Source organism: Babylonia areolata, chromosome 22 (genome assembly GCF_041734735.1).
Source record: "Babylonia areolata isolate BAREFJ2019XMU chromosome 22, ASM4173473v1, whole genome shotgun sequence".
Classification (NCBI taxonomy): domain Eukaryota; kingdom Metazoa; phylum Mollusca; class Gastropoda; order Neogastropoda; family Buccinidae; genus Babylonia; species Babylonia areolata.
Genome location: NC_134897.1, coordinates 31,216,456 through 31,287,946, shown reverse-complemented (window position 1 = coordinate 31,287,946; position 71,491 = coordinate 31,216,456). Strand labels below are relative to the sequence as shown.

The 71,491-nt window shown below is 44.3% G+C and overlaps 3 protein-coding genes across 3 annotated transcripts; 2 read left to right on the top strand and 1 right to left on the bottom strand.

The window, feature by feature from the left end:
* The first annotated feature begins 16,626 nt into the window (after window positions 1–16,626).
* On the top strand, window positions 16,627–32,762 carry LOC143297099 (IQ domain-containing protein H-like). The gene is made up of 15 exons (XM_076609272.1): window positions 16,627–16,749; window positions 17,239–17,399; window positions 18,091–18,168; window positions 18,810–19,023; window positions 21,419–21,569; window positions 22,123–22,298; window positions 22,643–22,915; window positions 24,162–24,350; window positions 24,996–25,110; window positions 25,583–25,860; window positions 26,968–27,132; window positions 30,536–30,661; window positions 31,343–31,404; window positions 31,973–32,081; window positions 32,664–32,762. Exons 1-15 carry the CDS (start codon window positions 16,654–16,656, stop codon window positions 32,760–32,762), a joined length of 2,292 nt encoding a protein of 763 aa, XP_076465387.1. The 5' UTR covers window positions 16,627–16,653.
* Window positions 32,763–39,161: 6,399 nt separating this feature from the next.
* LOC143297309 (aquaporin-9-like) lies at window positions 39,162–51,504 on the top strand. Its single transcript, XM_076609587.1, has 8 exons — window positions 39,162–39,396; window positions 41,265–41,318; window positions 42,544–42,670; window positions 43,906–44,043; window positions 45,442–45,560; window positions 46,203–46,420; window positions 47,784–48,037; window positions 51,055–51,504. Exons 1-8 carry the CDS (start codon window positions 39,394–39,396, stop codon window positions 51,063–51,065), a joined length of 924 nt encoding a protein of 307 aa, XP_076465702.1. The 5' UTR covers window positions 39,162–39,393; the 3' UTR covers window positions 51,066–51,504.
* A 7,953-nt stretch (window positions 51,505–59,457) lies between these two features.
* LOC143297098 (uncharacterized) lies at window positions 59,458–60,545 on the bottom strand. The gene is made up of 3 exons (XM_076609271.1): window positions 60,308–60,545; window positions 59,649–59,825; window positions 59,458–59,573 (listed from the first exon to the last, which is right to left on the bottom strand). The coding sequence occupies exons 1-3, from the start codon at window positions 60,543–60,545 to the stop codon at window positions 59,458–59,460; spliced, it is 531 nt and encodes a 176-aa protein (XP_076465386.1).
* Between the last annotated feature and the right edge of the window lie 10,946 nt (window positions 60,546–71,491).

The following is a 71,491-nucleotide window of genomic DNA, read 5'->3' as shown; positions in this document are numbered from 1 at the left end:
CACACACACACACACACACACACACACACAGAAGAAGACACAGTCATATAGACCTACAAAAACAGACACACACGGACACATGCACAGACAGACAGACAGACAGACAGACTAGTAAGACAAAGTTAAGAAAGGAGGAGATGACAGAAAAAAAGGCAGAAACCAAGAAAGCGAAAGAAAACCCCACATCTGACACTGATTTTTCAGACGGCGTGAATAGTTGGCTATTTATGACTGAAAAGCCCTGTGCATCTTAACATGGAAGGGGAGAAATAATTGAGTCGAGTAATTTTAGTAATAGACCAATGCATGTATGTTTCATCGTAGCAGTCTATCCACTGGAAACAAACAAACAAACAAACCCTTTATCTGATGACGTGAAGTCTTTGCCCAGTTCAGATATTTAGAACACACTAAAGTTGGTGTCACTCTCATATTGTCTTGAACTTTTTACACATTTCTTAAGAGAGGAAGAGACGGAGTGTGGGTGAAGAGGGTCTGGTGTGTGTGTGTGTGTGTGTGTGTGTGAGGGAGGTGGGGATTAAAGCTAATGAAGAAAGTACTGGGCGGAGGTAGGTAGGTAGGTATAAATGATAATGCAGACGTGGACCCGACTTCGCGTGCCAACGAAGGCAGTAAGCTGTTCTGAACATGACAGGAGATGACGTCAGAGCACGGTGACGCAATTTCAACGTCAGTCGACACGTCTGCTAATGGCCGCTCGCTCGTTCTTTGGAATGCCCGAAACGGAGTTTCAGGAAATTTCAGTCCTTTCGATTTGCTCATCGGACGTACCGTCACAGAGATTATCCCATATACATTAACGTGAATCCCAGGCATGGCGGAGATTGAAGTTTCTCTTCAAGACCTGGACCAACTTCTTCAGAATGTAAGCAACTACCTAAGTCTGATGACTACAACAGTACAACAAGCTGGGTGGAATGGGATGTGGGTGGGAATCCTGATTTGCTTGAGGAACGGTTTTATGATGCACGTAGTCTTCTCAATTAGCTTTTGACAGACATTTAGAATTTTGAAGAGATGGTTGATAACACTAACAGCCTAGCGGAAGCAGGAAGCAACGGCAGATTTAACTGTTTTGGAACGTTAGGTTCAGGTTCAGGTTCAGGTTAGGGGCTGATGTTGATCATCGTAGCCTCACGGCTTTTTACGCCCCGTCTCATTTATGATTAGCACAAGGCCTCACGGCCTTCTTTGTGCTATGTCGTTATCTGTCTTGTCTCAGTCTAAGTAGACCCAGTTACAATTATCTTGGACCATCAAAGTCAAACCAGATGTCTTTTAAAATTTTGTGATTATCGATAAGGTTCTTGAAGTTGTTGGTATTGGAAGCATACTTGATGTTAGTGGTTAGATAGCCTTAACCTTTAATGCGAAAATTAACCTTATGGAGGAAGCGTTGAACTATTTCCGTCCCACCCCCACCTGTTACCTACATTCTTTCTACTTAACAAACCAGGCTTGCTCTAGTATAAACAAAGCGAACAGAATGATTGGAGTAATAAAAAGAGCATTTACGTTTATAGATAAGTTACTTTCTTACGGTTATATAAAACATTAGTTAGATCTAACCCAGAATATGGAAACACTAATGGTACCCAATGCAAATAAAGCAGTCACAAGCCATAGAACGGGTTCAAAGAAGAGCAACAAAGCTGACCTATAGCATAAAAGATTATTCATATCAAGAAAGATTAAAGTACTTTCAACTACCATCACTTGAAGCAAGAAGAGTAAGAGGGGACTTGATACAGACGTACTAAATATTTAATGGGTTTTACGATGTAAACAAAGCTTGCGTTTTTGTACTCCAAAGGTAGACACTACAAGAAACGGTACAGACAAAATATTTAAACAATATTCTAGAACAAATTTCAGAAAGTTTACATTTAGTAACAGAGTAACAAATTATTGGAACAAATTTACAAACAATATTAAACGTGCATCTTGTATAAATACTTTTAAGAACCTCATAGATAAACATGAGTTATTGACAAAAACGAAATACGACTTTGATGGATAAATTGACTGAGCTAGTCAACGACCTGACCAACAATAAAAAGGAGGAAAATCTGAAGGGGTATAAAAAGCCAAAAATGGCTAAGTTGTATATAATAACGCCCCAAATCCTGATCCTGATCCCGAAGAAAACGCCATGGAGTCAGCCCATGTTGTATTCTGTGCGAAACCCCACTTCGACGGATGTTCAGAAAAAGAAAATGTCTCTGATTTAATCTGTGTCTTGTTCCCTCTTTGTATCTGTCTGTCTTTTTCTGTGTTTCTCATACTCATGGGGTATCTGTCTCTTTGTCTGTGTCTCTGTCTTCCCATATCTCGCTATCTCATTTTTATGTGTCTCCCCCTTATCTCACTCTCTGTGTGTTTCTCTTTGTCTCTCTGTCTCTGTCTGTTTGTCTGTCTGCCTGTGTCTCTCTCTGTCTCTCTCCCTTTCTCGGATCCCTGTTTGTTTCTCCCGCTCTCTCAGATCACTGCCGCCGTCTTTGTATATCTAGAACTTTTCTAGAAATACCATTCCATACCCCTTCATGCCTCCCCGCCTCTATCTCTCTCGCAAGCGCAAACAGAAAACAACAACAACAAGTATGTGCTGTTCATAAACATGACATGACTGTCAAGATTCGAGGAGAGCACATACTGAGTTTCGAGAAATAATCATGACAAACAAATGCGGAAAACAGTTTGAGGGAAGGACAAACGAAATCTTGAAAACAACAAACCCCCCTCCCCTCCCTAAACAAATCAACCATTCAACCAAACTGATATATGATATGATTTAGGTAAAAGACAAAGATAGAGAGAAATGATAATCATAAAAAAAAGAAAAATGATATTGATAATAATAATAATACGTTTGAACCAGGTGCGGGAAAACCGAAGGCAGACGAAATTCGAGGCGAAAGTGGCAGGGGAGATCAATCTCAGGGACTACAGGAATGCTCTTGTTACTTCTGGCAATGACCAACAGGTAAAAAACAACAAAACCAATAAATTGAATACCAGGAGAAAGACTGAAGAAGTTGCTACTGTCAAAAACAACAACAACAACAAAAAACACACAAACAAAACAAACAACAACCCAGTATTGTTTATGGAGACACAAGCCACCACCATCACGACTATCAGCACACTATCTTGCACTGCACCTCTTCGCTGTCATCGTTGTCATTGACAAGTGTATCAGTTTGAATAGGTGAGTTTGCTCGCTCGCGCACGTGTACAATGTATGTGTGTACCTGCGTGCGCGTGTTTGTGTGTAATTCACATATCTTACAGACTCTTTAAAAAAAACCCAAACCAACTTCAGTTTTATGCATGAAAGCTTTCCCTTCAAATCTGCATTTTCCTTAGCTCTCTAAATTTGAATAACCGGGTCTACTTGCATCATATTGTATATAATTATGTACATTAATTAAGTCCCGCAGGAATATGCTTGGAAAATAATGGCGTTTAAAAAAAAAAAAATTGAGAACTGGGATTATAAAACTTTTCCACTCGAACAAGTATATCTAATCGTGCCCCGTAATTTCATAAACTTAATTATCCACTGGATCAATTATGTATAACACATATAAGTTATAAGTATTTGCATGTTTTTTTGGGGGTTGCTTTAACTTATTCCTTTAAAAAAAATCTATCCCTTCCCCCCTCCCCCACACTCCCACCACGACCATACCGCCTCCTTCCTGCACCCCACAGAAAGAAACGGAAGAAGTGGCACGCAGATTGGATGAAACTGCACAGACGGTACCTTTGACCAATCAAAACGCGTGTCTCATGCCAGTTCTTGTCACCAGTACCGCCATTGGCAGCTGTAAAATGAAAGATTACAGCAGCCTGCTGTCCTTCATGTTAAGGTGAGGTGGAAAAAGCTCATGCTGTCTTTAAAAAAAATGGATATACTTCATCTATTTCAATTTAATGTCTATCTCTCTCTCACACACACACGCGCGCACACACGTGGTTTCAGATGTAGCTCATAACATTAAACAATCTTGGTTATATACCTTTAAAGGGTTATTACTCGAACAAGGGATATCGTTCGCGCCTTTGAAACTGACGTGATCCACTTGGTAGGACTTACTTTAATCATGAATATGCATTATGATTGTTCGCCAATTATTGGCCCTTCCTTTTTCTTTAACCACAGAAAGGTTATCTTACCTCAACTTCTGCTCACGACCCCATTTACTCTGCACAACCACCAGTACTTTGTCGCCAGCAACACAATTGATTCGAATTTCAGATTTTGCTGATTTGATGGAGGGAGATAACTACCCCTAGATTCTTCGAAAATCCGAGTCGGTGTCTATCAAGAGTTATGATTCTTTATTTCATTCAGTTGTTTTTTGTTGTTTGTTTGCTGTTTTTTGTGTGGGTTTTTTTGACACCTCGTTCCCTAATATCCTTTCATCCTCATACGTTCATATCAATATTCGTGGAAAAGAAAATTTCAGTGTAAGAAAATAGTAATGAGCACCAGAACAATACATGACTCAGGAGAGTTCTGTTATGCCTACCCTTGCTAATGGGTACTTGTTCACATCTGTGTGTGGGGGTGGGTGGGTTGGGGTGTGGGGGGTGGGGGTGGGGCGTGGGGTGGAGGGTGGGCACGCGTGTGTATCTGGTACCAATAGCAAAAGTAGAAATAACAATAATGAGAATACAAATAATATACATCAACATTATCAATATAAACACGACTAACATCCAACAAACATGTTCAGCAACAACAACAACATCAATATCAACAACAGCATCAATATCAACAACAACAATAAGAAGAGTACCGACAAACACACAACAGCAGATCAGATATCGCCAACACTCAAAACAGCTTTGGCCAACGTTTCGGTATGAATATCAAGATTGAAATGTTAACGACACTGATGAATCATTTGAAACCACGCCCATTTTCATCAGTGAGACAGAATAATATACATTAATTTTGTTTATATTAGTTTCTTCGTGATATTTTTGGTATCAATTTTTCCCCACCGCATCATATTATTCTGAGACACCGTGTTTAATCGAGGCAACTCTTCCGATACATCCAGGGAGAAAGTTGCGGCGGTTTTTCCCCTTTAATTGTGACTTTTCTTCTCGTTCGTGAATTACGACTAAAATAAACTAGAATTACGTGAGCATACGAATATTGTGAGCTTAACTAACTAAATCTACAAGTCTGCATGGTCTTCAGTATCCACTTTAGTATCACTGGTGTTAGTATTCCATCTCTCATTACACATACTTTAACAAAACTACTATCCTTTATTTGTTACATATATTTGGATTATTTCATCAACAGGCAACCTCTGCACCCAAACTGGAGGTCACGTGCGGGTGGAAAGTTAGATGAAGCACCAGGGCAGCAGGTATTGAGAGAAAAAAAAATTGCAAGTGTTTGGTGTGAGAGTTAGGAAGCGCCGTAGCTGAACTGCATAGTAGATAAACTTCTGATCCAGTGTTCATCAGTGAACATGATGGTTCGAGGGTCCGTTTCGGCATGGTTTTGTGACCTTTGGAAAATCACTTCACTCTGATTTTCTTCACTCCACTCGGGTATAAATGGGTACCTGACTTCGGTTGGGGAAAGTTAAAATGGTGAAAGGAGAGAATGGAGCCCCACCCCCCTGCCCCCGCCTTCTTATGCTGAGCCGTAGACACAGCAGATTTCAGTTCACTGTTCCGATGGCCGTAAAAGGCTAGATAGGGACCTTAATGTTCTAACTTTTTCTTTCTTGCGAGTTGCACTTTTTTCCGAGTCGGTCTTTATCTCAGTGTGTGTGTGTGTGTGTGTGTGTGTGTGTGTGTGTGTGTGTGTTGGGAGGCGCAACACACAACAAAGCAAAAATTCCAAATCAGTTGATACACACTTCGACATAACGAAAGACGACATTTCACAACAACGCACCAGACCAGACCAGACCAAGACAAGAAAAGGTGGTGGTCAACTCCATTCTTTTGCTCCCGCTTCCTTCTAACTTTTCGTTTCTCTTCTTCTCCTTCCGTGCTTCCTTCCAGCTGTGTGAGGAGAGACGGATGAGAATCGCTCTCAACCCAGACAGTCCGCTGAACAGGGATCTTCTGCTGAACAAGTACGGCATTCGGCGTCCTCTGGCACTAAGCCGACAGTCTGGCGTTGTGAGTACCGCCTGATATTCTGATAATAATAATAATAATAATAATGGTATTTATATAGCGCTGAATTTTGTGCAGAGACAAATCAAAGCGCTTTCGCACCAGTCATTCACACGCATGCATAACTCTAAAACTGGAGAAATTAAAGACAATGAAGAGGCAGGGAAGGGAGGCTATTTTGGGAAGAGGTGGGTTTTATGGCCAGATTTGAAAGAGCTGAGTGTGGAGACTTGACGAAGCGAAAGAGGAAGTTCATTCCAATTGCAAGGTCCAGAGACAGAGAAAGAACGGCGGCTAACAGTCGAGTGTTTGAAACTGGGTATGCGTAAACAGAGTGGATCCGAAGCCGATCGTAGTGAGCGAGATGGAGTGTAGAGGTGAAGGCAGCCGCAGAGATAGGAAGGATAGTGATCGTGAAGAATCAGTATTCAAACAACAGCGTACGATCGTCCTGCTTGTCTTGCAGAACAGGTTTTTAAATGAAAGCATGCAGATGTCCTGCATTGTCTTGCAGAATCTGTTGTAAAATACTGTCATGAAGATATGTCCGAATGTCTTGACAAATCAGTGTGTAATTATTTCGTGCTTGCTGGATTAAAAAAACACCAAACAACCCCCCCAAAAACAAACAAACAAACAAAAAACAACAACAAAAAACAACAACAACAACAACATTTAGCTCTAATAAGGAACTGGATACAAGGACCTATTATGGAACACGTTCAGGTGCCGAACACTAATATGAAAATCTTCGGTCACCGATCATTTAGTTTCTAAGCCTAAACTGTCTGGAACTCACTGCCTGCTGACCTATGAAAGACCCCTTCCCTGGACTCTTTCAAATCCCAGCTGAAAACTTTTTTTTTTGGTCTTGCATTTGAGTAACAGTTTAGTCTAAATTTGGCCTAATTTGTTGTTATATGAGGGATGTACTACTTTTTCCAGTGCTGTGTGTAGGGATTGGGGGTGTATGTGGACTGTGTGTGTGTGTGTGTTTGTGTGTGTGTGTGTGTGCATGCTGTCTTTTATGTGTGTGGATGTGTGGGTGGAGGTGGTCTGTGTGTGTGTGTGTGTGTGTGTGTGTGTGCTTGCGTGTGTGTGTGTGTGCATGCATGCTGTCTTTTATGTGTGTGGATGTGTGGGTGGAGGTGGTCTGTGTGTGTGTGTGTGTGTGTGTGTGTGTGTGTGTGTGTGTGTGTGTGCTGTCTTTTAGATATTTGCCCTCGAATTCGGTTCAAGGACAGAAGGTAAAGAACATGGTTTCAACGTTTCTGCTTAGACAATTAAACTCATTGACCGACTTGGCTGTAGTGTATAGCAATAAGTCTTTCTCTAGCATCTGCGAAAATTAGTCTGACATCGTGGGCAGCTACTATTTACACTTTCTTTATTTTTTGTTTTCATTTAATTATTCACTGATTCATTCATTTAGCAAGTTTGTTTGTTATGCAATAAAAAAAACAACAACACACACACACACACACACAAAACTTAGAGTGCATTTTACTGTTTTTCCATTATTTACTTGCATGTAGTTATTCCTGCAGTTGGGATGTATTTGAACCTTTTTCTTTCATTTCTCTTCCCTGTGTCTGCCTCAGAAAAAAAATGTACGTGCATGCCAAACGAGCCACACACTTTTTTTATTTCACTGTTTGAACCCTTTTTTTGCGGACAAATAAGACCAGTGCACCAATAATGATAACAATGGACATTTGTTGAGCGCTTTCCTTCCTTAAAGAGAGCTCAAAGCACTTTACAATAAACATCAAACACACACACACACACAAACGCGCGCAATAACTCACAAGAGAAAGAAGAAGAAAAATAATGATTTAGCGCACAATAATATAAAACAGATTCAGAGACTACGCGTATTACATAATTACACACACACACACACACGCACGCACACACACACACACACACACACACACACACACACACACACACACACACACACACACACAGACAACGAAAGAGAGAGAGAGAGTTTGCATGGCTTATAACTGAAAAGGTATGGAAGGTCAGTGGATAGGCGTTTTCAAAAAGATGTGTTTTCAGACCAGTTTTGAAAGATTGAAATGAAGGAGACTTGAGAAGATCGTGAGTTAAACTGTTCCAGACATATGGAGCTGAATAAGAAAAGGAAGAATCACCGAAGGATCGGGTTTTAACACGGGGAGCAAGTAGCCGCCATGAATCGGAAGATGATCTGAGTTGTCGACGGGGTGTGTTGGTGTGAATCAATTCTCTCAGTGTCACATCTCATGACAAATCGGATATGAGTGCTTAACCCCCTCCTTCTTTACCCACCCCATCTAGCTAGAGAACAGTGTGGGTTGCGCTGATTGCACGAGATTCTCAGTCTGTCTCAGTCTCAGTTCAGGCTGTCACTGAACTGAGATCAGCCTCTTCCTTGTTAGCAAGTGACAAGATTCTGGGCTTTTCGCCCGCGACTGTCAGAAGAGGCAGCCGTGCCAGTCTTTGGGTGCGTCAGGGCTGTTTGCCCGTCTTGACGCTCGTCAGTGGGGATCAGTTTCCTCCGAGTGGTCGTGTGCTCTTCGTCTCTGTGTTCTGTGTGTACTTCCAGCCTTGGGGTAGTGGTACCTCTTCTGGAAGGTAAGAGGAGACAGTTCTAACCGTGTGTTTTGTCTGTTCGTCTTGTGTTCATGTCAGAGAGAGAGAGAGAGAGAGAGAGAGAGAGAGAGAGAGAGGTGGGGGTGGGGGAGGGGTGGGGGATGGGGGTGGGGGGAGGGGGTGGGGGTGGGGGGGAGAGGAGTGAATATTTAAGTAATTACAATATTTTGCTGTTTTATGTGCATTTGTAGGATGCGTATGCATTTTAGACATAAATTTTATAAGAATGTGATAAAATAATTGCGTGTATTGAAAGGGTTCAACCATAAAATCTGGATGTGTTCAATTTTCCTTATGAACCCCCTCAGCGATTAGTGAGCATTATATATATCTTCGTGTGTGTGCTTAAGTCGCATTGTATGTGATGCCTTAGCTAGAATATTCCAAACTACCCCCTTATCCTTTTCCGTTGTCCTTGCTCTTGGGTGTGGTCGTTGTCAGCCTTTTAAACTTCCGAAATAGCGCAGCTGAGTAAAATTGAACTATTCTATAGCCCATGTGTTGATCAGGGAGGGGTTAAACTGAAATTTTGTAAGATTTGTTTTTCTTTATGAATTCTGGGCTAGGTACATTTAGGTTGTTTAATTGGGTTTGTTCAAAAGTGAATCCTACCAGTGGATAATAGGCTATATACAGTGTTTTCAGCGTTCCCACTTTCCGTGTTCATCCACCGACTTCCCTACCCTTCCACTGACCCTCCACTGTCTCCCCGGGAACCCCTCTGCCTGCCTTTGACTTCCTTAGTCCAGGCCTCCGTTGGCTGTTGCCGCCTGCCGCTGCCTTCCGTCGCCAGCGTTCTCTGGCCTGGTCATTTGCCTGAGAGCCAATGTGGATTCCGGAAAGAGCGCGGAACCACCGACATGGTGTTTGCTGCAAGGCAGCTGCAAGAGAAATGTCAGGAGCAAAATGCTGATCTGTTCTCCACCTATGTCGACCTCACTAAGGCCTTCGACACCGTGAGTAGAGAGGGACTGTGGAAGATCATGGCCAAGTACGGATGCCCTCGGAAATTTATTTCCTTGGTCAGCCAGTTCCATGAAGGCATGCAGGCTCGAGTCCAGGACAATGGCGAAACATCTGCTCCTTTTGCTGTCACAAATGGTGTCAAGCAAGGCTGCGTCCTGGCTCCAACGCTGTTCAGCCTCATGTTCTCTGCAATGCTTACTGATGCCTTCAGAGATGGCGATGTTGGAATCGGCCTAAAGTACCGAACAGATGGCAAGTTGTTTAACCTCAGAAGGCTTCAAGCAAAAACGAAGGTCATGACAGACATCATCAGAGACTTTGTTTGCTGATGATTGTGCCCTCAACGCTGGATCTGAAGCTGACATGCAACTCAGCGTCAAGTTTGCCACTGCCAGCAGGAACTTCGGCCTTATCATCAGCACGAGGAAAACTGAAGTTCTCCATCAGCCAGCCCCAGGGAAACCCTACGTTGAGCCCAACATCACAGTCAACGGTCAGAGACTCAGTGCGGTGGAGCGGTTCACATACCTTGGCAGCACACTGTCACGAAATGCGACCATCGACGATGAAGTGAACGTCAGGATTGCAAGAGCAAGCGCAACTTTTGGTAGACTCAATGCAAATGTCTGGAACAGAAAAGGCATTAGTCGTGAGACCAAGCTAAAGGTCTACAGAGCAGTAGTTCTCCCCACACTACTGTACGCCTGCGAAACTTGGACAGTGTACCAACGACATGCCAAGAAGCTGAACCACTTCCACACAACATGCCTCAGGAAGCTACTGAACATCAAGTGGCAAGACAGGACCCCAGACACAGAGGTGCTCGCAAAAGCCACCCTTCCCAGCATCTTCACCATCCTGATGCAGTCCCAGCTTCGCTGGGCTGGACACGTGGCGCGCATGCCAGACCATCGGCTGCCCAAAAGGCTCTTCTATGGCGAGCTGCAACAAGGGAAGAGATCACACGGAGGTCAGAAGAAGCGCTTCAGAGATACTCTGAAAGTCTCTCTGAAAGCGTTTGATATCAACCCTGACTCCTGGGAGGAATCTGCAGTGGACCGTGACAAATGGCGCTCTGCTGTGCACAAAGGCGCCAAGTTGTGCGAGGCCAGCAGGACTGCTGCAGCTGTTCAGAAGAGGCAGGCCAGAAAGTCACGGGCAAACAAGCTCCCTGACAATGGTATGCCTGTCTTTGTCTGCCCCAACTGTCAGCGAACATTTCGTGCGCAGATTGGACTATTCAGCCATCTGCGCATTCACAGATAGATTCATGAGCATCCTCCCCCTCCACCCCACCACCACCCTCCCCCCATCCCCCAGCTGGATGACAACGATGGTCATCATCGATCTCGATGGACACACCAAAAAAAAAAAAAAAAAAAAAAAAAAAATTGCTCGGCTGTCTGGGTATTCGTCTCTTCGTCTTCGTCGTCACTGCTCTTCGTCTTCGTCGTCACTGTTCTTCGTGTTCGTCGTCGCTGTTCTTCGTCGTCGTCACAAACTGTTCGTCTTCGTCGTCACTGTTCTTCGTCGTCGTCACTTACTGTTCGTCGTCGTCGTCACTACTTCATCGTCACTACGGTCAACGTTGTGCTTGTTTCCATGTCTTAAAGCTCTGGTTTTTTGTGGGTTTTTTTTGTGTGAGTGTGTTATTATTTATGCAGTCTGTTATTTAACTGTTGTTGCAGCCGGGGTTGTGGTTATTTGTTGGCAAGCTCTGTGTGTGATTAAATAAATGTATGTGAACCCTGAATTGTAGTCTGTGTTTGTGTTGTCTGGGTGTTAGTGCTGGGTTGGGTGGGGGTTTCTAGTCTGCTCTCTTATTGAGCGTGACACTCAGATACTGACATACATTACATTTCGTTTCAGCTTCCGGGTAAACCAGTTACAGGGCCAACAGTGGATCACCTGACTATGCCTCCCAGAGCTAATCGTTTGAATCCTAAGGTAAGGAACATCATTCAATTGGCTGGCACCGCAGATCATTTTCTATGCCTTTCTTTCTTCTATTTGTTAACCATGTAATTTCGTATCATTTCTTTCTTTCTAATTTCATATCATTTCTTTCTTTCTTTGTCTTCCTGTATTAGTGCCTTTCTTTAATTTTCTCTTTCTTTGTTGTATTCCTCCTCATTTTTCCTTGGTCTTTCTTCTTTCCTTTCTTTGTCTTCTCTCCTTCCTTTCACTTTATATTCACTTGTCTTTTTTTTTTAATGAAAAATACATTACGTTTTTTCCCAACCACCCCTCTCTTGCTTTTCACTTCTTTCTTCGTGTCTGTCTTTCTGTCTTACCTTTTTTTTCTGTAGCATTTCTGGCTTGCTGTCTGCCCTGTTGCTTCGCGTTCTTTGGTTTCGTTTTTCTATCGATCTTCATGCTTTCGGTAATGAGCCGTATTCTACTGTGGATGCTGTATGAAAAAAAAGATTATTTCGAATACAACGTACATGGAGAGAGAGGCGGGAAGAGAGAAAGGCAGAGGGGGGAGAGGGGGAATGCATGCGAGTGTGTGTGTGTGTGTGTGTGTGTGTGTGTGTATTTATTTCATGGGTGTGTGCGTGTGTGTGTGTGTGTGTGTGTGTGTGTGTGTGTGCGCGCGAAAGAGAGCGTGCGTGTCTAAATGTGTACGCGCGCTTGCACTGTTCCAGTATAAAATGTTCATCGTCAGGTAGCCCTCCCGCCCATACCGGAGGAGGACGCCCGCAAGGGCATCTACAGTCTGATGGAGCGCTGCTGGATTCCCCCGGCTACTAACGTCACTCTCAACCCCTCGCCAGTGGTCAAAAGCAGAATGAAACTGCACCGTTTCGATGACAAGTTCTCCGCGCATGTCGTGGGTAGGGAAATTTCTGAATCATCGCAGTGCGTTGTATTTTAGTTGTGTGGTCACATCAGATGCCTCTGTGAAAACTCGCTCTGCAGCAACCCCGGTGAGAGCACGTTCCCATGTTGTAGAGCGCCAACAATTTTGTTCTGATCTGAAGTAAGTACTGTGAAGGACTCATCATGGATTACAAAAGAATAAAAAATGTATTGTTTAATATTAGAAAGGGCATTTTCAATGTTAGAGAAGTCAGAAAACTGGAGTATAAAGAGAAAATGTTGTATCGTTGAGTAATGTTGCTGGGAAAATATGGCAGGTCTGAATGTAAAGGTAGCCAGAAAACGACACACACAAGAATCAAGAATATTTAATCCTTTCACCCCTTTTGGGGCATGGAGGATATTATATAACAGCAATAGTATTTTGCACCAAAATGAAACATAAACAATTAACATAACTATCAGAAACAGAATACAAGCTATGTGAAACACAACATAAATGAAAGTATTTTGTTTTTGCTTTTAAACCTCAGGATAGATCAGACTACGTTGCTCATCTTTGCAACATTACTTAAGGTTAACCAAATTGTCTTGGCTGCATGAAATAAGTTACACGGAAAGCCTCTTCCAACAAGAAAAATTAAACAATCGTTGGACTTTTTTTTTCGTTGACTGTATTGCAGCGATCTCTTCCGAATCTTTTTTAAGCAGGATAAGTCTTAAGGTTTTTTTTAATCGTCTTTTTAAAACTTTTAATTGCAAGTCCTACGTCATAACCATGTAATACGTCATTTACTTAAATGAGGTCAAATGAGTCATCATGTAAACATTTGTTGTCCTTTCAGCATCAATGATATAGATGACTCCTTTGTGCAAGCAGCCCACAACAACCTCCAGCAACATCTGAGACTACACAAAAGGACTACGCACACCCCAGCGCACAGCAACAAAGTGATTAACAGTATAATCGTTAACTCTTTTGTTCACGACTTTGCGAATGTATCTTATTGTTAACAATGGTACAGTCATATAAGTTCATATATGCATAAAATCTGCGTATTTTCCATGCCTTCTAATCAAATTACATATATCGAATCATTTACATACACAATTTTCAGTCTGCGAGTCGCTGAGATTTTACATTCAACACGTGCACAGTCACGTTCTTCACTGTCCAGCAGATCACAAAGTTGGCTTACATCACCACATGAAATCATCACGTATTTTAGTGCATACATTAAATGTCCAGCTGTGTCAAGTGTTCCAACTAGCAACTATTCCCTCCTGAACAGCTGATATGACAAATATTTACGATAAAATGATGTGATTTTTTTTATATCCCAAATCATTGAAAACTTCAGTAGATAAGCACGGTATCCTGTCCGCCAGTCTTAGTGTCAGTGAAAAAACAACAAGCAATCAAATCGTCAAATATAATCAGTGAAATCTTCAGGTTCTGTTTTCTAGTTCACATGTATTCATAAAGAGAATCATAGATTCAATGTTGCGTACACAGTCTGGTGCAATGGGCAGGGGACAGGTAAACAGGGCAGGTCTCCATCATGCAGGCTACCAGTTGACCTGGTGCTGCAAACCCAGGGCACTGAAGTCCAGCTTGTCAACCCCCAGCAGAAGCAGGTCGTCGGGCGTATCAAGGAAAACCACCTTTGGTTCCGATGTCTGGTCCGGTGTGTTCTTCAGCACGCAGCGGATCTTGCCCCCTGGTGTTGCAGAGACTGTTCACGTTTGCGTTTTCTTTCGCGATGTGAAGCATTCTGCTCCTTAGAGGGGTCAGGTCATCGTTCACATTACGGGCTTGTAGTTTGACGTCGTCTTTAGTTGTTTTCGTTTTGACATGATGAGTGCTTTCGTTTTTCTTGACTTGAGTTTCACAATAATAGGACGACTTGAAGAGAAGCTTCTGTCACTGGTGTTGCTGTTTCTCTGAGTTTTTGTTTTCGGGTCCCACTATGTACACAGCCTCAATGTCCTCAGGTCTGATGTTGCACCCTGTTGCTTGAAAGACATTGATCACTTTCTCTTCAATGTTTCTGTCTGGTGTTTCACTGAGGCCTACGATCTTGACAGTTTCACGTCTGCTGAGCTGGTCTTGCTGGTCAAGTTTGTATTGCAGAAACAGATTTTGCTGTTGCAGACGCTTAACTAACAATTCATGTTCTTTCATCAACTGGGTAAGAACAGAACATAAATTGTCCCTCTAGGTAGTTAGCAAAATCTTCTGAATGGTAGAGGACAAAACTAGAATCAAAAGTTCTGTGACACGTGAAGCAATTTCGTCATAGTCTTCTTGCCTTTCCCTGGATCTGGATCTGAATGCATACGTCGCAGGAGCCAATCATCGGCTATAAACGCGACGGAACAGGGAGAGCGCAAAAATAGTATAAAAGGCCACCACACTGACCTAACAGTCTTTCCTACAGGTTCAGGTCACAGTGAGTAGCCACAACAGGTATCTACAGGTTTACTCAGCCCATCCTTCTCTAATTCCCCCCACAAATCAAGATCCTCAAGTCTGTCAATAGAAAGTCCTGGAAAGAAAACGTGTGGCAGGGTGTGATGACTGGGAACTGGACATGGTGGTGTGAAGAGTCAGCTGATATAATGGCGGACACTAAAGATTGCTAGAGACGAATCGGGAGGGAAAACAACAAAACAAATCACAACTTTAGTATTCGCAGAGCAGCACCAAAGATGAAAATGAAAATTTAAGACGTTCGCGTCGTTCCACAAAAACTGATGCACAAATCGACGAATCAGCAGAACTATGTCACACGATCTCATCAAATCTCAGAGAAATTCCAAGACCAAACAGTAACTATCAAGGGCAATCACTCACACACACACACACACACACACTACTGACAACCCCATTCTCGCTTTTGACACGAAGCAGGCAGGATATGCGTGCGGAGCATGACCATTTTCTCCAGCAAACCAGATGTTGTCCAATCAGAACTTGTCCCATCTAACTGGACACTGGTGTTTTTTTTTTTTTTTCAAGTGGTAGTCACGATGAAGCGGATGGACCAGACGGAGTGTTGCGATGTGTGTTGAATTTTTTTTCTGCTCAGCTTGGTCCATTGTCCACAAAACGTTTTCTAATTTCTTTTGCACAATTTCTGATTTGATTTATGCCTCGCTTGTGGAAGACGACAGTCATTTATTCCTTTACCCCGTTGTGAAAAAAAAATCTGTCTCTTTCTGCCAAATTCGTGTGGGAAGAATTGGCCATGGACTTGCTCGAATGTGTGCCAGCTGACATGGAACATCTACAGTTTTATCACAGGACTGCACGTGGTTTTAATTTAAGGATGTAAGTATTGCATGTGATCTCATGGCGAGTCAGGGTGCTTTTCATGGACATATGTGCCGCTATTGACATAGTAATTATAATGCTTTTTAAGTGTGTGTGTGTGTGTGTGTGTGTGTGTGTGTGTGTGTGTGTGTGTGTGTGTGTGTGAAATTTCCTGGGAATGCGCAATGCGAAAACAGTATTCGGTTAAAGTAGCTCTCCTTGGGACGAAATCCCGACCAGTAACCCGTAAAACTGGGAATCAGAGGAGCAGATTTTAATTGTCTGAGAGTATATCTGTAGGAACTGAAAATATAGAGTGTAGAACTTAGAACCTCGGGAACCTATTAGTGTGGGAATGCAAAGCTGTAGGGATAGATACGGGAATTCATATTTGTAAAAAAGGAAAATTTTAGCCATGAACTTTTTTTTAATATACAGTCGTGAAATCATTAAGATAAAGGAATTCCCAGCCGTAAAATCAGAGCATGACAGTACGGGAATTACGACAACTGGTTATTAGAGGAACAAGGTATGGAGAAATACTTACCTGTGGTAATCAGGAGCCGAAGGAATATTTACAATCCCCCATGGAAATCTAGTGGGCTACACACACACACACACACACACACACACACACACACACACACACACAATCTCCTCGTTGATGATCAGTTCCAGGGGGGACGAGGGTCTATGCGGGGGTCGTGGACAGACAGGAGGACAAAGGCGGGATGGTACCGTTACCGCCCATTCCCCCGGGCGCTCCCAAGTCCAGCCCCAGAGCGTCGAACGTGGTGAAAACCGTGGAAGCGCGGGTTCCGATCGGGGTAGGTATCAGGGGCGCAGCGAGTGGGAGGGTGAGAAGGGTTAAGTCCCCCCACTCCTCACTCCCATCCCACCCACCCCTCCCTGTGTGTGTGTGTGTGTGTGTGTGATAGATAATCACAAAATGGTGTGTTAATGAATATAAATAGATCTTTCCTTCTTTGTCCCTTTTCTTTGTCGTACATTTATTGTTTTGGTTCTTTATTCTTCTTCCTATCCTTTCCTTTCCCCCCCTTAACTTTCTTCCTATTAGTTCTATTTCATACTTTTTTTTTCTATATTATGATTTTGTTTTACTTGTCCACCCCGCCCCCTCCCATCTCCCGCCCCCCCACCCCCCTCCCCTCGCCCCCATCTTTTTTTTTTACATTTTTTTTTATAACCTTTCCTTTCCATTTTCCTTGCTTTTCTTTACCCGTTCTTTCTTCCCTTCATCCACACTGAATTTCTCCCTTCCTTCCTATTTCTGTCCTCGTGGTTTTTTCCCAAAGCTGCCTCCAGTCCAAAGGTCGGCAATGGCGACTGCGGCGGCAACCACGGAAGAGGAGGTTGGATCGGCGACGGACAGCTTTGTGATGGAGCAGGGGCGGGTGTGTGAGACTCGGCCTGACTTTGTGGCCTTCAAGCAACGCCACGCCCACGACTGGGGGAGGTAATTCAGATCGCCACTCCACCTGCGTGAGAAGTCTTGACTGGTCGATCGTTCGGTCTTCTTCGTCGTCGTCTTCTTCTTTTTCGTCGTCGTCTTCTTTTTCTCCACCAACGCTGTGAAGAGTTGCTGTGACGCCACCTTGAAGAACTGTTCACTTGATCGGTCGGTGGATTCGTAATAAGTCAGTTCGGTCCTTTAAAAAAATCACTCTTTTCCGAGAACAGCCTAAATAATAATATTTACTTTACGTGCTCGACAGCTCGCTCGCTCATTCATTCCCTCATTGAAGTGGTCTGTCTGTCTTTTTCTTGACTTGCTCGCATGCTCACTCGCTATGTTTTGACGGTTATCGAATGCATAGGTCGCAGCGTCAAATACAACGAACCCCCCCCCCCCCCTACCCCGCCCCCCAAAAATAACAACCCAAAACCAAAACAAATAAAAATGGAGAAAATAGTTTCGCATATTCATTCAAATGATAAATGGTTTTGATATAGTCTTTGAATAGACTGTGCTTAAAATCCCCCACTATTTTACGGAAATATTTCATAAGTACTGTTTTGTTCCTGAAAGAGTATTCTAGACTAGTTAAGTCCCTTGTTTTAACAGAACCGTTGACTGATGTTGGTGTTTTGATAAAGAGAATTATTCTGATGTATTTATCTAATTATTCGTTGTTCGTCTTTTTCAGAATCGTGCCCATATTGAGACAGCTGGAGAAACTGCTGACAAAGTACGCAGTACCATGTGCCACGATTCTGGGAGACAGGTCAGCTCGACCGTTGCGACCATTTTACATGTATAAGAATATTTTGTACCAGTGTATACGGCTCTTATTGTAGTTTAAATGTTCTGTGACATATTATCAAAATTACCTTTTAAGCCTCGGTTTTTGAAACATTTTGCAGACTAACCGGTCTCAGCGCAACCTGCCAAGAGGAAGAGAGAAAAGTCACTGAGCAGGAACTCTATTCTGTCATGGAGAACAGAGAAGAAGTGGAGGCCATTGTTTCTCAGCCGGTTAGTGACAGCTAAACATACATACATATAACAGACGCATACACAGATGTGCTTTTTGTCCAAACTATGTTATAAACGTATCACTGTAGTGCAACACTGTGTAGACGTTTCTCTCAAATTAGAATACGTCAGTGACAAAAGCAAACACACAGCCTCGCCCACGCTCAGATTGAATGCTGTTGTTCAATAACTAATGACTTTGTTGTTAAACTTACCAGGTATTTTGGGGGTGGACATGCCAAGACTTGTGTTGACCCTCAGTGACAGGGGCAGTAAATATAGGAATTACTGAACTTGGCAGAAATTAGTCGGTAAACTGGACGTCCTTTCTCAGTGCATACCAAACACAGTCTTACCAATGCCAGATTCGTTCCAGTGGAGCCTTTTCAGAGGGCCGGGAAGGGAGGCGCTGGCGGCACTGAAGATTCAGACAGCATATCGGCGACACAGAGACCAGGCCAACTACCAGCAGTACCGGCGGCTGAAGCGGACAGTGCGGGTCATCGAGGAGTTCTGGGGCCGGATGCAGCAGAGGGCCAGGATCAGACAGCGCCTTCAGCAGACGGTCGCCGCGCAGCTGGAAAGGTTCAGGGAGCGGGCCAAGGTTTGGTTTGAAATATGTCCACCGTTTTCATCTGTTTGTTGGTTTATTTATTCATTCATGTATTTTTATTTTCATTTCATGTGTGCTGTCCCGTGATATGCGCCGTTTCAATGGCGTTATTTTTATTCCAAGTTCCCACATATACAGCCACAGGTTTGGTTTGCCATCCACAGTCCCAGTGCCAACAGGTCAAAGGGTCAGTGTGAGGTCGTTGGGAATTGTTGGCAAACTGACATAAGAGAGGAGGGGAGGGAGGCGGAGAGGGTGGGAGAGAGCGAGCGTAACTAAAACATTATAGCACTTCGTTTCTCTTGTTCATTTATGAGTTAAATGATATTCGTTGTAAAAAGGCTTTGTGCACTTTCAGATTGTTCTGTTATTCAGCTTCCACAGCGAACATCAGAAAACATCAGCATTGCATGCCCGAACTCTGACACTGGCATATGTGAAGTCAAGATTATAATCGAGTAGTGTAGGTTTGCTGTATTAACGGTATTAACTTCAGAATAACTATGTGCATCTTGAAGCACTGTCAAGTTTATCCTCAAACCAGGGCAAGTAAGAATGAAATGATCCGAATCAACCAACCAAGAGGATAGACCACAAAAAATGTATACTCATTGTCATTTTATATGTTTTGCTTTTAAACCACAAACCTGCACAACATTGCAGAAGACATCTTTGTTGCCTGACCGGCCATTTTTTTTTTTAATGTACCAAACCAAGATTCCATAAACCCCCCCCCAAAAAAAACCAGTTGGTGCAATGGGTGGACCAAAAGGATCACAAAGACTGTGACAGAGTTTCACCGATGTAACGTGACGGTCTAACTCCCCAAAGTAACTCTCGGAAGTTAATCGGGTCGGATGAGCTCAGCAGATAAGGCCAACACGACTCTCATGATACAAAACATTTATGTTCCCATACTTTGCGTCCTGTCAGTGCGGGTATATGTGTAAGGAAATGGTGAATACAAGCGCGCGCGCGCACACACATGTGTGTGTCTGCATAAGTGCGCATGCATTCGTGCGTGCGTGGTTGCGTATGTGTGCCCGTGTGTGTATGTGAGGGGGTGTAGTCGGAGGGGAAACGGTTGAGATGAGGTACATGGTGATAAACGCGTGCTTTTGTGTACATAGTAGCGTATCTGTGTATTTGTGTGATGCGGGAGGAGGATCACAGTTACAGAAAACTGTCAGTCACGTATGTTAGAGAAAGAAAGAGGCAGGCAGGCACCCATACCTATCCATTCATGCATATATATTGACGGTCAGTTTGTCTTGGCTCCGGACAGCTTCCCGCCTGTCCCAGTTCGACCTCCGTGTGTCGTTTTGGAACATGGAACATCTGATCCAAACTTTCTCCATGGAGTCAGAATGGTTTTGTTCCAATTAAATCCCAGTATCGTGGGGAGTTCAGTTGGAAAAGAGCATTCGAACTCCCGGGAGTTAATTCGGATCAGATGTTTAATGTTCCAGGACGACTCCCGGGGGTGGTAGTGGGACAACCGGTAAGTCATTCTGGGTCAAGTCAAAACGACTCGCCATGTATGTGTGTATGATGGATGAATGGATGAATGGATAATACGAAAATGCACACCCGTACACATTCACTATCTTACGCTTGTTTCTTCGTCTCCCTCTTACGTACACACTAAGTAAAGTGCACTTACACGTGAACGCGCACATTCTGTACACGAACACACGCGCGTGCACACTCATACTTACACAGCGAGCGAGCGAGCGAACGAGAGAGAGAGAGAGAGAGAGAGAGAGAGTGTACACAGCGCATACGCACACTCAGAGTTCGCAGTCACAATTCACACACATGTGCGGACGCGCACCCACAGGCACACATTCGGAAGCACGCTTGCGCACACGTGTACACTCGCACGTAGAATGCAGTGATTATTGGGGAGTGGGGGGACTTCCGTCTGGTTCAGGTGGAGAGTTAATTGATTCAATAAAAACTAATGTGGGCACCGCCCCGAATAACTCCTAGGGGATTAAATTAGATGGGTCGTTAAACCGTCAATACAACATTGATATGCCGTAGCAGAAACTCTCCTTAAAACGGATCAAAAGCTACACAGTTGGTAATGTTCATTTCACATTGTTAACCCCACCTCACACACTCCCTTTTGTTCCTTAATATTTCAGTGCCACATATGACGACCGGTCAGCGGAGGTCCGACACAGTTGCAGAATCACCCGGGTGTGTTCAGCAATGATTTGTTTTGATTCAGCATTAACCACACCACCATGTCCTCTCACTCAGACTGGTGGCTACTGAGGGAGGTGTTTGTGTTCCGCTCGACCATTTCAGGAGAGGAGAATGAATGTGGCTATTGTTGACTCCTTTTGCTATTGACCCGTTTTGTTGGGGGTTGTTATAGGTGTTTGCAGAGTCGTGGGAGCAGATCCGGACGTCCAAACGCGTGGTGATTCACGTGCCGTCTCTCGGGTACCGCCAGGATGTCCGGGAAAAGGTCATGCACTTCGGGGTGCGTCAGAATACCCAGATGGCCCGCCTGTGTGAGATCAACGGTATGGGGTGGGGGGGGGGGGGGGTCTGTTTTTGTTGGATGGTCGTGTTGCTGTGTTGTGTGACTGACTGTTAGGTGATGGTTTTCATCAGTAGTTGCTACTGCACCTTGAACAGAAACAGCAACCAATTTTGATGTTTTTCTGTATGCTTAATAGAAATTAATATTGTAATAAAATAACTAGTAATCGAAAAAAAGTCTGTGTACAGGTGATAGAAAACAGCACATTATTAATGAATCGTCTTTCCCGTTCAGCCACCCACAGTGGAAATGGTTGAATTCGTAGGAAAAGTTGGTGCCGGCTAAACGCACTTCATTTATGAAGTTTACTGTGGTATGCATAACTTATGGGGTAAAAGCAAAATTATAATTTCTGGCACCAGGACACAGCCGTCATGTTGTAATGGTTCTAAAGTCAACGTTTAGGCGTGCTAAACGCCTTCCAAGGGACATTTTCCCCACATGAGATTTCAATATTTGAGTGAATAGTTCAGGGCCGGCAGCTTTGCGGTACTTGCATTCTGACCACATCTTCCTGAACTGAACGAACACAGATCCCAACGTGGACGTGATCTACGTATCCCCGGTGCCCTTATCGGAGGAGACCCTGCAGTACTACAACCGTCTGCTTGGGCTGGCGGGGGCGGTGGAGTCGGGGAGGGTGGAGGACCAGTGTGACTTGTCCCACAGGTACAAGGTCCTCGTCCCGGAGGCCGTCACCGCTTTCCAGGTGAGTGAGAGAATTAACTGTCTTACACTTGGGGGTGTGGTGTGGTGTGGTGTGGTGTGTGTCTGGCTGTCTCTGTTACCTCCGTTTACATCTCTCTTAACGTCTGTCGTCTGTCTGTCAAGATGTCTGTCCATGGATTGATGTATTCTCAAAAAATAGTCAAAAATAACGTTCACCAAACTAACCACCCCTAACTCTTCGCTACCACCCCCACCCCCTCCTCCTCCCCCCCAACCCTCTCCGCCCCCTGCCCATCCGTCCCCTGCCCATCCGCCCACCATCCTGTATCTTTCCTCCGACCCCCCCCCCTTCCCACCTCCCCTGCCCGACCCCCAACCAACCAGCCGAACTGGATGAGCCTGTCCACCCTGCTGAAGTACTCGCCCCGCACGCTGACGCGCATAGCCACCCTGATCCGCGGTCGGGTGGCCTACATGGTGACTGGCCTGCCCCACCCGGACGACGCGGCCGTGTCCGATGCCCTGGACGTGCCCGTGCTGTGCCCGGAGCCGCAGGTGGCCGGGCACTGCTCCTCCAAGTCCGGGGCCAGAGGGCTCTTCCAGGCCGCCGGCATCCGAGTCCCGCCCGGGGAGGGGGACATCTTACGCCTGGAGCAGGTACGGGGCTTTTAGTTTTGATTATTTTTTTATGTACGTATGGGGTGTTATTTTTATTATTTTTTGTACATGTGTCTTTCGATTGTGTTGGGTGTATGTGTTTATGCGTAGTAAACGCTTGTATTTTTGTTTCTTTGTTTGTTGCAAGGAATCCCCCTCCATTCCCCCCCCCCCGCCAAAAAAAAAAAAAAAAAATGTATGCATAACATTCGTGTTGATTTTGATAATTGATTCAATTTTGATAATGAGAGAGAGAGAGAGAGAGAGAGAGAGAGAGAGAGAGAGAGAGAATGCTTTCATATTGTTTCTGGTATTTTTACAGTACAGAGCATGTTTTAAAAAAAAATTCTTTAGAAGACATTATCAGTGGATCTGCCCAGGTGATAGGATCTATATTGTCTCTCCGATGTAGTATGCTGGCTGTTTTGAAGATGCTGGGGCTCGTGGACTTGTTCCCTTGATGCAGTATGATTTTTACTCTACAGTTTGCAGTGTTTGCCAAAGACCTGTCTCCAAATGTAGTACAAAGAACTTACCCGAAAAGAGTACAGTTTCAGTTTTAAAGATGGAAGTGATTGTGAGTGTGTCCCTAGTGTAGTATTTATATTTTTTTTATTGCAAAGATGGCATGCCCACATATATATATATTGTCATTCTCATTTTGAAGGTAACAATGTTAGTAGGCCAGTCCCCAGGAATGAATTAAAAATTTATCTTCTGTAGGTGACTGTGAAAGCAGCCATAAATATAGTATATTTTAATTTTTAAGATGGTAGTTATGTTGGCCTGTCCACGGTTTCTCTCTCTCTCTCTCTCTCTCTCTCTCTCTCTCTCTATATATATATATATATATAACATTCCGAACGTGACAATTTTAATATGGGCCTGACCCAAAATAGTGTACTTTTTCTCATTTTGATGATTTTATTGGGATACTTCCACCAACACAAACGCAAGAAATACAGAATTGCTTTCCAGACACAGCGGTTTTTTATTTCAAAGTTGACACTGTCATTACAAAGCCATGTCTAGCAGCCAACAAAGCACAGAAAACTTTAAAAATTCTAAAAGATGGCAGCGTGTGTGTGTGTGTGTGTGTGTGTGTGTGTGTGTGTGTTTGTGTGTGTGTGTGTGTGTGTGTGTGTGTGTGTGTGTGTGTGTGTGCGCGTGTGTGCGCGTGCGCGCGCGTGCGTGCGGTGTGTGTGTGTGTGTGTGTGTGTGTGTGTGCGTGCGTGCTTTTTCCCAGCTGCACGAGAGCCTGACGCAGCTGGTGCTGGACAACCTGAACGTGAGGCTGTGGCTGCTGAAGCTGAACGAGGAGCTGGACGGGCGGGGGATCGCGCGCTGCGAGGTCACGGCCCACCTGACCTGCTTCCCGTGGCTGCAGGAGGAGGCTGAGCGGTACGGGCACAACTGGGCACACAGGTGGGCACAGGTGGGTGTGCCCTGATTGTTGTTGGTGGTGGTAGTAGTGGTGGTGGTTGTGCGGAATGAGTTAAATCAGAAATGCATTATGCACAGGATTAAAGGACTTATGGTACACAGCATCGTTACCGAATGAGGAATGATTTAAATCAGAAATGCATTATGCACAGGATTAAAGGACTTACGGTACATTGGTGGTGGTAGTAGTGGTGGTGGTTGTGCGGAATGAGTTAAATCAGAAATGCATTATGCACAGGATGAAAGGACTTATGGTACACAGTATTGTTACTGAATGAGGAATGATTTAAATCAGAAATGCATTATGTACAGGATTAAAGGACTCATGGTACACAGTATCATTATTGAATGAGGTAAGTGGACCGCAAGGTTGAAAATAAGTTGCGTCTAGAAATAACGAAAAGCACAGGTGGGTGTGCCCTGATTTTTGTTGTTGGTGGCTGTGATTGTGCTGATTGGGTTAAAATCAGAAATGCATAATAATGTATAAAGGACGTAAGGTTCAGTATCGTTACTCATGAATGAGTTAACAGGAGTACAAGGCTGAAAATAAGATGAGTGTATAGAAGTAACGAAAAGGAGAAATGTGTTAGTTGCGGTTTATATAAGAAATGTGGAACCGTGAGTACTTGTGCAGGAGAAGGCTTTCAACAAAGTTCTGGCGGAAATTCCCGGGATCCTGCAGAAATGGGCCATCCCGACAGACGCCTACAAAAGCTGGGATCTCTTTTTGCTTACGTTTCTGTCGCAAGGTCTGTGAAAGAGCGGAGATGTGTGTCAACAGATTTGTTTTAAGTACATAGATTGTTGATACTTGATTCTTTAGACTCTGTGTGTGTGTGTGTGTGTGTGTGTGTGTGTGTGTGTGTGTGAGCGCGCGCGCGTGTGTGTATCGGTGTCGGTGTCGGTGTGGGGCGGAGGAGAGAGAGAGGGCCTTAGTCCTAACCACACGTACATACATGCACACATCCACCTGCACACCCTGTCCCCCAAAACACACTGCCCACCCCTTCTTTCAAGAAACACCCCCCTCCACTCCTCACTCCCCATCCACACTTTTCTTTTCTCTCCCAAGCACTCTTCCATAGGCGGCGTCACTGAAGCGCCTCTCCAGCAAACACACACACCTCATTTCCAGCACCACAACAAATGTCTCCATCACTGCACACTTGTTTTTTTTGTTTTGTTTTTTTCTTTTCCCCTTACTCCAACACTGTCCTCCAGGCGGCATCATAGAGGCGTTCCCGCCCACCCCTGACGTGACGGTGCTGACGGCCAACTTCCTGCTAGAGCCTGGGGGAGCCATGAAGCTGCTGATGGCCGGGGATCAGATCCACTCCGAGTCCCCCCCACTGCGGAACTGGGGTCTTTCACTGCCACAGTGTTCCCTGGAGCCCATGGTGCTCAACAACATGGGTCGCCGCCTGGCCAGGGTCTGCAGGGCTCTGGGGGTCGTCGGCTACCTCAAGGTGGACCTGGTCACCTTCGTGGACCCCCAGATGGTGAGATTCACGGTTCGGAGGGTGACGAGGAGGAAGGAGTGAGTGAGGAGGAACTTGGGGGAAGGGGGGGGGGTGGAGGTTTAGAAGTTGGGGGCGGATGGGGCGTGGTGAGAAGGGATCTGTTGTGTTGTGGATGTGTTTCACATGGGTTATTAGGGATTAAGGATGTTTGAGATGGAATCTGTTGTGGATGTGTTTTACATGGGTTATATTAGGGATGGAGGGTGTTTGAGGTGGAATCTGTTGTGTTGTGGATTGTTTCACATGGGTTATTAGGGATGGAGGATGTTTGAAGTGGAATCTGTTGTGTTGTGGATGTGTTTCACATGGGTTATTAGGGATGGAGGATGTATGAGATGGAATCTGTTGTGTTGTGGACGTGTTTCACATGGGTTATTAGGGATGGAGGATGTATGAAATGGAATCTGTTGTGTTGTGGATGTGTTTCACATGGGTTATATTAGGGATGGAGGGTGTTTGAGGTGGAATGTGTTGTGTTGTGGATTGTTTCACATGGGTTATTAGGGATGGAGGATGTTTGAGGTGGAATCTGTTGTGTTGTGGATTGTTTCACTTGGGTTATTAGGGATGGGGGATGCTTGAAGTGGATTCTGTTTTGTCATATCTTTATGTTTACGCTTCAGGTAGGGTATGTGTTTGTGTATTTTACGTGGATTGCGGCGGTTGAAGACATGGCGAGGAAGAGGGAGATGATGGTTCTGTTCAACATCCTCTAAAATAAACATCTTTTATTTTGTTTTTAATTTTCTTAAAACTTGAAATATCAGACGGTCGGCCAGTAGTTTAGCAGGGGCTGTTTTTCTTTTTGAAATGTAACCGTGCAGCTCGTACACAGTATGATTCTTGCAAGGAACTCCAGGTCTTTCCCAACCCTTTTTTTGAAATATTTTCCTTTATTCCAGTCTTTTCTACTTTATCTCTGATTCATCAGTGTGATATTTCCCGTGCATGCATTTGAATGATCATCACGAGTATTGTAGCATTTTGATTTGTTTCACGAAGAAGATTAGTGTTTATAGATATTTTGCTGTCATGATAATGAAGACGATGATGATTATTTTCATTGCCACTGTGGTGTTCATGAAGTTGGACACGGTGGTGTGGGCCCTCGACCTTCACCTTGGCTACAGCGACAGCCTAGCCCTCTTCCGATTTGCTGGTTACTTGACGCTTGGGCAGTTCCATGCCAGAAATCACACCTTCACCATGCCTGTCCGTGGTACTGAGCATCCACGACGTCCTGTGCACGAGGTGAGAGAAAGCTCTTCATCAGATGTTCGCGAGCGAATTTTCTTGAGTGCAGGCAGATTTGTTATTTCTTGAATTCTATTAGTATATTCCACAAGCATCCTCCTTACTAGATCAGACTAGATTTGAATAGATTGACTCTTGGGGGTGGTACTATGATCTTGTGTGTATGACGGACTGGGTTCGTTACGAATTTGTTTCTTGAAAGAGGAGGAGCAGTACCAGACATAATTTTTTAAACACAAGCAGTGTCTATTTATAAATAAACTTCGATTTGAGTGTGAGAACATATAACTGTGTGTAATCCAAAATGGATAAAAATGGTGATTTTAGAAGAATTGATTTAATGGCATGCGTATGCAGGCTCAGTAAATGTTTGAGAATGTTGTTGCTGGCTGAATTCCAAATAGTTGAAGTGTAATTGATATGGGACCAGCGCAAATGCCTGGTACACATATTTCAAAAAGGCAGTGTCGGGGTGCTAACTGTTTAAAGCCTGAACCGGACTATAAATGGCGGGCGATTTGAATCAAGCCAGTTTCTCACCAGAGTCTGACACTGTGACGTCGGTGAAGGTTTATTCAAAATAAAAGCCTAATAAAGCTACGGTTTGGCTTCATTTATGGCAGAGAGCGAGATTTGCCTAGCAGCTTCCAATCTAGACCTGAATTGACTTTGGAAAGTACAAAATGTGTCAGCTACACGTAATACAAAATTTGAATGCAGAGAAAAGGGGCGCAACCGAAACCTTGCTCTCGGGAGTTAAGACTTTAACATCAATGTAGCAAATGACAGAATCACCGATAAGAAGTATTGTTGCATTGTCAGGAATAAACATGTTGAGAATTTCTAGAGGAGTTGTAGTGGTTTGGGCCTAATTTCAGTCTTGCTGATGGCCATGGAAAGTTTTCCTGTTGGAACGATTGCATATGTTGGATTTTTATTCTCAGAATTGGAAAGGGCACCGACGGGCGCAATAGCCGAGTGGTTAAAGCGTTGGACTGTCAATCTGAGGGTCCCGGGTTCGAATCACGGTGACGGCGCCTGGTGGGTAAAGGGTGGAGATTTTTATGATCTCCCAGGTCAACATATGTGCAGACCTGCTAGTGCCTGAACCCCCTTCGTGTGTATATGCAAGCAGAAGATCAAATACGCACGTTAAAGATCCTGTAATCCATGTCAGCGTTCGGTGGGTTATGGAAACAAGAACATACCAAGCATGCACACCCCCGAAAACGGAGTATGGCTGCCTACATGGCGGGGTAAAAACGGTCATACACGTAAAAGCCCACTCGTGTGCATACGAGTGAACGCAGAAGAAGAAGAAGAAAGGGCACAGTTCGGGTTATTAAACGTAGAAACTGAACATCGTACATTGTCTGGCTCAATGCTGTGGTCAGAGGATGAAGGGGGTGGTACACTGTGATCATGTGAGGGACAGTGCTTATGGAGCGGCGACACAGTCTGGACTTAATGGATTTACGCTTGTATACAGCTGTCTGTAACAGGGGTTGACAACAGCATGAGAGCCCACAGTCTAATGACAGGGAATGGTTTCTGTTAGTGTTCCTGCATTTCTTGATGTAACCTTGTCCTGCTGTTCAGAAGTGTGTGTGCATGTTCGCATGCTTTTTTCATCTGTTGTTTTGGATTAAAAAAAACACCTCAGTTTATTGACCCTAGCTGGGATTTGATGGATTATTTTTCTTTTGTCGGGTTGTTTGAATGTGTTTAGTTTAATGATCTTGGACTGTAGTTCATCTATTTTAGAAATAAGCATGTTGAATTTCTCAGAAATATTGACACGAAGTTAATTTTTGGTGACAACTTTGATGTCTTCCACAGCCGTGGAAATGGTGTTTTTTCCAAGCAGACTGTGCATTGGTCACAAAGTCAAATGACTGTTCTAATTGGAACACTGTTTGAGTTGAGGAAGAGGACTGATGGAATGTGCATTGACTGTTTGGAAAAGGGTGTTTCTGTTCTGTAGTCGTGTAATCTTTTCCTGACTGGAATTACTTTTTGTGGCATTTTTGCCCTTGTGTGGAATGCTGGGGGCTCCGGGTAGAGCTGGCGGGAAGATGACGACACTATCAATGACTGACTCATCAGAACCAGTCTGTCAGTTATTGTGACGGTGAAGGAGCAGATGAGTTCCCACAAGATGACATTGTCATTGAAGATAAGTCACTGGCAGGGGTGACTATAGTAGGGAAAGCACAGATGAGTGTCACAGAAAGTTCGATCAGAAGTTTGGAGAGTCTTTCTGTGTTTTTGCCCTGCATGAAATTAAGAACAAACTTTCCGCTAATGTCACACTCATCATAGTCCCAGAGTGGGCAGTCTACACCTGGGCATAACAAGGTTCCGCCAAACGGGGATGAAAAATAAGAGTAATTGTCGCAGATTTAACAGTTTGATAACTAACACGAATTACTGTCTTGGCAAGGTTGGGAGGAGGTGGCAAGGGTAAAGACAATGATGTAAAAGTCAGTATAGTGTCATTAACATCATAGTCTCAGTGCTGAATGGAAATGTCGTGCTCATCTATTCCGGAATATCGGTAAAACAGAAAGTTCCTCCAGATAGTGAGTTCATCCTTACTGCAGGAGAGTCGTTTTTGGATTGAGTCGAGTAGGCTTTGTTAATTTTTTTCCCTTGCCTTCATGATGGGATGGGAAGTGAAATCCGCCATAATCAAACGACACAGAAACAGGACAACACATAGTACTTAGTACTTACAGAGCGTCACAGTGGTGGAGACGTACATTGCATCATGCCACAGTACAGATCATAACGAAATAGTGTAACTCCATTATCACACACACACACGGTTCACATGCCAAGGAACGATATCCACTGAACACTGAACAGCGGCACCATGACTTCTGTCTGGGGATTGTCACTTCAGTACAGGTGTACTGTAGGTAAGGGTACTCCAAATCACATCGCAGAATAGTGCTTCAATATTTTCACAAACTCAGCGATTTATATAACTCAACGACTTGATATATCACTTGTGTAGAATGACTTCGTCAACACACAACGATAAATGGAACACAAGATTGTGTTAAAGAACACTGATAATTAACACAAATATTATTAATTATCCGAGAGAGAGAGAGAGAGAGAGAGAGAGAGAGAGAGAGAGAGAGATGGGAATGGATCACCTCAGTGAGAAGTGAGTGGGGCTCCTCGTGTGTTCAGTGATGCAGAGAGGGTGAGAGAAAGGGAGACAGAAATTTTAAAGTTTTTTTTATCTAAAAACCCCCCCCAAACAAACCCAGTTTGATTTTTTATCTAAAAAAACCCCCAAACAAACCCAAACACATGCTATTGATTGTGCGTGTGTATGTGTATGTGTGTTCATGTGTGCATGCGCATGTATGTGTGTGTGTATGCGCAGGGTGGCAAGACGAGGTACGGGTACTGTGTGATGTCGTCACAGCTGGTGCACAGCAACCTGGCTCTGCTTCAGCTGCCCGTCTTCTTTCGGCTGTGTCGGGCCTACGGCATTGGCTTCGATGTCCAGGTCAGTCTGTCTGCTGGTGTCTTTGTTGAGTGTTCTTTGTTGACTGTCTGTACATACAGTGGGTTCCGTGGTTGGTGGGATGGTTTGTTGGTTGTTTCTTTCTTTCTTTCGTTTTCTTCTTCATTTGCTTTTGTTTTCTGTTTGCTCCTTTTTTTCTATCTGTCTATCTGTCTGTCTCGGTCTCTGTCACTCTCTCTCTCTTTCTTACTTTCCCTCTGTGTCTGTCTGTCTGTCTCCCACTCTCTTTCTCTCTCTCGCTTACTCTCCTTCTGTCTGTCTGTCCATCCGTCTGATCTTCTACGTTTTTCTTTCTTTCTTCTCTCTGTCAGCTTTCGGTCTTATTTGTTTGTCCCTTTCTTTCTGTCCCTCCTTGTTTGTTTCCTTTCGTTCTCCCGTCTCTCCTTTCCCTCCTGTCTTAATGCCTCCCCATTCATCACCCGTCCATTCAGTCATTCAATCATTCAGTTATCCATCCGTCTACCTTCCTGCAAGCATACATATTTTTCGCCCCTCCTTTCCTTTTCCCATCCAGTCCTCTCATCTTAGTTTTGTCTTTCTCCTTGTCTACCCTCCTTCCGTTCCTTCCTCACCCTTTTTTCAGGCACCTTCTTTTCCCCACAATTAATATCCTCGTTCGTTCGTTTGTTCGTTCATTCACATCTCTGTCTGTTTTTCATTCAGGAGAAAAACGGCACCTTGTTCACATTAATTGACAGCATTAACCGTGATCAGATTGGGATGATGTGAGTACTAAGTGCATGTGTGTATTACTGATGGTGGTGATAATGTTTGACAGTTGACTTACCACATACCATCCATCCATTTACATGCCCACACAGGTAACTACCTGTTATGTCAGTCAGTCAGGGTCACTGATCTACTAACAAAGTAAACTAAACAAAACCGAACCCAACAAGGTGCATTCCACTCTAGTCCAGCCCTACCCTTCCAAAGCTACCCTTTCACAACCCATCATCCAATTCCAACAGCATCTAATTCAACCCATCTCAAAGCACCCCACCACAATGCACCCCAGTCACCACCCAAACCACAGACTGACTGACTGATAAATTGATTGAATGACTGTCAGCTAATCAGTGACATTTGTGGATAATATTCAGTATTGAGATATCGTGACGATGTCTGCAAAGTCTTTGTGAAAATGATTATCCATCTCGATAGGCTGTGCATTTAGTATGTTTTAACCTGACATCCTTCGATATGACATTGTTATGTGATTTTTAGAATCGTGCGAAAGCGCGCTCACGTGACTGCGTGTGTTCGTGCGTGCGTTTGTGTTTGTTCACAAAGAACGATTGGTGAAAGCCTTAAAAACGCACTGGCCACATTTGCCCGTCAACTCTGCAAGATTCACGAAGAGGTGTCAACGCCCAAAATGCAAGGCATCTCCAATTTTAAAGTGAGTTTGTTTTAAACCATCATGTCATTTTCGTCCCTGTGACCAAAAGATAAGAGACTGCTAAGGTGGATTTTTGTCCCAGCTTTCTCTTCCGCAATTTTCACATAACTGTTATGAAAAGAGGCAGATTTCTGATGATAAATGTTTCTAGCACTGTGCTAGTTTTTTCATATGCAAGCCTCATTGATGAGTTTCTGATGCATAGACTGTATCAAATGCAGTGTTGTATGATTTCCGAAAGGTAACCAACTGATAGTTCCTTCTGGAAATGTTAAAAAATTACCCTGTCCCACATGCCCACCAGTCCTTTCCCACCCAGTGTTGCCTCACTCTACCGCCCTCTGCTGATCAGACATTTTCCACACACACATGCACACATACAGCCACACTGACACAGACACACGCAGACACACACAGACAAACGCACGCACCCCTCTGCAACTTAACACCCACCCTGCACTCTCAAATACACGAACAAGCACACAAGTTCAGATCAAACCTAATTTATCAGTTCTCTCTCTATCTGTGTGTGTGTGTGTGTGTGTGTGTGTGTGTGTGTGTGTGTGTGTGTGTGTGTGTCAGGGAGCATTGCAAGACATCGAGAGCATACTGTCATTGATCCAGCAGAACATCGACAAGCACACGGAACAAGAAAATAGGCAGCAAGTTCAAGAAGAGTAGAGTTGCCTCCCTTCCCGTCTCACATCCCGGGATTCATTTTAGTTCGCTTGTATGGCAAAATCAAAGGATCAAAAGATCAAAAGAGCAGATTTGCCCGTTAACTATATACATATATATACATATAATTTTAAAATTTTTAAATTTTTAAAAATAATTTTACAGATTTTAATATATATATTTTTTTTACTTATGAAAGTTTATTTTACTTTTTAATCCATTCTAAAATATTTTCTTTTTTTTTCTTTTTTTGCGAATGAATGAAAGTGTTTTTTTAAAAATTTTTTTATATAGTTTCTGCCACGAGAACTGTGTATGTTCAGAATGAAGAGACAAAGGGAATGATGGGAGCGGAGTTAACGTGCTTCGTTTACAAAATGATTTAAAATAAGTTTCGTGTTTGAAACAGCTATTATTCTGTTCGTCAATGCAGTGACCATGCATGATTCACTTGTACAAATAGCACATGAGACGAAGACGATAAGATTGAGCACTTCTGCGTCAGTGTGATTATTTATCAATCACTGTTACCACGAGCAAGACTAAAAGAGACATGACGTTTTCACTGTCTGATTTATCTTCATTCAACAACACCGCTAGCAACAACCACCACCAAAAGAAAAAAAAGAAAAAAAAGACAATCAAAGGTAATCAGTGTTTCACAAATATAATGACTTTGATTTTTTCGGGTGACTAAGATGAAGACTTGTGATTACCATTTTTGTTGAACTGGTGTTTTATTTCAATCCATATTTATGACGTGAGACAGAAGAGGAAGATTTGAGACGTTGTTGACGTAAACACTTTTATTCACTTGCATGCCAGTTAAAAAAAAAGAAAAAAAAAAAAAGAAAAAGAAAAAAAGTACAGCCACCACAGTGTGCAGATTTCATAATTAGATGTGAGCGTGTATCAAGTTCAGTTGCTTTTATAAGTCAAATTTTCTTTGCAATATTTACATTTTTTTTCTGAGGTGTTTGCTTTCTGTTTCATATTTGATGACGTCAAATCAAGACATACTGAACACGCAGTTTTTCTGTTCAGAGGACTGATCTCAGACCTACCTTACGTAAATTATAAAACAAGGAGTTGCTTATGTATAAATAAATAAATAAATATATATATATCTATCTATATATATATATATGTGTATATATATATATATATCTTCGTTTGTTTTTATCTCTCTTCTGATATTTTGCCCTCCTCCTCTTCTTCCCCACTCTCCCTGTAACTTATTGTAACACAACCATTTGGACATTTTTGGTTTTACTCTGTGATACTCTTAAGTCGATTGATCGTTTCGTTTTTGTTGTTGGTGGTTTTTTGTTGTTGTTTGCTGACTCATCCCCTGTACCATTTTCAGTGGCATTACTCCCACTTCTTTGCTTCAGTTGTTAATATACATTTTGTCTTATACTGACATTGGAATAAAAAAAAAATTGAATCCTACGATTTTATAATCCATTGGTGATGTCAGTGTTGTCTACAACACAACAGTTTTCCCAAGTGATCCTCTTACGATTATTTTTGATGTTTCGATAATATATTATTTTTTGAAACTGTGCAGCTTTTGTAGGCTGTATGTAATGGCCGATTCTCTCATTACTGTCAGTGATGCGTTGTTTCTCAAACTCCCGCTCTCTGTTAGCCCGTCTGTTCTGTCTCTGGCCCCCTCCCTCCTCCACAATCTCTCTCTCTCTCTCTATCTCTCTCTTCCTTCCTGCATTTCTTTGTCCAGTATACGCATGTTTGTGTGTTTTTCCCCTCATTATTTTTTCCCCCGTCAGAATGAAAGAAAGAAGTCACAGCTAACAATAAATTACAAGATGGCCAGGTCATACAGGCAACTATTCTTTTGTAATGCATACAAGACTATTCTTTTGTAATGCATACAAGATGGCCAGGTCATACAGGCAACTATTCTTTTGTAATGCATACATTTTCGGGACGGACATTCGGTTTTCCATCTGCTGCCCTCTGTCCTTGGGTGCGTTTCTTATCTCTTTCTCGTGTTCACTTGTGGGTAGGAAACACACACACACACACACACACACACAAACACACACAAACACACACACACACGCGCGCGCGCTAGCGCGCACGTACACGCACGCACGCACGCACGCACGCGCGCGCGCGCACACGTACACGTACATATACGTACGTACGTACACACACACACACACACACACACACACACACACACACACACACACACACACACATATATATAGACACATACACACACGCACGCACACAAAAATAGACACAGACACACACACACACACAGACACACGCACACACGCACACGGAACACGTACATATATGCACACACACACACACAGACACACACACACACACATACACACACACACACATACACACAGAGGCAGACACACACACACACACACACACACACCGTCTCAAATTCACCCAACGATAGCATCCTTTGTCCTGAACTGGGCTCCAAGCTGGGCCTGATAACTTGTGACTAATTGACTGGCCTGATTCTGATAGTGCTGTGCCAATGGACCACGCAGCTGATAGACTTGTATACATTCAAGGTCCCACTTTATCTACGTGGTAAACAAAGGCTGGTTTCAATACGCAGTCTGAAGTAGTTTTCTTTGGGGGGGCATTGTTTGACGTGGACGTGTGTTTGAACTTCAACAAAGTGGAATGGTCAGGTAAACAGCGTGCAGCTGAACTCCTCCCTCGTTTATTCCCTTACTCTCTCTCTCTCCTTCCTGTTTACCTCATCCGCCACTCCACCCATGAATCTAACCTTGAAGTCACCTTTTCCCTTTCTCTCTCTCCCTCCCTCCCTCTCTCTCTTCACACTCCAACCTCTGACTCTGTTCCAGCCCACTGTCCACTCACTCCTGCCCCGTCTTTCTCCCTCTTACGAGGTTCGCCCACCTCCATCCTCTCGTTCCTATGCACAGTCCAGTGTAGTGGTCTTCGCCGATTTAAGTTATCCCCTCTCCCCCGCCCCCTCCACACAGCTCCTGCAACTGGCATCCTTCGGGGATTTCCGAAAAAAGAGTTAACACCTGGTGTCAGTCCGCAAACGTTAGGATTTCTTTTGAAAAGAATTGCAATTTTGTTACATTTTCTGATGTATGTGAGAGTAGGCCTGCGTAAACCGACTGTTCCTGTCCTGATCAGCAAGCAAATCAAGCAGCCAGGTGGAGGAGGTAATTGCTGCCCATTAAAAAGTGTAGGTGTAACGTTCCAAATCGTCCACCCCTTCCGTGGGTCTTCCATGGGTCCCCAGTGGGACGAATCTGTGACCTGAACCGTTCCCCTGGGGACACTTCGGTGGCCTGAACGTTCTGTGAGAGTTCAATCCCGTGCTGTCTCGGTCATTATTTGAAAATCTGTCCCAAAGCGTCACCTCCAGCCTATACTCTTATAAACAAAACTATTCTGTTTTTATTTAGTTTTTAGTACATTCCGTGCGTATTTGTATTTGTATTTCTTTTTATCACAACAGATTTCTCTGCGTGAAATTCGGGCTGCTTTCCCCAGGGAGAGCGCATCGCTACACTGCAGCGCCACCCATTTTTTTGGTATTTTTTCCTGCGTGCAGTTTTATTTGTTTTTCCTGTCGAAGTGGATTTTTCAACAGAATTTTGCCAGGAACAACCCTTTTGTTGCCGTGGTTTCTTTTACGTGCGCTAAGTGCATGTTGCACACGGGACCTCGGTTTATCGTTTCATCCGAATGACTAGCGTCCAGACCACCACTCAAGGTTTAGTGGAGGGGGAGAAAATATCGGCGGCTGAGCCGTGATTCGAACCAGCTCGTTCAGATTCTCTCGTTTCCTAGGCGGACGCGTTACCTCTAGGCCATCACTCCACTATTTTGACGTATGTGCAGTATTATTCCCTCATGGTACGTTTTCATCCCTGACTACTACTCTGGCTATTGTTGACCACTGCAGACCATTACCCAAAAGTATTAAGATTGCGCTATTTTGTCACGACTGTGCATCATGAATGATTACGACGTCTAAGCAGGTTTTTGACCGGTACCTTACCCCTGTCGGTCGCTAACTAGCAGTGGTTGAATGGGAATAGTCTGTGACGGGAATGAAGTATTTTGACTTCTTGACCGGATTTGACCATTTTTACCTGACCATTATTTACCATTACTTGCCCAGATTTACAACTTACAACAACCCAGTGTTCAGATTGCGTTGTTGCTGTCACGTTCGTGCACTATAGTGACGATTTACAGATTTTGACCGCTACGCTAATTTTAACACTGCCAACCACTATCTGGCTGTTCAGATTCTGTTATTTTATAACAATTATGCATTATTTGGATTTCTTGACAGGATTTGGACAATTGATTATCCATCACTGACCACAAACTTTTCAGAATGTGTCGTTTTATCATGTTTATGAAATTCATCGATTTTTGCATCGTACTTTCTCATGCTATAATTATCATAACCTTTTCATCAGTTTTGGCCACTGACCACTACTGTTTACTACTGACCACAAGCGACCATTACCCAAAAGTGAATGAACAGGAAACACAATATAAACCTGGGGGAACGTATGCCGGGGGGAATGATTTATAGACCCGAGGAAAGATGGACCTGGGGGAACATAGACGTGTTGAATATGGATCAAAAATGGGTCGGGGGCGGGAGAGGTGGTTTGGGGGAGGGGAGTGGACATGAAAAAAAAAGGCCAATAGATATGGGGGAACATAGACCTGAAGGAATATAGACCTGGTGGAACATAGACATGCATTGTCCATATGTGTCAGGCTGTCAGTGATAAGAATTACTTCAAGAAGAGCATGCCATATAAATGTGCTGCTTTGATGCGCTTTGTAGTTTAAATAACTATAATAGTTCCTTTTTGGGAACGTCATGCATCCATCATTATGTTTTTCGTTTCAGAACCGATTTTTTCCCCCTGAAGCGCAAGTTTATGCAAAACAGTTATATGATCATTCAGATACTTGTTTCCTCAGCGTCATCGTTTTCCAATTCAAGTTTGGTTCAAGTAAGCGCATTAATTAACTTAGACGTATTGTTTCTTTTAATAACTCACTCACACACACACACACACACACACACACACACACACACACACACACAGACGCGCGCGCGCGCGCGTACTTATTTAGTCAAAAGTGCAATAAAAGGAAAGAAAAACGCATCCTTTTAACCGCTTATAAACTAATACTACTTTCCCCACAAATACCTTCATTCCATTTTTTGCTTAACTCTCTCCATACGAACGGCGAAAGACACGACGTTAACAGCGTTTCTCCCCAATTACCACCATCAAAATATTACAAGCGGAAGGCTCTTACACTGAAGAGGTGAATGTTGACAAAGAATACCACAATTCTGACGACGGAAGCTAAAGGTTGGGTCATTCAGACACCCACTGGACATCCGAGGGGTCTGTGTAGAGGAAGAAGAGAGGACTGGCCGTACTGAGTTAAATGGGCGTCTGCATACTTCTAGTCTGTTGTATACAAGCAAAAAAAAAAAAAAAAAAAAAAAAAAGCGAAAGACTCGAACGTAAATACGCACACTGGTATAAAATCCATCTCTTAGACATACTTGCTTAAACAAAGATTCTTAGTGTTTAAGGCCCACACCTTTATTCTGGTACAAAACAGATAATAAATCAACGAAAAGAAAAGTAGTTTCGAGACCAAGATTCTTTGAAAGGCTATTGTTCTCTCTACATTGTGACTTTTTGTTAAAGGTTGATAGGGCTTGTTCTGTGTCTCCGGGTGTATCGAGGTAGCGAATTTCCCTTTTAATGTGGTTTTAATGCAATGCTACAAAAAGGGATACAAATAAATGCAAAGAAAAAAACAAGAAGAAACAACAGTATATGCGCAGAAACACACACAGACACACACACACACACACACACACACACACACACACACATATATTTGCGCAATAGAAAAAAAAAAAAAAAGGGGGGGGGGGAAGAGGGGGAGAGGGGGATGAGGGGGGGTGGGGGGGGAGGAAAGAAAATCAAGACCGGTGTAGCAGCCTATTCTTATCCCCATTGGTTTTTACTCCGGTGTCAAATCTGGCCAGCGTACATTAACCCCGGTGTCTATGTCGACTAGTTTGGAATGAGTTCCAAGTAGTCAGAACCGACTCCCTCCTTTCCCCCTCCCCCTTTGGAATTTGTCCCCCTCCAAATGAATATGGTGGTCCTTCGAGGTAAGTTTGAAATGATACTGGGGATGAATTTGACCCAAATGGAACTGACTCTCAGAAAACTTGAAACGTTCTCCGGGGGACCTTCGTAAAGGGGAGAGGGGGGAGATTTGTGACATTACACCGATAATGCGCCTATATAAGGGCAGTCATTTCAGTGTTCCAAGTCACTTATAGGTCTGGATTCAGTTCTGGAAAATTGTAGTGTCTGTCTTCATCGGTTCGAGTGAGCAGTCGTTGGAATCAACTGCGTGTGTATGAACTGAGTTTCCCCGAGATTTCTGAAGTGGCCGAGTTATTTGTCTTCAAAGCAGCGGGCAGAGCCTTGTAAGCCATCAACACCACACACGGTGATAAGTACCCAGTCCTGGAGAATTCGGCAGACGCTGATTCGATCTTCAAGGAAATCGATTTACAATGGTAAGCATTGATGCTGACATTAAGTAATGAAAATTCAAACATAAGATGCGGGAATTTGATTCTATGGTGTTTTGTTTATTCAGTATATTAGAGAACGAATAGAACGTACAAATTTTAAGCCTCAACACAAAAGCAAGAAGTATGACAATTTGTGTGTGTGTGTGTGTGCGCGCGCGCGCAGAAAGCAAACAAGCAAGCAAGCATGCATACATCTCTTGCGATATGTACATGAAATTGTCTGTTCTCATGAAAGTTAAAGCACCGTTCAGTTTGTTGAGCTTGGCGCAGATCAATCGTCCGAACAAAGGTTTTTGAGTAAACGTTTGCTTCAAGAGCGTACATTGAATTGCGTTGCGTGATATTGCACGATATGACATTGCATTGAATTGCATTACAGGTGTGTTGCATTGCGTTACGTGATATTGCATATAGCATTGCATAACAGCTATATTGCGTTTTGTTGCATTGCGTTGCGTGAAACTACATGATTGGAATTTCACTGCAGATGTTGCACTGGGTTCCGCTGTGCTCCATTGCGTCGTGCCGAGTTGCGTCGTGCCGAGTTGCGTTGCCTGATATGGCAGGATATGGAATTGCATTGCATCTCAAAGAAGTAAACGTGCCAGTCACAACATATTTCTCTGCGTGAAATTGGGACTGGTTCGGTCGAAAGGAACATGGAACTGATAAACTGATGAAGTATAAAATGCCGTGGTATGTCAGATATACATTGCGCACAAAGAAGTTATGCGTAAATTTGGTCGATTTGGTACAAAAAAAATATTGATCAGATAGCATTTGAGCCTTTAAAAGTTCTATGAATACTTTGTTGATTTGGATAAAACTTGGATAAAAATGTATCATTTGTGTCTTTAAAAAGAAATCAACAATTGAGTAAATGGTGGCGTTACTGATAAAACACGTGGGTTTAGTTTACGGGATTTTTAAAACTCCGCAACCCCTCTCCCAACCCCCAACGCATCCTCTAGACCTTGATTGGAGATCCACGTGCTCGTCTTTCTAATGAGATAATCAACCGCACGTAAAAACAACAACCAAAAAAAAACCAACCCACGATAACAAGAAACATGTCGTCGGTAAAATCGTGTGGAATAATTCACGTTGATAGAGAATCAGTACACACACGCAGACTGGGATACACGAAAAAAGGTGGCGCCGCACAATAAGCGACGTTCAGTTCCTTGTGGAGAGTTTTCCTGATCTTCACGCAAGAGAAATGTGTTGTGACAAAAAACATAGTAACAAAAATAATTGCGTGTGGCGGATGTCTGCAGGCATTCCAAGTGATCGGAAACAGTACAATCTCCAAGATCTTCTGTGATTGACGTCAATTTGTATTTCAGTTGTTTTACCCACTTTATTTTAGACAGCCCTTGAATGATCGGTTTAATTTTTTGGAAGACATACAACGCAAGTTTGTAAGTGTCAGTGATGTCATAATTTATCCGTATTGTCTCAAGAAATGTTTATTTATTTACTTATTTGTTTATGTATTTATTAAGATGTTTCACTACAGCGCATATTCTTGAAGCTCTATGCATTTTACAACGTCAGGTCATTGCCAACATTTTTGCATGTTTTCATGACACTTTTCATTTCTCTTTTCCTGTCCATTTGCAGGTAACCCTGTATAACGACCACAGCAGAAAGATGTTGATGAATAAATGTAAGATTTATGGAATGGATGGGTGAATGATGTGGAATTAAAAAATTGTTGAAGATTAAAAAAAAGAAAAAAGAAAAAAAAAGAACAGCGGTAATGATTAAGAACATTAAAAAAAAAGTGTCATTGATGTGTGATTGATACATTTTTGTGTCTCATTGCATTCCATTTTTTTTTTCGACAGAAGCCCCTGGTAAGAGAATGTCTGGCTGAATTCTTGGGAACGTTCATTTTGATGGTGAGTCCGAACTGTTATGTCCACCACTGAATTTTTAAGTAAATGGTTCAGGGAGACATTTGGGGGTTTATTTGCATCTTTGGAGTACATTTAAATCAAGTTAGTGTATTATATTTCGGGAGTATACACTTGTTTATGTATGCACGTGATTGAAGCCTGACTGAATGAGACAGGAAGCGAATGACGGGCGTGTCAAGGCAGCTGTCAGTCGGTTCTGCCTAGGTAGGCAGGCTGTTAAAATTACTGTGTTTGTAAAGCGCTGAACGTTCGGCCTCTGACCGAGGATAGGCGCTAATAAGTGTCAATAACAGCACCAGCAGCAGCAGCAACTACAGCTCCTACAGCAGCAACTACAACTGCAACTACTACAACAAGTATTGCAATTACAACTACAACTACTGCTACTGTTCAGTATGTCAGATATCTCAGTAATGATAGTGAACTGTCCTGGTAATGGCAGTGAACTAGACCATCTCCAACACCAAGTAATCCAGAGATACCAGTCACAGTTTGATGTTGCGCTCTACCACAGGGGGGAAGAACAATCCCAATCCCACGACTTCCAAAATCTGTCCATAAAAGGTGTTGTAAATATAGAAAGAAATAGACCAAGTAAAAAAAAAAAAGAAAAAAAAAAAGAAATTTGTGTACTGAAAAAAGAAATTAACTGCAACTCGTGCAGAGACAAATCTAAGCGCTTTCGCACCAGTCATTTACACGCATGCATAACTCTAAAACTGAAGAAACTGAAGACAATGAAGAGGCAGGGGAGGGAGGCTATCTTGTGAAGAGGTGGGTTTTAAGGCCAGACTTGAAAGAGCTGAGTGCGGAGACCTGACGAAGCGATAGAGGAAGTTCATTCCAAATGCAAGGTCCAGAGACAGAGAAAGAACGGCGCCCAACAGTGTGAGTGTTTGAATCTGGGTATGCGTAAACAGAGTGGATCCGAAGCCGATCGTAGTGAGCGAGATGGAGTGTAGAGGTGAAGGCAGCCACAAAGATAGGAAGGGGCAGATTTGTGAATACATTTATAACACAGAGTGCTGATCTTATACTTTATTCTGTGTGAGACAGGGAGCCAATGGAGATGTTGCAAAATGCCTCATGAATAACATTATGTATTGTTCAATTGATCATGTGTTTGGCACGGGCTTGGTAGGTGCGCTGAAAAAAGGAAAGAAATGTAATATTGACTTCATAGATATCATGTTATTTTATTGATCAGGTATTTGGCACGGGCGTGGGTGCCCAGTTTGTGCTCAGTCGGGGTGAGTTTGCCACCGCCGTGTCTAATAGCGCCACCTGGGGCATCGGCGTCATGATGGGTATTTACGTGTCGGGCGGCGTGTCCGGTGAGTGCCCACTGTGCCCGTGGTGTACTGTGGCTGGTGTGTGTGTGTGGGTGGGTGGGTGCGTGGGGGGTGATGCCGCGCGTACACGTATGCGTATGTGTGTGACGATGACGACATGAATTAAGAACAAGATAATCGTTGATGTTCTTGACGATGATGAAATGATTTCATGGCTTGCAAACGTTGATGTTCTTCATGATGATATGATTTCAACACGAACACATTCCGAAAACTATGCATGGCTGCGGAAATGACTAAATAAAAAGTCATGCACGTTTAAAGTGCGCATTTGCGTATCTTGATCGGATCTCGATTTTAGTCGAATGTACCACACTGTTGCACAACATCAACGAAGTAAACAGGTAAGTGGCCTACGAACGCCGAAGGTATGTTTCGATTCAGACTCTCCAGACGTGTACAGAATGGAAGAGACTGCAACCATTCTGAACACTCGTTCGATATTCCTCGACGTTAGGCAGCTACTTTCAGCGGCTTGCTCCAAGATGCGGATGATGATTATTGTGGCGAAATGTTCCACATGTATCGAAGCCATCCTCAGTCGATGAGAATGGCAGAAAAGTAAAAAGCTAGACTGGCACAGTTCACAATACACAAGGGACGGTGCCTTTGTGTAAGCGTACTTCATTTTTCCTTTCCCGGCTGGGTACCATTTTTTTTCTTCTCGCAATGTACATCTGTTTGATATGGAACTGCAGAGCAACAACACTATCGATTGTACTTATATTTTTCTGAGTTAGAAACTGCAGTCGCGATTGTTTTGCAGGAGAATAAGAGAGAACTAAAAAAAACAACAAACAAACAAACAAACAAAAAACAAAAAAAGAAAACAAACAAACAAACAAAAAAAACCCGTTTGGCATGACCGATTTCATGAAGAATTGAGGCGAGTGAACGACTGGCTATCACATCCATGGGCCATTTCAGCATTTTATGCGTCAGTGACCGGTGGCCGGCACGAAACCTAAACCCTGCCTGTGTGTAAGCCGAAAAAATATGTGTCTCTGAGCAGCGATGTCGGCGTCTTTAATATTGGGCAAAAGTTTTTTTTTTTTTTGTTTGTTCGTCGTGTTTGCCTTTTGCTAGTTGTTTCCTGTTGTTGTTAATTTATTATTATCATGATGATGATGATGATGATGAATGAATGAATGTTGCTATTGTTGTTGTGGTTACCTGGTACCCGCAGATGTTCATCCTGACTGTGACCTTGATGGCAGGAGGTCACATCAACCCGGCCGTGTCCATCGCCATGGCAATGCTGGGACGCCTGCCGTGGTACAAGGTGCCCTTCTACTACGTGGCCCAGTGTGCCGGCAGTTTTGCTGCCTGCTGCTGCTCCTTCCTCACCTACTGGGGTAGGTAGGGAGCAGCCATGTGTATGGAGAAATGTTCTCCCTGGTATGTATCGCGGATGTGTTATGTAGCGTATAAATACATGCTGCCGGTGACCCATACCTCTGTGTGTTGTTGAGATGTTCCCCGTTGTGTGTATCGTAGATCTGTTATGTAGCGTACAAATACATGCTGCCGGTGATCCATACCTGTGTGTGTTGTTGAGATGTTCCCCGTTGTATGTATCGTAGATCTGTTATGTAGCGTACAAATACGTGCTGCTGATGATCGTGGAACAAAGTTGAAGAACACAGAGGTAACGGTCTTCGTTGTTTATTCTGCCATGCATGGTTACCAAGGGACACGGAGGTTATAAAGGGGCATTACTCATCTCAACATTGTATTGGATCCACGTTGAGTCAGCGGTAAAGTAACATATTCTATTACAGTTGGCGTGCATCATATTACAGCTGAGGTGCAGTACTGTCATGACTGCGTGTGTGTGTTCGCCGCTGGTTTGCTGCTGCTGCTGTTGTTGTCTTTTGTTAACTGCGCCAAGGAGGTTGTGTTTTTCATTCCGGTTTGTCTGTCTGTAGGCAGAATTACGTACGGAGTTGTGGACAGACTTGACTAAAATTAAGTAAAAATGTCTTTTGGGCCAAGGATTAATCAGAATTTGGTGGTCCGTGTCGGTATTCCAGATAAAAAACCAAAACAAAACAACAACAAAAAAACCAAAACCAAAAAAACAAACAACAACAAAAAAAAACCCCGAAAAAACAAACACCACAGGGCAAAATGTAATTTGTGAATATCGAGAAAATGTTGGATTCCCGTGAAGCTGTGTGGAGTGACGGGCCACGTGACGTGGACAAGTGAAGGTTTCGTTTAAAGGATCCTGATCTGGATCCCGATCCAGGAATTTAAAAAAGGACAAAAACAATCGTCATAAGTACATGGATAAAAGTACCTAAATTCATGTAAATATTTGGGATTCGCGGAGACATGGTTTTGTGGCGTGCCCTTCAGTGGTAAGTAGTTGGCTGTGGGTACCGTGTGTACGACATTGCTACATGTTGGTTCTGGTAGTGGTCGTGTGTGTGTGTGTGTGTGTGTGTGTGTGTGTGTGTGTGTGTGTGTGTGTGTGTGCGTGCGTGTGCGTGCGTGTGCGTGCGTGTGCGTGCGTGTGCGTGTGCGTGCGTGTGCGTGTGTGTGTGTGTGCGTGTGTGTGTGTGTGTGTGTGTGTGTGCGTGCGTGCGTGCGTGCGTGTGCGTGCATGTGCAGTCGGCGGGCTCGCGCACTCTTCTGTGTACAACATTAACTGACCTGACAATAAAATCACAACTGCGCTGTTTTTCTACGCTTCCGTGCCTGTATCCACACGACCCCCCCCCCCCCCCTGACCACTTTTCATCCACCAGACACTCTGGACGCCTTTGATGGGGGTGACCGCCAAGTGACTGGGGAGAACGGTACAGCGGGGATCTTTGCCACCTACCCCCAGCACTACGTGTCGGTGTGGACCACTTTGGGGGACCAGGTGAGACCACAGCTCTTTGTACATCGCGTGATGTGTATGGAGATGTCGGAAAAGCTGTGGGTGAGTGTGTGAGGAAGGGGGGGTAGAGGGGAACTAGCTTGGAAGGAGCCAGTCCTGCCAGCAGACTCTTCAGCAACAAAGAAGTAGTTGTGATGACTGTGAACAGAATAATGATAATGGCGATGGCGATGAAAAATGTTTGTGGAAATGTATTTGGGAAATGAATCTCCGAAACTTTTGACATTTTTAAACGTGTGAATTTATTACATAATTAGATTGATTAAAGGGAACACATGGTATAGGAGTTGATAAAGAGGGCGGGTCTGATACTGGCATTGGAATAAACAACGGTTTGATCACTAAGCGATCAACCCCACTACTAGACACATCAACAACAAACCAAACATTAGCATGACCGCCGCCAACAGACATACCAGTTCAGTTCAGTTATTCAAGGCGTTACTGCGTTCGGACAAATCCATATACGCTACAATAAATCTGCTGAGCAGATGCCTGACCAGCAGCTTGACCCAACGTGCTTAAAGACACACTAACGAACAACAACACCACCACCAAACAGAGCAACAACAACAAAAAAACCCAACACGGCACAACATGATTAAAACCACGTGTGTGGTGCAGATCTTCTCCACGGGCGTGCTGATGATCTGCGTGCTGGCCATCACGGACCCGCACAACATGCGGCCCCCCAGCGGCCTGATGCCCGTGTCCATCGGCCTGCTGGTCATGGCCCTCAGCATGTCCTACTCCCTCAACTGCGGCAACGCCATGAACCCCGCCCGGGACTTCATCCCCAGGATCTTCACCGTCATGGCGGGGTGGGACCTGGCACCCTTGAGGTGGGTTGGCTGTCTCGGGAATCCTGTCGCTGGGATTTCGGTCTTTTGATTTAGGTATCCTATGTATACCTCCACTGGGATCCGAGTCCTTTAAAGTCAGTGTACCTTGTAATCTTACAGCTTTGTCTTTTGTGAAGGACTATGACTCTCGAACTAGGAGGCAAAATTGCACTGGCTTTTAGTGCTGCAACCATGAGGGCTAGTTGGCCTTTGGGAACCATCCCCAATGTCGACTGTCCTAAAACCGTCTTGGCTGAGAGAGTGGGGATGTAACTTGGGCAGGACACTCTCTGCAGGAATCAAATTCTAGCCCAGAGAGTCGGGACAACAGTTACCTCCTCTGCTGTTCTGATGGTCATAGTGGAACATGACTATCATACCATGCAATCTCTTCTGGGATCTGAGTCCTTTGAGGTAGGTGCCACATGTGTGTCCCTTTATTGGGATCTGAATCCTTGGAGGTAGGTTCCACATGTGTGTCCCTTTATTGGGATCTGAATCATTTCAGGTTGGATCCTGTGCGTCCCTGTGCTTTGAGCTAGGTAATCCGTGTATTGCTCGACATGGATTTCAGTCCTTTAAGTCAGATGTCCCATGTATCTTTACTTGAGATCTGAGTCCTTAGAGGTAGGTGCCTCAAGAATCTCGTTAACGGCACGTGCGTTATTTGAGGTACGTGTCCATATTCGGAAATGTGATTCCCAGGATCTTACCTGTGCTGAGATGTGGGTCCTTCAGGGTGGGTGTCCTGTGAATCTTGCTGAGGTCATGGTCCCTTCGGGCAACTGTCCCATTTCTGTGAGTGCTGAGTTTCCCCCACATCACACTGCATGCTTCAGTGGCTCAGGCAGGCTGATAGTACCATGTGTTACACAGTTGCGTGATACTTTTCGTATAAATTCCTTCTCATTTCACCCCCAACTCAAGCTGACTAGGTGAATAGCTGTGTGCATAATTGAGTCGGCTGCCAAAGACATCAGTCTGTTGTGGAGGGTGTCTTGTGAATGCATTCCGTCCTATGCTTTAATGCAGAAATCAAACATGATTTCAAACAGTTTGATTGAGGAAAGTTCAGATCTCTTCTGTACAGCTTTTCTTGCAGACATGATACATTTTCCGAGCGCGATTTCTTCTGATGATGAATATTCGTGCACATAGTTTCTGTACAGAGTTGTTATACTTTGAAATAAAAATTTCCGAGTGTGTACACTTCAGATGATGAAATCGAAGTTATTTCTGCAAATAATTTCTTTGCAGAAATAACATATAATATTGCTTGTGCTGATTTCACCATTGTATCATTTATTCAGCTTAATTCTTTATTTATATATACCTGATTAATTGATATCTTGTTGTTGTGCAGTTATCGAAAGTACAACTATTTCTGGGTCAACATTTTCGGTCCCCACATTGGCGCCGTCTTAGGGTCTTACACTTATCAGCTTTTCATCGGTTATCACTGGCCGCCTTCCACATCAAACGTCGACAGCATCGAAGACAACCATGACGCAAACAAAGTGGCCGACCCGTCCGACAAAGCAACGGTTAAAGACGACAGTGGAGCTATCGAGAAACCCACTGCCCTGGAGAAAGAGGGGCATGTGAACAAGGGATTTGGTGAGTCGGTATTGTGTGTGTGTGTGTGTGTGTGTGTGTGTGTGTGTGTTGTGAGTACGGGTGTTCAAACAATGAATGTTTAGAAAGTGAGAACGGGCGGGGAATTTTGGGGGAATAAAGCGAAACAGTTGAATTAACAACTCAAAACCATAAAATCAACTCTCCAGTAATGATAGATGTTTCATGTAAGAATACTTTAAGCGAATTATCTATAAGCTGATTAAAATTATAAGTTAAGGACACAAGAAGGGGACGAAAAGCACAAAAGAAAAAATTCCAGAAAGGAAAGGATAATACAGTGCTATAAAATTTGGAGAACGGTCAGAAAATGAAGAATGCAAAGGAAAATTGGATTGAACGACACTGTGGCTGGCCGTTGCTCCATCGCTGCAGGGCTACGACCCTTTATTGTGAAGACCGGCTCGCGCACACCAATCCCACTCTTTAAACCCAAGGAGGACACGAGATAGCTCAGTAGTCCGGGCTGAGACGGTCCCGGCAACCATTGGGCTGTAGGTGTTATATCGGAGTTTCCCTCTCCTATCTTCTGGCTCAAAAGCCAGCTGTCGGAAGAACTACGGCCATTTTCCCATAGCTGGAGCACGGGTATAAGATGTTCAGCCATGGCCATGGACCCAGGGTCTGCGCACGACGAAGCTCTCCTCTAGTCCTGGCACTTGGTGGGTTTGGGATCAGAGTTGTCCTTCTCCTAGTTGAACTGCCTGACAAGGCTAACGAGTTCCAGCTACCCGGGTTTGAAATCAGAGTTGTCCTCCTTCTAGATGGACAGCCGTCCCAGGCTGACTTCCATCTACCCGTAGCAACCGGTTATGGCGCCGGTGACCGGCCTCGCCCCTTTCCTATCAGTAGACAACAGGTTTGCCGGGTTTAGAAGCTAAACCACTCGGGAAGGCCAGGAGTTGGACTTGGTTGTCAGAGGCTGTATTTTGCGCTTTGACACATGAGGAGCACTTTTTAGGCTGTGGGAGCTAATCCCCACCCCCACCCCCTCGGCTTAACATTGAGAAAAGGCTTGACAGCAACGCCATAAAGAAAGCCTTTAAGTAAAAGCTTTGACAAGGCCTGACTAAGCGCGTTGGGTTACGCTGCTGGTCAGGCATCTGCTTGGCAGATGTGGTGTAGCGTATATGGATTTGTCCGAACGCAGTGACGCCTCCTTGAGCTACTGAAACTGAAACTTTGAAAAACAGAAACAAAGTAAAGTGAGCACCATCCAGGACAAAGACGGCAACTGTCTCACACAGGGAAATACAAAGGTGGACTGAGGTCTGGTTGGAACTCGCACAGCAAACGAGGCCAAAGTGAACCTACATTACAAGACTCATCAGGCTGCAGGCATCGACAACATCACTGCAGAACATTTCAAACATGGCGAAGAGGTAGTATTTAACATCCAAACTACCACCTGCAACAGAGTATGGCTTCCAGGTGATTGGACTACACCATGGACCCGGTCACAAATCACCACCCATTCCAAGAAAGGAAATCTACAACATTGCCAGAACTACCGCCATGCTAGCAAAGTAATGCTCAAAATCATTCTGAACAGATTACAACCGCAAGCAAATACCATTATTGCTGAAGAACAGGCTGGATTTAGCAAAAAGCAGAATTACCATCTAACAGATGTTTTTAACATACATACCCTTTGCCTAAAATACCTCCAACACCAGAGGGAGCTCTACCACGACTTCAAGAAGCCGTTTGACAGAGTGGGAGGAAGCACTATGGGTCACAATGAAAAAAGAAAATTAAACATTGCAAAAAGCTTACCAAAACCAACTAGAAAATAAACATTGGACAAAAGCTTATCAACACCATCTAGCAACTGATTTTCAAAGTGATCAAAGCGATACTTCACATGGTGCAGTTGGACAGTTGGAGTTCGTCAGGGCTGCTTTCTGTCTCCCTCATTGTTCAGCATTTTCCTGCAACTCATCATGACTGACACGCTTTAAGATTATGTCAGCACAGTCAGCATTGGAGGAAGAACCGTCACGAATATTTGCTTCGTAGATGACATTGATGGCCTGGCAGGGAGAGAGAAAGAACTCGCCAAGCTTGTCACAAACACCAAGAAGCCATGGTATGGAAATGAGCGGTGAAAAGACCAAGATGATGACCAGCCAAAACACCACCATCAGGGACTGAAGATAGGAACTATTCAACAGATTACTTACCTCAGAAATCCTAAATGGTAGCAGAGACAACATCAGCACTATCCAGACTGACAGCCTATGTGCGGAAGGAACTAATCTTGGTGAAACATTAGATCAGCCTCGTGCGTGTACTGGTGTATTCATTCTTCCTGGATGCATGCAAGACATGGACCATCACGGCGGATTTAGAAATAATTCAGGCCATGGAAATGATATCGCAAGATAAACATCAGATACAGTGAACACATCAACAATGAAGAAGTGTGCCAAACCATCATCACATTGGACCATATGAACATCTATTCACTTGTGGCACGCGCTGTACCCAGCAAAGGAATCATGAGAAAAAAAAAATCGTTAAAATGGGTGCTGTATTAAAGATTAAGCTTTGGAAAAAAAGGGCCTGCTAGTGGGAATAAACGAAGGACCTTCTGTTCATAAACCAGCAGTCTTATGCCCAACGCTACGCCGCATCTGACGGCACGCGACCAGATTTAATATTTAAAGTTACGGGTCTTTCTTAGATCTGCACAAACCAGTCCGACAACAGTCTGACCCAGACTGAAAGAAACATTCGATTCAGTTTTTCTTTTAAGTTCATTCCAGTTAATTCAGTATCCACTTTAGAATATTCAGACAGACAGAAAGACAGACAGACAGAAAGACAGACTGACTCAGAGTTAGGGAAGAAGCAGTAGCAGTAAAGGATGAAGAGTTGAGGTTTTTGTTAATGTGTTGTTGGAAAGTACAGAAATTAACACTTCCATTTAACGCATGCATGTGTTCATTTGTTAATATTAGTGTGATTGATTAATTGCAGTTTTGTTATCTTTGCAGAAGTGTCCTGAAGGAAAGGGGGATCTGTTTGCTGAATGACACACTGCAGCAAACCTGATGTGACCCAGTATATTGAAGTGAGAACAAGCTAGATGTGTACATGTTTGCGTGTTGAATGTGAGCCCAATTGTGTGTGTGTGTGTGTGTGTGTGTGTGTGAAAGAGAGAAGAGTGAGTGAGAAGGTCGATAAAAAGTGACCTACAGTCTCTTGATTTTAGCAAAATAGAGTAAAGTGTTTGATTTTCATTTTTTTTGGCGTTTGAATTCGTTTCTTGATAATATTTTGAGTAAAAAATGTCTTTGAGGAATGCATGTTCATGTCTGTATGGGGTATGGTATCCGTATCATTATGGGAGGAAGGCAGTCAGTTTATATTCAATATCAAAAATACACATACGAAATTTGAGTTTTCTGTATCTGGTTTGAGTAGTGTCTTTGTTGATAAATATACCGATGACTTGATCCACCATTCATTGATTTTGTTTCAGATGTGCGTGTGTGTGTGTACGACTGTGTATGAAACGGGGTGCGTGTTGGTGTTTGTGAATTCATTGCACTGACACTCCGTAATCTCCGCCCTCCTAGAGACACATACGCGCACGTACTCTCACGCATATGCATGCGTGCAAGTGCACATGCGTGCGAGTGCGCGCGCTTGTGTGGAGGGTGGAGATTAGGGGGTGGCAATGCAATGGATTCACACGCAACACACACGCACGCACGCGCACACACAACAACACAACAAAACACAGCACGCACACAACACGCACACAACACGCACGGATACACGGATGCACGCACGCACACACGCACACACGCACGCACGCATACACGCACGCACGGATACACGCATGTACACGTACGTCGTACCAGGCCGATAGCCAGGCAGGCAAAGGCGCGCAAATATATATACGCACACACACACACACACACACACGCACACAAAGCGCGATGCGCGTGCGCGCAAAAAACACGTACGCACACACAAAAAGCGCGATGCGCGTGCGCGCAAACACGTACGTACGCACGCACACACACACAAAGCGCGATGCGCACAAAGAACACGTACGCACGCATACACACAAAGCGCGATGCGCGTGCGCGCAAACACGTACGTACGCACACACACAAAGCGCGATGCGCACAAAGAACACGTACGCACAAAGAACACGTACGCACGCACACACACAAAGCGCGATGCGCGTGCGCGAAACAACACGTACACTCGCGCACACACAGGCGCCGCGCGTGCGCGCAAATATACACGTATGCACACACACATACAAGGCGCGATGCGCGTAAACATACACATACGCGCACACACACACACACACACAGGGCGCGCACGCACGGATACACGGATGCACGCACGCACGCATGCATACACGCACGCACGGATACACGCATGTACACGTACGTCGTACCAGGCCGATAGCCAGGCAGGCAAAGGCGCGCAAATATATACACACACACACACACACACACACACACAAAGCGCGATGCGCGTGCGCGCAAAAAACACGTACGCACACACAAAGCGCGATGCGCGTGCGCGCAAACACGTACGTACGCACACACACACAAAGCGCGATGCGCACAAAGAACACGTACGCACGCACACACACAAAGCGCGATGCGCGTGCGCGAAACAACACGTACACTCGCGCACTCACACAGGCGCCGCGCGTGCGCGCAAATATACACGTGCGCACACACACACACACATAGGGCGCGATGCGCGTGCGCGCAAACATACATGTACGCACGCATACACGGTCGAACACACGCACATTCCCCCGTCCCTTCCCCCCCCCCCCCCCTCTCTCTCTTCTATGCGAACATGGAATCCACAGCAAGAAAACTTTGCACACTTTTTTTCTTTTTCTCATCTCACGTTTTGCAAGTAATCACAGAAAAATCACAAATATACAGATTAATAAAGAATTCTAACATGACAATTAAAAGATCACAGACACGGAATCGATCACAAATATGATGTGTGTGTGAGTAAAAGACGTTTCTTATATCAGCACAATTTAGTCAGAAAATGCTGTTGGAACAGACGTTGTTATGCCTTGATTATACCTGGAAAATGTGTGGTTCCAACACAACATTATACCTGTGCATCCTTATATCGTTTGGGGAAACCCCTGTTCACAGTGATGTAACAATACAAGATGATATATTGTTATCCAAAACACTATACAGTTCATGCTGTACTAAACAATTCTTAGCGACACAGAACTTCAGCAGCTAATAGACAGCTGTAATTTCCAGCATGAAAAACAACAACAAAAAACAGCAGCAAAAAAACCCCACAACTATGAACACGTATATTTGTTTGTTTGGGTTATTTTTTTTAAGAAGAAAAAAAGACAAGAAAAAAAGAAGAAAAAAGACAATATAATTATGAGAAAGAAAAAAAGAGACAGTATGTTTGTGTATCACGCTGATATATCACGATGAATATCATAGTATTATATCAATAATAATCATATCAAAAACAAGTCATGCTGTTATGACCATAAAAATCCCCCCTCTCTCTCCAAGTCTTTATCTCCGCTGTCCTCTCCTTCCCCCTCTCCCCTCTCCCCCGTCACCAGCTATATACAGGTCTCTGAAAAGTATCCAGTGATTTTAATCATCTGGTCATGTTTACACGCTCTGTAATGTAACCGAAACAAACGTGCTGAAATATAGGCCTTGGCACTGCACGTATTGGTATTCTCGAAACTGATTTCATACACGATAGAAAAATTTTAGACTGTATTCCCACCCCCCCCCCCCCCGACACCTCCCCCCCCCCCCCCCAATTCCCCCCGAAATAAATGTTAACGAAACAGCGTCGCTTTCGGCTCCACATTATTCAGATATAGTTGCATGTCAATTATCGGACTTCAAACACATTTCTGCTATTGACTTTGGTGCGAGGGAATGGGGAGTTTCAGTATCAGTTTCAGTAGCTCAAGGAGGCGTCACTGCGTTCGGACAAATCCATACACGCTACACCACATCTGCCAAGCAGATGCCTGACCAGCAGCGTAACCCAACGCGCTTAGCCAGGTCTTGAGAAAAAGAGAAAAGAAAAAAAAGGTGAATAAATAATTAGAGCTTTTCACGTGAAACACGACGCCGATTAGCCGTGTTCAGCATTAACAGTAGCTTTTCTGGCTTGTCACTGAAACAAAAACCTTGAGAAGTTGTGGATCAATCTTTAATAAAAAAAAAAAAGTTTGATAATAATTTTTTTTTTTAACCCGGAAAGTCGTACATTTTTTTTAATGAAAACTATTTCATTCCATACATCCCCTCCAAAAAAATTCGCCGAAGGAAAGTCTTCACAGTATCACAAAATAGTCAAAGTAGTCCACCATCATTACGACGATTAAAAAAATAAACAACCCCACAACAAATGCTCACTTTTAAAAAAACAACATATTAAACATTCTACAGTTCGGACCTACATTCGGAATGTAAAAACCTGCATACAACTTCGGGGCCTCTCCGCTTACATATGCACATAGTGTCAACAACAGTATACTGAACATTTACAAAACCACACAAATACCATAAAAGGTCATCGTGTCTCTTCAAAAGTGAAACAGTCATGTTTAAGGTTCGGTAAAAGGGAAACTACCCATACTATTGATTCCCAAGTTCTACGACAGCGTCAATGAACAGTTGCTTCCCTTACCGATTACACACACACACACACACACACACACACACACACACACACACACACACTCTCTCTCTCTCTCTCTCCATACTTTTTTTTCTTAGCTACTACTACTACTACTACTACTAAAAGGATCAATTTCAATATGTGCCAATTACATTATAACATTTACTGACATCCTCGAAGAGTTTACTTCTTTTTTTCACATGGAATTGTGTGTTCACTGCATATCCAAGAAAAGGACTGGAAAAATACTTTTGTAATGCACGTTAATTTGGAAACACGTTTAGAAATCACCCCGTTCATCGTTGCTATTTATTCCTTGAGTTCAGCATTCTGTATAAATCATTATCTTTTTATATACTACTTGGTTCGTACTGCAATGTTCGCCCACACACCTCTCAGAATTTCATCTCTATCTAAAGTGTAATTTCACAACATTTCACGAGCCGAATGGTTACAGCACTGGGTCCTAGATTTGATCCCCGTATCAGCGTGGAAATCGCTTTTTGCCAGTATGTGTGCATACCTGGTCACGCCTTTCGAGTTTATATTAATCGAATACGTATAAACGTTCAAGACGGCCCCGGAAACGATAGCAACGTTTGGTGGGATACGGAAAAATTCTCCGTATACATATTTCCATAGATGGAGAATGGCTAAACGGCGAGGTAAAATCGGTCATACAGGTAAAATCCCACTGGTGGATAGAAAATTGACAGAACATACGAGTTGCAGCCGACAAGCACTGAAGAAGGTGGCTCATATCATTTCACTAAGGTCTCCATTCTTAAGTCGTTATACGGATAGGATAGGAAAAACAAATAAAACTGCACGCAGGAAAAAAAAAAAAAAAAAAAAATGGGTGGTGCTGTAGCGGTAGCGACGCGCTCTCCCTGGGGAGAGCAGCCCGAATTTCACACAGAGAAATCTGTTGTGATAAAAAGAAATACAAACGCAAATACAAATACGGACGATTGTTGAGGGCCCGAATCATATTCACACACACACACACACACACACACACACACACCTATCAACCTATCTCTCCCCTCCCCCCCCCCCCCACTCCCTCTCTCTTTCCTTGAATTTTTGCCGGCTGACCGACAATCAGTGATAGTAACCCAAACATCCCCTACGACTTCTTATCAGCTTGTCTGATTCTGCTGAGATTTACCAGCACACGAATTCATATTATAACAAAGTTCTTGATATTGATATGTTTCTCCAGATTGTACCCACTCCGACCCCCCCCCCCCCCACACACACACCCTGACCCCACCAGACTCTGCCCCCCAACGCACCCCCCCCCCCATCCTTCCAATGTGTTTGTATAATGTACTGAGGCCGATGTACAATAAACAATTTGTCTTGTCCTCCCTCTCTCTCTCTCTACGTACACTTACTGCATAATCCTTTTCAAGCTTTAAATCCCACACTTACACCCCACTGCTGTCAAATCGACGAATATTGCACTGAACATGACCCAGAAGACAATTCGTCCATGATCACATTGCCAGATGCCCTGTAAACACTGCTCTAAAAATGAATAATATTCCATATTCCCATATTCGCACATATCATACCGAAAAGACAGACCCATTGTAAACTTAAAAAACAAAGTCCATAGTGTATATCTATTATGATAATTATTATTAATGCTGTTATCATTATTGTTATTATTATCATCACTATTATATATAATAACGCATTCTAAGGTGAACGCATAGAACTATTTACTATTCGAGTATGAACACGCAGTGTACAATTACTGAAGAGTGTCCTTTCAAACGCTAACTTCTCTATAAAATGATCGAACCACACATTCCGTCCACAGTTTCACAACTACATCGTTGTAAGTACGGTCACACATTGCTCAAAAACCTATCGCATTCTTCTCTTATCAAACATTCTATGATTAAAGTCACGGTTCACGGTTCGCATAACTGAAAGTTATTGGAAGACAGACATGTAGCTTTGAAACGCTCTGTTAAAAAAAAAGAAAAAAAAAAGAAAAAAAAATCAAGTAAAAAAAAGAAAAGAAAAAAGAAAGAAGAAATAAAAAAAATCAAGTAAAAAAAAGAAAAAAGAAAGAAAGGAAAAAAAAAAAAAAGAAAAAAAAAAAAAAAGAAAAGAGATCGGCTATATGCATCGCGATCACCATCCATTTTCACCCATACAAAACAGCAGTTGCTTCCCTTAGCGCTCTGATTTACGTGGTAGTTATGTCACTTGATTTTAGCATTATGTATACAATATTATCTATTTATATAATACTTTATTTGTTCTGCATTTTTTTTTTTTGGTTTGTTTTCTCAACTATAAAATTATTTCCCCAAAACACATCCCTCATAATATCATATCTATATTGTTAATTTATCATATCGATATCTCTTCGACGGGAGCAACAGCCGACTGATCAGAGCGTTGGATTTTCAACCTGAGAATGCTGAATTCGAGTCCCGGGTCAGCGTGGTCATATTTTTTCCCCACATCCTTTCGTATGTGCAGAACTGCTCAAACTTTAATCTTTTAGCATGTGCACAATCTGACACACTCTTTCAGGACACCGCCATCAACGCCAGCGTTCGGATGGATAAGGAATTATCATCTGCACGCATAAAAATATCCGCCGATACTTTTTTCCGACTCCCCCCCCACCCCACACACACACCCACCCAAATGAGTATATCGTTGTAAACACGTTCCCAGTTAAGGAAAGAAAAATAAAAAGAAGAAGAAAGAAAACAAACCAAAACCAAATCGCATTGTTCTTCAAATATTCTATGAGAAAGTTACAACTCACAGAACTGTAAATTATTGGAAGACAGCTCCCAGAAATGTGACCCCAATACGCTAGTCTCTCTCTCTTTTCAAAAAGGGACAGAAGCTAGACTGCCTATATGATTCGTTAAAAAAAAAAGGGAGAAAGCCCCCCCCCCTCCCCCCCCGGCACCCCCTCCCCCAAAACGAACGCTCAAAAAATGTCCCTCCCTCTCTTTCCGATTACGTTTGCATGTTGCTGCTGTCACACTGCATGCAGAGTGGAGCGGTGTGGACGACTGTTGGACAGAGACAGCAGAGGCTTGACTGAGACAGTTCCAGTCACTTTCCCCTCCTCAACTTTGAACTGATGGTCAGGATGCTAGTCTTTCGAATAACCTTAAAACCCGTTGAGTGCAGTACGTATTTAGCGCAAGTGGATATTTTCACGACAAAAATAAAGTTAAAAAAATAAGCTATTTATCGTGAACAAATGTACAATTCTAAATATAGGAAAAGAAAAATGTGGCGCTGAAATGTGGCGACGCGCTCTTCCCGGGAAGAGGAGCCCGAGTTGTGTCTCACGGAAAAAATAACCGTTCATGTGAAAGTAACGCAAAGCATTGTATGTACAATGTTCTAACATACCAAGCAGGCCAGCGTAGGTTTTCGTTACATTATTTTAGCTGCATTTTTGTTTTCCTTTTGCGAACCGACAGGGAGAACGACACAGACCCCTGTCATGTTCCTATCTAACCTACATGGTTAGGAAAAAACAGAAAAAGCAATATACACCCCCCACCCCCACATCCCTTAAAATCAAGTCTTTACATTTACCCTCAGACAGCGCTGACATCTCAATGTGAATATTCTACAGAACATTTTGAACGAACCTTACAACAGAGAAAATATAATGTCTAATTCAGGAAGAAAAGGCGGTCAAAGGACATTTTTCAACAACACAATTTGTTTACGGCAAAACCGATACACAAGCTTTAAAGGAGAACCAAGTATCCATACTCATACCACGAACACGCACATTTTGCTTCAAAATCAAACCGTAAAGCCACACCCTCGCAGAAAAAAAACCCAAAGGCAAACGCATGTGCAAAATCAAACCATGAAACCCCTGAAAATTACGACTGTACAAATGAAACCCTGAAGTACATGATAACTTCAAAACAAACGTACATGTTATATTTTAATAAAATCACAATTTTTATTTGCTTTCGTCGTAGCAAAACAAACAAACAAATAAAAGAAAACCACCAAAAAACCCAAAACGTTCTATCAAAAAGTTCTCACCTTACGCCGTCCTATCCCAGTGTCACACAAATTCCGTTCTCGGAAAAAAAGGAAAAAACAACAACAACAACAAAAACAACAAACAAACAAAAAACCCCACCAACAATTCCACGACAAAAACAAATCTCATTAGTAACCCATTCGTCCCACCCCCACCCTACCTCTCAAAAAACAAAAAAACAACAAAAAACAAACAAACAAACAAAAAACCCACAAAAAAACAAAAACAAAACAACAACAAAAACCCAAAAAACAACAACCTTCGAAACAAACATCTTCCGAATCTTAAAAACCTCGTAATGAGTTATCAAACGCCTTCCGAATCTTAAAAACCTCGTAATGAGTTATTTCTATTAAAAAAAAACAACAAAAACAACCCAAAACAAAACAAAACAAACAAACAAACAAAAAAAAAAAAAAAATCGTCATCTGAAATGAATAAATCATATGCATAACAGAAGCAAAACAGGCAGAAAATGTAGTAGGTCTTTCCAGCCTTATTGGAAGAATGCCTTGTTATTAAAACGTTATCAGTCTTTCCAGCCTTATTGGAAGAATGCCTTGTTATTAAAACGTTATCAACAAAAAAAGAAAATGAAAAAAAAAAGCAACAACACATAGATCACTGTTCTGGACACATCACGTAATCGACCACCTCACCTCACCTTCACCTTCACCTGTCCCACAACCCCGTGGAGAGTCGTCGGGGCACCGCGGATGGTTTCCAGACCAGTTCTCTTCGGTTCCTGTTGTCCCGAAGCTCTCTGTGAACCTGGGAAATTCAGGTCTGTCTATTCTCTGATGCTGTCCTGTAACATTTCCTTTTGCCTCCCTATCTTCTTCCTACTGCCGGGTACGGTGCCCTGCAGAATGGTCATGGCGAGCCCGTCCGATCTTGTGACGTGTCCGTACCATCTGAGCTTCCTCCTCATGGTGACGTCTAGCAGGTCATCGTGGGGTCCGATGGCTTGGGTGATCTTCTGGCGGACCTCAGTGTTCGTGACGTGCTCAGTGCTGGAGACGCCTAATAGCGTTCGGAAGCATCTCATTTCCATGGCTTGGATCTTCTTTTGGAGGTCGGCAGTCTTCTTCTTCTGCGTTCGTGGGCTGCAACTCCCACGTTCACTCGTATATACACGAGTGGGCTTTTACGTGTATGACCGTTTTTACCCCGCCATGTAGGCAGCCATACTCCGCTTTCGGGGGTGTGCATGCTGGGTATGTACTTGTTTCCATAACCCACCGAACGCTGACATGGATTACAGGATCTTTAACGTGCGTATTTGATCTTTTGCTTGCGTGTACACACGAAGGGGGTTCAGGCACTAGCAGGTCTGCACACATGTTGACCTCCACCCTTTACCCACCAGGCGCCGTCACCGAGATTCGAACCCGGGACCCTCAGATTGAAAGTCCAACGCTTTAACCATTCGGCTATTGCGCCCGTCGGAGGTCGGCAGTGAGATTCCACGTTTCGCAAGCATAAAGAAGCATTGACAGAGAAACCTGACTGAAGCAGTGAGCGCATAAGTTTTACTTTCCATCTGAGTGTGATGTTTTTGTCTTTCCAAATGGGCTTCAGTGGAGTGAACGCTGATGTAGTCTGTGCTATCCTGGACATGATTTCTGGTTTGGAGCATTCATCTGTGACAGTGGCACCCAGGTACTTGAACATTGATACAGATTTCAAAGACTGTCCGTTGACTTTGGTATCAGTGCTAAAGCCGCTGGTGTTAATCGTCATGGTCTTTGTCTTTTCTGCACTGATTTCCATTCCGTATGCCCTGGAGGTGATGTCAAGTACTTCTTATTTAAACCAAGTACTTCTACCAGTTTGTAGAGTTCGGTCTCATTTCCTGCCAAGCCTCGGTCTCATTTCCTGCCAAGCCATCAATGTCATCGGCGAACCAAAGATCTGTAACAGTTCTGCCTCCGATGGTGACGTTACCCTCACGGTCCTTCCATTGCATCCGACACGGTATGTTCCAGGAATGTGGTGAATAATGTAGGGGATAACAGACAACCCTGTCTGACTCCAACTTTTGTCCTGAACCAGTTTCCGATGGAACCGTTGTGGAGGACTGCACTGGTTGCTTTGTCGTATAGTTGTTGGATGACTCGGATGATGCTGGGGCTGATGTTGTACTTTCTCACAGTGGTCCACTAAACCTGATGCCACACTGTATCAAATGCTTGAACAACAGACAAAATAAAACAAAAAAAAGGTAAGTAAGGTTCAAACCAGCGTGGCCAGTTCGTTCTTTTGCAGGGCGGAGGACCCTTGCTCTTCCTGCGCTGTGGCGTTGGTGGTGGCGGTGGCGGCGGTGTTGGGGGGTAAGGCGGGGGGAAGGGGAGGAGGAGGAGGGGGGGCCGGAGGCGGCGGCGACTGAACGTGGCAGGGTGAGAGCGGCAACTTCGACGGGCGCTCCCGCAGCAGCGTGTGGGTCTCGTAGACGGGCAGGCGGTCGTCTGCACGCGTCTTCTCCACGCGCCAGTGGTAGAGGTTCTGCATGACGCTCAGCACGCAGAAGAGACCCCCCACCCCAAGAACGACCCCGGACGTCAGCGCCGGGCCCGGATGGAGCTTCACGATCACCATCAGCACCAGGGCTGCCAGACAGCGACAGAGGGGAAAAATTACATCAACCAATAACATCACAACCACATTAATGCAACCACCAATAACATCACAACCACATTAATGCAACCACCAATAACATCACAACCACATTAATGCAACCACCAATAACATCACAACCACATTAATGCAACCACCAATAACATCACAACCACATTAACAGCGAGCAAAAAAAGGAACGAAGCAAGGGAGAAAATAATGACAGAAGAAAGATTGACATGAAAAAAAAAGAAAAAAAAAAGATGATAGCAAGGAAGGATGGGGGGCAAATATGGAAAAACGATAACAACAAGGAATGAATGAATGAATGAATGAATAAATGAATGAAGACAGAACGACAGGGAAAAAAACCCCGATAATAGCAGGGAAGAATGGGAGGAAGGAAAGAAGGAAAGAAGAACGAATGACTGAGAAAAATGATGACAGCGAAGAAGGAAGGAAGAAAAGAGAAAAGACTGACAGGAAAAAAAGAAAAGATAATAGCAAGAAAGGAAGAAAGACAGGGAAAATGATGGTAGCAAGGAAGGAATGAAGGGAAGGAAAGGGAGCATGGAAGGAAAGAAAGAATGAAAGAAGAACGAACAACAGGGAAAAAACACGATAATAGCAAGTAAGGATGGGAGGAAGGAAAAGAAGGAAAGAATGAAAGAAGAACGAACAACAGGGGAAAAAACGATAATAGTAAGGAAGAAAGGAAAGAAGAAAGGAATGAAGGAAGGAGAGAATGAAAGGAAAAAAAAATGACTATAGCAAGAAAGAAAGGAAGACATGAATAATGACAGGGGGAGAACGATATTAGCAAGGCAGGATGGAAGGAAAGACGGAAAAAAACAATGACAGAAAAAAAAACCAAGAGGGAAAGAGAGAAGGAGAGAGAGGGAAATGGATGGAGAGGGAGAGGGAGACAGAGAGAGAGCGGGAGAGGGGGAGAGAGAGACAGACAGACAGGAAAGGGAGAGGGAGACAGAGAGCGGGAGAGGGGGAGAGACAGACAGACAGACAGACAGACAGAGAGACACACAGAGAGAAGGGATGGTGGGGAGGTTGACGGATGGACATGCAGATAACAGAAACAGGAGGAGAAAGAGAGAGAGGGGGAAGAGAGAGAGAGAGAGGGAGAGGGAAGAGAGAGAGAGACAGGGGGGAGAAGAGACAGAGACAGAGGGAAAGAGAGAGAGAGAGAGAGAAAGAGAGAAAGAGAGAGAGAGAGAGAGAGAGAGAGAGAGAGAGAGAGAGACAGACAGACAGACAGACAGACAGACAGAGAGAAAGAGAGACCCGTGTTCTAATTTCATATGTGCATGCTCATTTTTCTGCAGCAGCGTCAGACGAGAGTGTATTATTGTTTATGTTCAGTGTGTTTCCTGTTGCTGTCGGCTCTTGTGTGCTTCTCAGAGAACCTCATTTTCCCCGTTCATCTCTCAGTGTGAGTCTGGCGGAACCCTTTCTCTGATGCTAGACGTTCTGGACGCCTCCTACCCCCACCCCCCCACCCCGCCCCCCCACTTCTTTTTCTTTTTGGCAAACTGGTCTCTTCGATTAGCTTTCTGTGTCATCCAAAATGACCTAAAACATAAGAATTATCTTGCACTTTCCCCCCCTTCGTAACTGCTCCACACTGTGGTGTGTGTCCATCGAGATCGATGATGACCATCGTTGTCATCCAGCTGGGGGATGGGGGGAGGGTGGTGGTGGGGTGGAGGGGGAGGATGCTCATGAATCTATCTGTGAATGCGCAGATGGCTGAACAGTCCAATCTGCGCACGAAATGTTCGCTGACAGTTGGGGCAGGCAAAGACAGGCATATCATTGTCAGGGAGCTTGTTTGCCCGTGACTTTCTGGCCTGCCTCTTCTGAACAGCTGCTGCAGTCCTGTTGGCCTCGCACAACTTGGCGCCTTTGTGCACAGCAGCGCGCCATTTGTCACGGTCCACTGCAGATTCCTCCCAGGAGTCCACACTGCTCCACACTAACTTTAATCCAAACCACTGTGGCTGCATCATACTCCTCTCCTTCTCGTGAAAACCCAGACAATAATTTCCTTGGTTTGAATACCATACTTCTGATCTATTGTATTGTATTGTATCGTCTGCCCCAACTGTCAGCGAACATTTCGTGCGCAGATTGGACTATTCAGCCATCTGCGCATTCACAGATAGACTCATGAGCATCCTCCCCCCCACCCCACCCCACCACCACCCTCCCCCCATCCCCAGCTGGATGACAACGATGGTCATCATCGATCTCGATGGACACACCACCACCATTGTATTGTATTGTATTGTATTGTATTGTATTGTGTTGTGTTGTGTTGCATTGTATTGTTTTATGTTGTATTATAATAATTATTATATTGTGCTGTACTGTATTGTATTGCACTACTCTTTTTGTCACAACATATTTCTCTGTGTGAAAATCGGGCTACTCCCCCTAGGGAGAGCGCGTTGCAGCAGTGAGAGCGCCACCCATATAATTCACTTCTGTCTGCAAGTGTATTCGTTTTCCTATCAAAGTGGATTTTGCTACAGAGTTTTCACCAGGGACAAAAAAACACTTTTGTTGCCGTGGGTCCTTTTACGTGCGCTACGTGCGTGCTGCCATACAGGAGCTCGGACTCTCGTCTAATTCGAATGACTAGCGTCCAGACGGGCCACAACTCTTGGTCTAGGGCAGGGGTGGTGGGGGGGACTCCTGGTGTTTTAAAGCCCATCTTTCTTGTTACGCTGTTCTCTATACAACTTAGCGCGAGACAACAAACAGTTGGGTAATGTATAGTTCATACCTCTCTCTCTCTCTCTCTCTCCAGTTTTTGTCTCCCTGTTTCTTGTTCGAAGCAGATTTTTCGTTGAAAATTGACTTTGCTGCTTTGTACTGGTAATTTATAAGCGCACACAAACTTAACACTCTGTGTGTGTGTGTGTGTGTGTGTGTGGTTGTTGTGTTTTGTTGTGTTGTATTGCTCGTGCGTGCGCGCGTGTTTGTATGTATGTGTTTGTTACAACTATACATATATGAGAGAGAGAGTTAGAGAGAAAGAGAGAAAGAAAGAAAGAGAGAGAGAGAATGAGTTACAGAGAGAAAGAGAGAACACAGAGACAGAGAGAGAGAGAGAGGGAGAGAGAGAGAGAGAAAACAGAGAGACAGACAGACAGACAGGAGGAACATACCGACGAGGAAGGCGGGGATGGAGAGGAAGAAGCCCATGACAGCGATGAAGCGACTGCTGGAGCACTCCCTCAGGTACTTGGCGGACCTGCACACCACACCACACCACACATCACACCACACCCCACAAACACCACACCACACCATAAACATACACACCACACCACACACACACACACACCACACCACACCACACCACACCACACCACAGAACACACACACACCACAACACACACACACCATACCACACACACCACACCACACCACACACACACACACACACACCACACCACACCACGCACACACCACACCAAAAGGGTGCCGTTAGCTTTTTGGGTGTTATCATTACTCTTCACCATAATCAGCGACAGCAATAATCAAACACACAACACAACACAACACACACACACACACACACACACACACACACACACACACACACACCTCACACCACACCACACCACACCACTAGCTTTTTGGGTGTTATTATTACCTTCACTGTCATCAGCAACAACAATAACCACTGATGATGATGGTGATGGTGATGATCTCAATGATGATGAGGATGACAACGGTGACATATACACAAATCCCAACAACGAACTTAATGTTCTGTCACAAATATAATCGTGCCAGAAGTTCTATAAACATTAAAACAACAAAAACAACAACAGAACCTGTACCTTCATCCATACACGTTGTAGGCCGAAGAAAACGTGAACCTTGAGAATAATCGTATTACACGAAAGTTGAGTTGAACTCGTTCTTCATGGAAGAATGGAGTTTAAAAAAAAAGTCAAATGGAACTGAATAAATGTTACAGGGAAGTCCAAATCACAAACGAATTTTGAAGGCAATATTCACCGGCAAAATGTTTCCATTATTTCCAAACTGATTTAAGGTCAATCTTCACAGCGGTGGAAAATATGAGTGGCTGGGTTGCCGATTTTGAAACCTAGAACCCCCCCCCCCCAACAAAACACGGATAAAAAAAAAAACCTACAAAGAAGTAAGAGATTTGCTTTGTGAACCATGATATTTTGATAAAGGTATGGCTATTGGTTCAGAGTAGGCTGACCAGTGATTGCCCATTATTCAAACTGTAAAATTTCAACGGAAGTTTTTCTTCCGTCGGAGGAAAGCGCTTGTCGGTGTGCGCATTATGGAAGAAAAAACAAGAGAACTTGTAAACACAATACAATGAAACACAATATTGAGAAAATAAAAAACATAACTAAATAATGAAAGCATATAACTAAATAATGAAAGCATTCATATAAAACCATTCATGTAAACCAGTAGTTTCGTGTAGAGCAGTTCAACACTGAACGCTACATTCCAGCACAGTACAACACGTGAAACCACACCACACACCATAACACACCACAATCACACCACACCACACCCCCCCCCCCTAAAAACCCACCCCCCAAAAACCCCCACCAAAAAACCCCCAAACCCAAACCCCCCAAAACCCCCCCCACCCCCAAAAGGGGAAACCCCCCCTAAAAACCTCCCACCAAAAAAACCCAACCCCCCCCCCCCCCCCCTTTTTCCAAAAACCCCCCACCCTTCCCAAAGGAAAAAAAAAAAAAAAATCAAAGAAAATTTTTAAAACCCGCCCCCCCAACCCCCCCCTTTTTTTTGGGGGGGGGGGAAAATTGGGAAACCCCCGGGGGGGGGGAAAAAAACCCTTTAAGGGGGAAAAAAAAAACATAAACCCAAACAAATTTTAATCCCCGTTCTCCAACGGGGAGAGAATAAACTGCGTTCCAATGGGGGGGTATTTAACCCCCACCCCCCCCCTTTTCTTCCACCCCCAACCCTACCCCCCCCCCAACCCCCGAAAGTTGCCCCTTTGGGAAAAAAAAGGGGGAGGGGGGGGGAAACGACTCACCCCAACCCGGTTTTACCGCGCAATCCGCGTGATCCCCCTCCCCCCCAATCACTCCAAAAACCCACAAACACCCCCCAAATTTTCCCCCAACACCCACCCCCCCCCCACATATTCAACCCCCACACCCCCCCCCCCCCTGCCATCCACCCGCCCCTGGCAACCCCCCCAAGCCCCCGGGGGGGCCCCCGGAAAAAAAAGGGGGAAGGGAAGGAAAAAAAGTTGAACAAAAACCCCTTCAAGGGACAGCGAAGGGGGCCAAAATCCCCCCCCCCCCCCCCACCTAAGGAAAAACCCAAAAGGCCCACCCCCCCCACCCCCCCCCCAAAAAACAACCCCCCCCAACCCCCAAACCCAGGAACCCCAGCACCCCTTTCCCCCCCCTCCCCTCACCACCCCCCTCCCCCCCCCCCCCCTTCCCAACCCCCCCCCCCCCCCCCTTCCCCCCCCCCCCCCCCCCCCCCCCCCCAAAACCCCTAAACCCAAAACCCTTTTTACCCCCCCCGGGGGGAAAAAAAAGGGGGAAAAAATTCGGTTTTTCCCCCCTTTTTTTGGGGGCCGGCCGGTTCAAAATTGGGGGAATTTGCCTTAAATTTTAAGGTTTCCCCCCCCCCCCCCCCCCCTTACCCCCCTCCCACGTGTTTTGTCTCTTCCCTTGTCTCCATGGGTCTGTTCCTTTTCCATTTTTGTGTTTCTAAGTCTTGTCTTCCATCCCAAACAACTATCCCCCATCTTGGGGTGTTTTATTCTGTTGTCTGTCTTCTCTCTCCATCTGTTTCCACGAAATGTCTGTATGTGTGTCTCCATCTTTCCCCCCAACCCCCCGTCTCCTCCCTCTGTCTCTTTTTTGTACTTAATTAGGTTATATGTTTCTTTTTTCGTCTCTGCGTGTCTAAAATATCTTTTCTTCTTTTCTTCTGCGTTCTATTTTGGGGAAAAGCGTCAGATGGAAAGCTTCGTCGCCTGGACGAGCCCCGGTTTTCTCCAGGTCAGTTGGTCCCCCCCCAAAAGCTGTCCCTGTAGCTCTACTCCTGGGCCGAACTGGCGTCGTAGCCCTCATAAGTGGGGCAGGGTTGGGAAAAATGTTCTAGGGTTTGTGTACCTGTGCCACGGGGACATTCATTTTGGTGAAATTTTTTATTCGGCTACAGACTCAAAAGCCTGCAGGGGCCCTGTGAATGTGAAGGGATTGTTTGCTGGTGTCGCTGGAGTTGGTGATCGCATCTGCCCCGTTGTCAGTTTTTGGGCCCTTCTTTTCCCTTCGGTACTGGCTGTGGATGATGGTTTTTCCCTCTTTGTACGTCACTGGGTGACTGAACTGCCCCCTTTTGCTTCCCACTTTGACAGAGCATCGCTTTTTCTTCCCAGTGATCCCGCGGGGGTGGAACCATGCAGTGTGATGGTAACCTTGTGAGGTCTTTTAGAGACGCTTTGTTGATCTGTTTTTTTGAAGCGCTTCTAGCACAGATTTGCAAATCAGTGAAGACATCTTCTGTGGTGGGATTTAGTGCTGTTCCCACACCCACCACACATCTTTGAACTAACCCCCCGCCAACAACAGGATTTAAAAACTCCTCTGATTTGCTTTGTGAACCATGATATTTTGATAAAGGTATGGCTATTGGTTCAGAGTAGGCTGACCAGTGATTGCCCATTATTCAAACTGTAAAATTTCAACGGAAGTTTTTCTTCCGTCGGAGGAAAGCGCTTGTCGGTGTGCGCATTATGGAAGAAAAAACAAGAGAACTTGTAAACACAATACAATGAAACACAATATTGAGAAAATAAAAAACATAACTAAATAATGAAAGCATATAACTAAATAATGAAAGCATTCATATAAAACCATTCATGTAAACCAGCAGTTTCGTGTAGAGCAGTTCAGCACTGAACGCTACATTCCAGCACAGTACAAACACATGAAACCACACCACACACCATAACACACCACAATCACACCACACCACACCACACACTATAACACGTCACACCATAACACACCACACATCACACCACATCACCACACAAGAAAACAACCAACAAACACAGCAACACAGAAACTCAAAACGCTCCATCAAACAAAACATTTCACCGATTTCTTCCCTCCACATCCCTCGCTCGTTTCCAACAAACATCACATCACATCACCAATCTCAACCAGAAAGAAAAAAAAAAAAAAACATCGGAAAGAAAACTTTCAAACTCCGCACAATCCAATCCCTGCACAATGTTTCACATTTTGTGGGAAGAGGGAGGGGTGGGAGGAAAAGCTGGATGGAAGGGCGGGGGTGGGTGAGTAAAGAGAAAGGCTTGCATGGAAGAAGAAGAAGAAGAAGAAAGGTCAGTCAGAGGAGCGCGGAGACAAACGGAAGAGGTTTGAAGTCTCGTCCGTCACGTCACAGGACGCTGGAAGAGAGATAACTGCTGTCAGGCAAGTGGGGAGGGGGGGGGGGGGGGGGGGGATTTAACCACCACCACCCCCTCTTCACACCCCCCCCCCCCAACCTCCATCCTGAAATTGAATTGCTCACAGTTGCTGGAGAAAAAAATATGGGGTAGAGGTGTGTGCGAGGAAAGTCAGTTACAAAAAAGGTACATGTCCAAACAGACCTGTGTTTATTAGCACGCAGACAAGCGCGCGCTCGTACTCTCTCTCTCTCTTTCACACACACTCACTCCTAAACACACAACACACAAACACACACTAATTTCTACACACACACACACACATATCTACAAACACACGCACACAAATACACACGCACACACCTGCACATACACACACTGACCAAACACACTGGCGCAAGTACGAATGACGAACGCAGAGAGAGAAAGAGAGAGAGAGGAATAAAGAAAGATATGAAGACGAATGGAGTCAAACACGCAATTCGAAGAGAGACACGCGAAGGAAAGAGAAAGAACCAAATCGACACACACACACACACACACACACACACTGATAGTGAAAAGACGCTTAACTAAAGAATGAACACACACACACACACACACACACACACACACACACAACAACAACAACCACCACCACCACCAGACGCCCAGACACCTTGTCAGGAATCTCCACAGTCAGCATCACTGTGTGCCCTGCCCCTCGCCGTCACCCAGTGCCCCCTCTCCCCTCCCTCCTTCCTTCCTTCCTTCCAGACCCCCCTTCCTCCCATACACCTCTCCTTCCCCCCCCAACCCCCTTCCAACCCCTCTCCTTCCGCCCACAACCAATCAAATGAAATCAAATTTACTGGGCTGACGTCTTTACGTTTGCACGTCGATGATGATTTAGGCAAAACGAAAGGAGGAAATTCGTTTGTTCTGCCGCAGACATTGAGCAAGAAGGCTTTTTACGTCACTGGCACGTGATGTGGGCGAGAGATATGTATGGGTGTATATTTATGGGTTACTGTCTTGAATCTTGAATGGTTCAACCCCCACCCCCACCCCCTTACCCCTGCTCCTCCCACGATGTCTTCGTCTCTTGCCTTGTCTCCATGGGTCTGTTCCGTCTCAGTTTGTGTTTCTTAAGTCTTGTCTTCCATCCCAAACAACTATCGCCCATCTTGGGGTTGTGTATCTCTGTTTGTCTGTCTTCTCTCTCTCCATCTGTTTCCACGTCAATGTCTGTATGTGTGTCTCCATCTGTTCCTCCCAACCACCCCTTGCCTCCTCCCTCTGTCTCTCTGTTTGTACATAATTATGGTCTATACTGTTTTGTTTCGTCTCTGCGTGTCTAAATATATCTGTCTTCTTCTTCTTCTTCTGCGTTCGATATTGTTGGGATGCGTCAGACTGGAAGCTTCGTCGCCCTGACGAAGCCCACGGTTTTCTCCAGGTCAGTCCGGTCACCCCAAAGCTGTGCCTGTAGCTCTACTCCCTCGGGCCACAACTGGCGTCATAGATCCTCATAAGTGGGGCAGTGTTGGAGAATATGTTCTGGGGTTTGTGTACCTGTGCCACGGGGATATTCTTCTGTGTGAGATATTTTTTATTCGGCTCAGATGACTCAACAGCCTGCAGTAGCCTGTGCAAAGTCTGAAGTCTGGCCTACTGTCTCACCACATCTATCTGTGTCTCTCAGCCTATCACCCCACCACCCCCGACACCAACACCATCTCCTCAAATTCCTCTTTCTCCCTAGCTCTGCTTCCAAAAAGGTAGTTCAAACAATATCAGCAGACGTTCACTTTGGACGACAATAGAAGAACAGTTGTTTTAGTGATGCGTGGATGGCCACACTGAAAACGTGACAAGTTTTGAAAGTCAATAATTTATCCATTTATGTTTACGCACTTTCCCCTCAAGGCCTGACTAAGCGCGTTGGGGTTACGCTGCTGGTCAGGCATCAGCTTTGCAGATGTGGTGTAGCGTGCATGGATTTGTCCGAGCGCAGTGACGCCTCCTTGAGAAAACTGAACTGAACGGAACTGAACTGAACAGGTCGGCAGCCAGGTTAGAGACAAAAGGACAAATAAAGCTTCACTCTCATCAACACCATACGACTTACTTTTCGCCGAGAGGTTCTTCTCTTCCCCCACTCCCATCATCCCCACCCCCCAGCCAATCGTCGCCCCCCCCCCATCCACCCCCTTCCTTCCCCCCACCTTCACGTCATCCACCTCCTGTTCCCAATACTCTCCAACCCAGCCCCTACTCATCCCCTAATCCACACACACACACACACACACACACACACACACACACACGCAGAGACACAGACACGCGCACACACACACACGCACACACACACACGCGCGCGCGCGCACACACACACACACACGCACAGAGCACTGCGCGCGCATGTGCCAATCTTGCTCTGTGATGCCTTGACCCGCCCGCGCCAATGATAAATCAGATCCTGAGGTGACGTCAGGTCTCTCGGGTCACGTGGGTGGCGGATAACGAGAAAGAGGTGCGTGATGGTGTGGCCATCCCTAGAACTTCTTCTTCTTCTTCTTCTGCGTTCGTGGGCTGCAACTCCCAC

Bases quoted from the DNA above. Each gene is read 5' to 3' on its own strand.
- LOC143297099 (XM_076609272.1), top strand. From the start codon at position 16,654: ATGGTACCGTTACCGCCCATTCCCCCGGGCGCTCCCAAGTCCAGCCCC. The intron at 17,400-18,090 runs GTAATTCAGATC...CGTCTTTTTCAG, and splicing joins CACGCCCACGACTGGGGGAG to AATCGTGCCCATATTGAGAC. The intron at 21,570-22,122 runs GTATGGGGTGGG...GAACGAACACAG, and splicing joins CCGCCTGTGTGAGATCAACG to ATCCCAACGTGGACGTGATC.
- LOC143297309 (XM_076609587.1), top strand. The intron at 42,671-43,905 runs GTGAGTGCCCAC...CCTTGATGGCAG, and splicing joins CGTGTCGGGCGGCGTGTCCG to GAGGTCACATCAACCCGGCC. The intron at 44,044-45,441 runs GTAGGTAGGGAG...TTCATCCACCAG, and splicing joins CTCCTTCCTCACCTACTGGG to ACACTCTGGACGCCTTTGAT.
- LOC143297098 (XM_076609271.1), bottom strand. From the start codon at position 60,545: ATGACGATTAACACCAGCGGCTTTAGCACTGATACCAAAGTCAACGGA. The intron at 59,826-60,307 runs GTTTCTCTGTCA...GAACGCTATTAG, and splicing joins GCGCTCACTGCTTCAGTCAG to GCGTCTCCAGCACTGAGCAC. The intron at 59,574-59,648 runs GTAGGAAGAAGA...TGAATTTCCCAG, and splicing joins GCAGGGCACCGTACCCGGCA to GTTCACAGAGAGCTTCGGGA.